Below are 59,472 nucleotides of genomic sequence, written 5' to 3'. Positions count from 1 at the left end.
TGTAATTGCATTACAGAAAATCACAATATTCTAATTCTCTGAGACAGTCCTGTACTTCACAGAAGAAAAGTTGCCAGGTTTTACATTATTGTGCGATCCTTCATTCATTTCCGTAAAACCACGTGGATCACACTTCCGCATGACGTCATCGCTCACATGCTCACTGATTGGACGGCCTATTCGCCCTCCTCGTCTGTAATTGGTTGACGTTTTAAATGTCCTCGTCGTGATTGGCCAGAAACATCATTCTGCCATTGGTGGATTAAACAAGCATCAAGAGTTTGAAAATCGGTGGTGGAGCAGCAGCATCTCCTGCACAAAAGAGAGGACTTGGGACGTCACTCATTTAACACCAAAATGTAAGATTACGTTTTAAACATTTTACTTCTAAGTGACGTAGTTACTTTGCATTGTGAATCTATGCGTGTGTTAATTGAAGTGTGCACAGCTGCGTTCAATTTCCCTTCTCACTAATTAGTATTTTTGAATGACACGGTATGGACATCTATTTATACTGAAGATCATTTGGCCATATTAATTTGAGTCGGTGTGTTTTGCAGACCTGCAGTGATGCTGTGTGCGGAGGAGGGCGCGGAGCTGCAGTGCACGGTGGCGGTGGAGCAGCTGACCTCCTGCGGACAGACGGCCCGCAGACAGCTGATCCGCAGGGCCGCCGTCCTCCTGGGCCGGAACGAGTTCCAGGAGATCATTCTCCGCCTGCACGACGGGAAGGTGACGCACAGCTACCGCATGAAGGAGTTCAGACTCTTCACCAAGTTCGTCAGGGAGGGCAAGTGCACCGTGAAGCTGCTGCCTGAGAACATCCAGCTGCTGCTGTCCAACTGCCCCCCGGACAGGCTGAGCCTGTTCCTGAAGACGCTGAGCATCAAGCACCAGGCCTGGCAGGCCGGGAAACCCCTCAGCGACCGGGACAAGCTGAAGGCTGGCCTGCCCCGCAGCTTCGAGGCCATCAGCCCCCTGCAGCACAAGGACATCCAGAAGGTTGGTTGATGTTTATTTTGTACATGTAAAAGACAACAGTTAAAAATAAGAAAACAAAACAAAGAATTTCATACTTTAACACTTCATATCTTAATTACATGTGCAAAAAGGAGTAGTAGTGTAAACTATCTAACTTAAAGGGGACCTATTATGAAAAACACGTTTTTTCTTGCTTTAACATAGGACTGTCTCAGAAAATTAGAATATTGTGATAAAGTCCTTTATTTTCTGTAATGCAAAATGTTATCAAAATGATTTATCTACTTTTTTTTTTTTTTTTTAAATCTGTTTAATTTTGTTGTTTTCCCCATTCTGGATTCATTACAAATCAACTGAAATATTGCAAGCCTTTTATTATTTTAATATTGCTGATCATGGCTTACAGCTTAAGAAAACTCAAATATCCTATCTCCAAAATTTTGAATATTCTGGGAATCTTAATCTTAAACTGTAAACCATAATCAGCAATATTAAAATAATAAGAGGCTTGCAATATTTTAGTTGATTTGTAATGAATCCAGAATTTATGACATTTTAGTTTTTTTTAATTGCATTACAGAAAATAAAGAACTTTATCACAATATTCTAATTTTCGGAGACAGTCCTGTAAAGTGGTCTCCCCTCAGCCTGCCAACTCAGAGAAGGAGGAAAGCAACCAAATTCTGTAGTGTCTGTACAGCCGCCCGGATGAGCCATCCAGTGTGATGTGGCTTCTACGAGCCGTTCAGATTCTGCTGATTTTCATTACGTAACCAAAATGCAAACCACGCCCACAACTATAAAACCGTGTAACTGCATGAGAGAGCCCGACTATCACTTCGCACTGCGCGACATCGGACGCTCTCTGTCCATCTCCCTCCAGCCAGCTGCCACTTTATTGAGGTTTTTGTAGTGAAATGTGGAGGTATCATAGAGATAATTTCTCATTTCAACTAACTGGATCAGCCGTTCCTCATCCATGACTGTTTCCTACAGCGCCTTCAACTGGCTTTCAACGCGAGCGACAGGAACAAAATAGAAGCAGGGCGTCCGACAAATGTTCAGCTCAAAACGGCGCGCCGCGTCGTGCTGCGCAGCGCTGAGTCGCTGCGGCCAGTTAGGACAGTCCAATAGAAAATAAAGCAATGGAATTGATTTTGTTGCTGACGCTCGTATCGCATGCAGTTAGGACACGGTTTAATAACTCCGCTGGCCGGCGCTTCCGCCATTTTTTCGTAGCGGTGTATCACGTCATTCAGGCAGCCAATCAGCACAGAGCCTCATTATCATAGCCCCGCCCACTCAAAATCCCACATAGATAATGAGGTTAGAAACTGGGAAGATAAAGACATGGCTCAGAGGCTGAATTTCTAACTTATTTAGCAAAAACAATCAAAAGCTTATTTTTAAGACATTCAAGGCCTGTTTAAAATAGGTATTAGATGCCATAATAGGTCCCCTTTAACTATCTCTATATTAACTCCATCTGCTCTATATCTACTTACACACACACACACACACACACACATACACATACATACACACACATATATATATATATATATATATATATATATATATATATATATAATTAGCTGCCCATTTCTGTACATAAATATAAACAAATCTACCCATTCACCCAATAGTGCTTATATGCAGGCCCCTAAAGGCCACTTCCTCTTTGTACCTTGTGAAAATCATGTTTTTATATTTGTTTTTAAACTGGTTAATGTTTGGACAAGGTGAACGAGCTGCGGAGCAAGGCGGCCCCCCCGGGTCTGGCAGACCGCACCAACAAGCCTGCGGTGGGGACGCGGACGGGCCAGCAGGTCAAACGCTCCAGGAGCGACGCCAACTTCAGCCCTGTGAGTCCTGAAGCACCTCAGACACACACTTCTGACAGACCCGGATTAACTCAGTGGTTCCCCAGGGTTACCACACTTGAAGTGCCCCCCTGCTCCCACATTATACGGTTAAAAATAAAAAGGGAAATGTATTATGGTTATAAAAACCATAGATTTACATGAACGTATTGCTGAAGTACATGCTCAACACTCATACTACAAATAAATGTAAGACAAGCAACCAACTAATCGATTGACATGAGTCTACAAACGCCATGCTACACTGATGCTCCAATCAGAATGCAACTCGCATGCCAATTAGGGCTGTTCGATTTTGCCCAAAAATAAAATCTCTTTTTTTTTTTTCTCTCAAAATCCGATTTACGATTATTTTGTGAATTGACAAAGGGCAAAGAAATTATTTCAAATATGCTGTTTTTTTTATTGAACATTTGCCCCATTGGGCTTTAAGTGCAAACTTTGCTCTTATTAAACCAAAAATGAATGAATAAAGTGCAAAACTCTGTAAAATAAGTTGAAAAAAAGTTTTAAAAAATATAATAAAATATAAAGTTTTATCTCTGGGGGAAAAAAAATCAGCAAATCCGACTTGCAAACATACAGTAAGTTATATTTCCAATTAAATAAAACAAGACATTTTCTTTTTTTTTTCTTTTGTCTGCACACATATTATTGATTGATACCATGACGGTAGAAACCAAAAGTGTATATATGTGCATTATTACTATATTTAATATATATACATATATATACGCACACATATGCGGACACATACATAAATATACACATACAAACCCAGTGTTTTTTTTTTTTGTTTTTTTTTGGGGGGGGGGGGGTGACGACATCCACTGCCAATCCAGGAAGCAGGAACACACGGAGACACACGTCAAGCACTGGAAATCTGCAACAAACGAAGCACGAAACCGGCACGGAGCCAACCAAAACAATAACAGCAATCGACCTAAATCTTGAGGTCTGAGCTAAGCTACCGCTACCTAAACCCGTGTGTGTGTGTGTGTGTGTGTGTGTGTGTGTGTGTGTGTGTGTGTGTGTGTGTGTGTGTGTGTGTGTGTGTGTGTGTGTGTGTGTGTGTAACCAAACAAAGCTCCACCTGAAGTGTATCTATAGTGGGGGAGGGGGGGGAGCAACCCCGCCACCTGCGAGACCAGAGGCCGACACGGAAGAGCCCGGAACCCAGGCCACCGGCAACCCCACAGAGGGGAGAAGTAGGAGGGTGGCAACCCACCGCCTGCGAGGCCCCCCCCCCCCCCCGGCGGCGGCCGAGGGGGCCCCCACGGCGCGGGAAGAAGCAGCCAGGGATCCCGCGGCGGCGGACCGCGACCCAGGCAATCCCCGGCCACCCGGGCCGGACACGCGGCCAGGAGGCCCTCACCCTTCAGGCCAACGACCCCCACCCGGCAGGGGGGCAGCCTGCCCGGAGAGACAGAGCCGCCCCGGCCGCCGACGCGGGCAGGCGCACCCGTCCCCCACGAAAGTGGCCCTCCAAGACCAGAGGGGCGCCCCGCCTCAGAGGCAGCGGGGGGGACCGGAGACGGGCCCGGAGAGAGGGAACCCCCCAACAAGGCGACACCCGTGCAGGCCCGACAACGGAGGGCCCCAGACCCAGGCATCCCATTCATTCATCCATTCACCTATCCGATACCTATACTAATAATAATATAATATACTATACATAATAATAACCATCTTTGTATAGTATAATATAATATTCATAAATTCAAAACAAGACATTTTCTAATTAAACTAAACTGGGTCTTTGCATGCTAAATAATAATGCAACCCATGAAGGAGGTAGAGGTGTGTAATGTCAGTCATTACATTTGCTATTCACATTTGCAAGTTTTTTGCAAGGAACACGAGCCGGTCTACCGCATCTGGCTTGAGGGATGCCCGGTGGCATGTTACAACGCCCCCTCCTACACTAAAGAGCCTCTCCCATGGGGCACTTGTCGCAGGTATTGAGAGGTATTTCCATCAATCATTAATATGGTATCAATCATTAATATGTGTGTAGACAAGATAAAAAAAAAAGTGAAAAATCGATTTTACGATTTTCACGTTTTAACATCGTTCTAATTACATAATCGCGATTACGATTTAAAATCGATTAAAATTAAATTTTAAAATTAAAAATATGACACATGGTCCAGTCAGTCATTAGATTTGGTGCCCCCTCATTGGCTGGGGCCCCTGGGCGCTCGCCCGGTTCAGTATATGGATAATCTGGCCTGGGTTCTAGGCTCCTCTGGTGATTAAAGCTTGAATTTTTCCTCCTGCATTAATAATGTCATCTTATTATATTTTCCAATCTTGTCCTGCTCTGTGTCCACAATATTGCTTACCCTCTTAAAAATTTATCAAAGGTGTTTATGATTTCAGGTGAAGGCAAACCCCAATAAGAAGCCCATCCTGTCTCTACCTTCACGTAAGCTGAATAAAGAGCAGGCTGCTGTCCTCAAGGCTGTGCTGGGCGGCAGGAGCGTCTTCTTCACTGGCAGTGCAGGTAACCAGTCACCATAAACTCTTCCAGATGGTTGTCTAGTAAAATAAATGTATTTACAAACAATGTATTTCTTTCTCCTTAAACTGTATGAATACTTTATTTTTCCCAGGCACAGGAAAGTCCTTCTTGCTGAAGAGGATCATGGGGTCTCTCCCACCAAAGAGCACCTTTGCAACAGCCAGCACCGGAGTGGCTGCCTGTCACATTGGAGGAACAACTTTGCACAATTTTGCTGGTTGGTGTTTCATTTTGCCTCTGGAGAAGACAAATGTCTTGGAACTGTTTTATCAGTTTTAATAGAAAATGCCCAATTATTAACTAGGAACATGCAGAGGTAATACCAACCCACCACCAAACATTATAATAATTAGCTGATTTCAAGGCTTTAAAAGTGGTGTATTCTTAAATTTGACTGTAAATTATGTGGAAGCAACAACAACAAGACTATTGTGTTTATACCAGCAGTCCAAAACGTCAAGACTTCACTAAACTAAATGTTAATGTTTGTTTAACTAGTGTAAAACACGATGTAACATAAGTACAGATGTAAGAATGTTCCGTGATTATAAAATCCTCAGTGACGTCTGTTAATTACACCGTTATTTGTTGTGAACTTGGTGCCTAGCGTAGTATTTCATGTGATGAATATTTGAATATGTCTGAGAGAGAGGTGTCAGATTATTCACACAATGGATAAGTCTTTATTATGTTGGTGAGAGGTCAGTAGTTCTGTTCATTTGCGTCCAGCCGTCTCTTTATTGTCATTTCTGCTTCCAGGCATCGGCTCGGGCTCTGCCCCTCTGGAGCAGTGCATCGAGCTGGCCCAGCGGCCCGGCGTCCTGCAGCACTGGACCACCTGCAGACACCTCATCATCGACGAGGTTTCCATGGTGGAGGCCCAGTTCTTTGACAAACTTGAATCAGTGGCCCGGTGAGGAAATGATTCAAAGCTGGAAGTCAGGGGCTCATACATATTCATCAATACTGAAGAAAAAAGATTTATGCGGTCATGGTTATTATAACACAGACCTGACTGTGGCCGGTGCAGCATTATAAAGTGTTGCACACCCTCTCACTTGTAGATCAGTCAGGAGGTCCACGCAGCCGTTTGGAGGCATCCAGCTGATCGTATGTGGGGACTTCCTTCAACTTCCTCCAGTTTCTAAGGGAAAGGAGAAGGCCAGCTTCTGCTTCCAGGTGAGTCCATGGTGGTTAGTTTAAATGTTAGTAGTCAATGACCCTTGTAGCTGCCTTGCAATACATTCATTTTTTTAATATAATTGGTAGTGAAAGTGATGAAAAAAAGCTTATTTATTAGAGTGGCTGAGGTTTTTCCTAGTACATCCATGCATTTGCTGAGAGTTGGCATTACAGCACTGTATTAATTATTCATGGAGGACATGGTGTCCATGAGTCAGCACCCGAGTTATAGTCTCTTATGTCCTGAAGAGTAGTGATGGATATTCACAGAAAAGCCTCTTCAATTCTGTGAACCTCCAGGCCAGGAGTTGGCGGAAAGTCATCCAGGTCAACATGGAGCTGACTGAAGTGAGGAGGCAAACGGACCAGAACTTCATCTCCCTCCTGCAGGCGGTGAGGGTGGGCAGGTACACGCATCTCCATCCACCTCTCAGCTTATTACATCACACTTGATTTTATGCATGCAAAGTGGTTCCAGTGCACGTATTTAGGAAACGATGTGTAAAGGTGTAGACTAGAGCATCCATCAGACAGTGTTTCTCTGGGGTGCCTGGATTTTTGAGAGAGACTGAACTTATTGCTGCAGATTCCATTAAATATCCGGGGATTGCTGCTACTATACAGGAGGGCTGTTGCTATGTAGGAGGGTGTGATTAAATGAACAAAGATGTGTCATAGCCTGTCAGAGTTGCATACATGGGCATGCCAGGAAGCAGCTTTTCCTAGTTAGACACTGCCTTGCCACAAGATGAGGGTTGTTGCTCCCTTCACCGATCATGTTATGCCTCGTACGTTAAAATCTTTTCAGAGTTTTCCTTCTGAATTTCTGTCTTTTTCAACAAAAAAAAAATGTCATCACTGACGTGATTCAGGGTGACGGAGGAAATCACGTCGAAGCTGATGAAAAGTGCCTACCACGAGGTGGAGAGGGACGGCATCGTAGCGACCAGGCTGTGCACGCACAAGACTGATGTGGAGGTCACCAATGAGGAGAGACTCCAGCAGCTCCCAGGTGGGGACTGCTCCTCTGCTCAGGTGTTATTTACTTGTATTGGGTCCATCATAAAGCTGTTATCAGTACTGAGTGGTGCTTTCAGTAAAACTGCTTCATCTGGAGAGCTGCTCTCAGTCTCAGAGGCTGCTGGTCGTATTCTGGGAAATGTTATTTCCTGTTGTGATGTAGGACCGAACTGCAGCGAGGACTTTTGTCACGATTATTTGTTCAGCACTTTCATACTTTCTTTGGGATCTTCACGTGGATATTTGCCCGTCATGTTTTTTATTTTTGCATAACCACGGGCCATAAAACGTCTGCTAAAAGCTGCAGCTCTCGTCGTTTACAGTGATTTCTCTCCGTCTCGTAGGAGCGGTGCGAGTGTTTGACGCGGTGGACAGCGACCCAGAGCTGCTGAAGACCATAGATACTCACAGTCCCGTTGGCAGAAAGATCCATCTAAAGGTTGGAGCTCAGGTAAGAACGTGTGCTTTTCTCCCTTCACGTCTTTAGCCAAAGCAACGTCTCTCATGTAGTATGCGGTGACCTTTGGGCTCAGTTTAAGTGAGGACGTGGTTGTACTTTTAAAGGTCATGCTGACAAAAAACCTGGATGTAGCTCGAGGTCTGGTGAACGGCGCACGAGGAGTGGTTGTGGCTTTTCAGTCTGAAAAACACGGTAAGTGCTTCAGCTTCATCTAGCTTTTCCCAGAATCTGAAGTCACAGCTATGTTTTATTGACACAAACGAGGTTTTGACCTTGAGTTTTTTTGTTTTTTTTCCTTTTAAAGAAACGTGCTTTGCTCAACTAAGTGACAAATTTAGCATAGACAGAAAACTGTCTCCTTCCAGGCTCAGTCTGCATTCTGCCAGTTTCCTCTGATTTTTGTGATCTTTCCTTCTCTTTTTAATGAAGTGGAGAGTTTTTTTTTTTTTTTTTTTTTAAGAGGCTTTCCATCAGGGGAGCAGTGTTTACTGTCATTGTTCCTCCTGTTCATGTTCTGTTCTGGTCTCTGATCTCTGGTTAGACAGCCATCAAGTCGTCCACTTCCCGAGACCGCCTGCGGTTTTCTGGAAGCCGTAATTCCTTCAGAAAGTCATGGCCATCAGCCTCGATAGCATTAGCATCTAATCAGATTTCACAATAGTATGAGCAATGATGTCTGTAAGAGTGGAAGTAACCACTCTCCACCACTCACGTACCGTCTCCCTGGCTGCACACGCAGGACTGCCACGCGTGCGCTTCCTGTGCGGCGTCACAGAAGTGCTGAAGCCGGAGCGCTGGGTCTTCAAGTCTGGTGGTGGGGGACACTTGAGTCGACAGCAGCTGCCGCTGAAGCTGGCCTGGGCCATCTCCATCCACAAGAGCCAGGTAAGCTTACCGGCTGCCCACAAAGAGGAGTCTGCCTTCACTGATCTTTCTTTGTGTGTTTTCTGTCATTCAGATGGGGGACAGCTGTGTGTTTTAGGAATATCTTCATCTGCCTCAGGTTATTTAGTTGGTGTAGCGCTTCACACATCACGTGCTTTATAGGATTTTAAACAAGAAGTTCACGCTACTGAACTGTTGCAAGTACAGATGGATCAATATTTATCAGTTTCACTGCGTCTCTTTGATCCCCCTGAATCACCGCTGTGTACAAATTGCAAACCTCAGATTATGTTTCTTGAGTGGTTTTAGGAGGTTTATTAGTCATTAATTCCCAACCTGGCAACAACCACAGACTTTCAGAGGAGATATGCAAATTATCTTCTTGATCCAAATAAAATTAGCCCAGTTAAGTGTTCACCTTCTGCACAGCTCAGAGCTGCTGGTTTGTGTTCACATTACTGCTTCCTACACCTGAGCGTTTCAGCGTGGCCACGTGTCCATCGCTGTGCCTTTCTTGGGAGTAATGGCTCGTAACACTCGCAGGTGAACACGGCTTGTTCCTGGCTGACTACTGTAAAACTGCTAATTCACAGTCTGCTCTTTTCAAATGTTTAATTTAACTCAGCAGGAGTGGCGTCTGCCCTCTAGTGGCTGAATCTAAGTCACAGTGCCCCCCACCCCCTCTTCTCTCCTCATTACCCTTCTCTGTGGAAATAAAGTGCACAAAACTAGCTGTCAGTTTCCAAATCATAAAGGTCACAGAGTAAGGACTGGATCTGCAGCAACACTTGTATTTGAAAGGAAATTGAAATGGAGCGCTAGTCACACATCCTGTACTCCGACACCATGGTGACCTGCAAACGAGCCGACTGTCGTCACTGCTGTGCTGTCTTCACCTCCGCTGCTGCAACCGCCTCTGTATCCTGAACCCAGACTGTAACAAGGGAAACAGAGACGGCCTTCTGGTTACTCAGGCTCATGGTTCTGGACCGCTGTGTGGGCAGTGTTGGATATGCAGCAGAAGATTCAACACAGATGACGTATTTCCCTCCATCCATTTTTTTTCTTCTTTTCTTATGCCTGTTTTCTTCTGTTTGGGGTCACCAGAGCTACTTGAGATGTTTCCATAGGTAAAGAGGCAGGGCGTGCCCTGGGCCGGTCTCCAGCCCATCACATAACCACTCATCTTTGTGGATTCAGTTTAAATCAATGAATACACATGCATTTGGTGGAAAGTCCACTCCCACTAGGGGCGCTTTCACCTGCCATTGTTTGTGTAATAATTGCTCGGGGGTCACGTTCTGGGTCTCTGGCAAGCGCCCAGAGACAACTTGTGTTGTAATAGACGCTACATAAATCAAATTAAATTGATTGGCGTTGATTTGGAACAGTCTGTACGGCCCTGTTCGGCTTGGGTCCAAAGCACAGTGTGTTCATTTCTTCAGAAAGGATCTGGGACACTGTTGGTTCAGTTGTGCCGGTTCCTCCCAGAGGCCCCGGAGCTCAGAATAGTCGATGCTCCTCCTTGACAAGGTTAACATGGACAAAGGTTGCACTAATGTGGTTATAACGGCTGTCGATTATTTCTTACACGAGTGATGCCCGAGGGAGATCAGGTGTCCACCTTGGCATCGAGACTTTGCATAAGCACTTATGTTCCCCCAGATTCTATGAGTTATTTATATTATTATTACTTTTTTATTATTATTACTAGAAAGAAATACTCAAGATTCCTTTTTCCCTGTTTTTTAAGAAACTTTGTTTTGAAATATTTCAATGAGTTTTTTTTCATTTAATTTACATCTGCTGACGAGATGGAGATGCTCTTTCCCTCAAAGACTGACATTTTTCAACTTTAAGGCAAATCACGAGACTCACTTATTTGAAATTCCCTTTTAGTGATTAATTCTGAATTGTTCCCATTTGAGCTGAACAAATTAAATAAAGCTGACAAAGTGTGAAATATCTTTGGTTCATTTTGTCTGCATGAAAATGAAAAGTGGAGACAATAAAATAATTACATTTCCTCCTCGTTCTTCCAGGGAATGACCCTGGACTGTGTAGAGATCTCTCTGGCGCGTGTGTTTGAAAGCGGTCAGGCGTATGTGGCGCTGTCTCGGGCCCGGAGCTTAGAGGGTCTCAGGGTCATGGACTTCGATCCCCATGTGGTGCGAGCAGATCCAGATGTTCTCGTCTTCTACAAGAAGCTGAGGAAGGAGAGGCTGCTCATGCAGGTGAGTCACGCTGCTGGTTCACGACTAGGATGGAGACTGGTTCTGGGAAGTCTTTCCCATCATGGATTGTAGATATAACAGCCAGTCCTGTGTTTAATTTCTCTCCATTGGAGTCTCTCAACTTTAACTTTTAACTTTGTCTCTAGGAAAAAGCCCCCTCTGAAAAGTTGAGTCATGTGAATTAACATCCATCTCTGCTGCTCCGCAGGCCTCCATGGAGGATTTTATCAGCAACAATGACGATGCTTAAAGAGAAGGATGCTTGAAGGGAGGGATGCTTCAGCGTCGCTGCAAGTGGTATGCACTAAGTGCAGGAGTTCTTGAGATGGTTTGTTTCCTCACAACCACATCAAGGTTTTGATGCCAGCTGGACTGTTCAGTCATGGACTGCTGGAAATGTTTTTTTTTGTTTTTTTACCCCACTGTGCTGTTTTTTTTTTTTTTAGCCTATTTATTATGACTGCATATATTGAAATAAAGTCTATGCCAACCCCTAATGCTGACATATTTTGTCAATGTTTATGGAAAAGCAAGATTAAGAAAAAAGCTGTTGCCATGACGTGCTCAGGTTACCGTCTATACTTTAGGAGTAAGAGTATCCATTTGAGTTGCACCTTTTTTAAAGTATCTGGAAATGGAAAATGTATTACGTGTCTGGAAATACAAAAAAAAGCTACAGATGAACAAAAAATGTGCCGTCCCTCATTCACCACAAACTAAACACACCTCCGTTGCTTCCATGTGAATTCACAAGTCAAATAACAGCCAATTAAAGTATGAGAGTCATAATCAAATGACTGCACCTATAAACAGGTTTGCTGGTCAAAGTTTGTGTTGGAGCAGTGCTAGAGGGAAGTCATCAGAGAAGCAATTGTCACTGTTTATCAGCCTGGGAAGGGTTTTAGTCTGGTTTCCACCATTTTGAGGGTATTTTCACTGAAAAAAAAAATTAACCGTCCCAGGACTCACTCCAATAAGATATACCTGAGATGAGGGCAATGCTCAGACTTCAAAATCCAGTGTCATAAGAGTCTAGCGATCAAGTTTCTACAATAAGTTAAGGTAAGGTTTGTTTTGAAGGGCTGCCGGCAGAAAGACCCTTGTCTATATGAAGTGTTTGTCTGAACGACGACCTTTGATCAGAGAGAACCAGCCAGGAACCTTCAGTCACCACATGGACCATAAATATCTGAATATCAGTATTCTACAGTCAAATGCAGGGTCACCTCAGACGGCTGATGCCTGGATGAAAGTGTCTCATACAGCAGGACAGAACATACCAGCAACTCTACATGAATGAATGTAAAATCAAGACAAAGTCAAGACCTCAACCCAAATGAAATGCTGTGGCAGATCCTTCGAGCTCTGCACAAATGTGTGGAACTAAAAGTAATGTTGCATCAACCTTTAGAGGGTAGTCACTAAAATACTTTAAAATTAAACTCTAGGTTATTGGGGAACGTTTAGACCTTTGTTACTTTGCAACTTTTTCCTCCTTTGAGTTTTCATAGTACGTAGGTCTACTAGTTACCACATGTGGTTATTTCTCTGTTACAGTGCCCTGCTGATTTGAGGTTTTATATTTTGGCTTAGTTTTAATTTAATGTGATGTCACGAGCTGCTTTCAAAATGATTTAAAGTTCTGGTGAGAATCAGGTGACGAGATTGGGTCTGGCTTGTTCATGAAAATACGATTCTTGAAACTGCTCAGGTCAACCATCCATAAACACAATTAGTTTATCATTTACTGAAAAAAAAAAAACGGCCAAAGAGTAAAATAGTTTTATTTTCTAGTTGAAAGAAGGAATGACCAAACAAACCTGAGGTAAACAAATGGAACAGCTCACTTGCTTCTACACATAATCTGACAAGCTTTGCACAAACTCCTGATACAGACGCATCCAAATGCAAAGTAGCACTGATCATTAATATTGATTCTGCTTCTGACATTTTCAAAAATCCTGTTTTGCATAAAGAGTGGAATGCATGAAGCCCAATTCAAGAGAGCAGACTTCACCGCTGCTGATTAAGATTGTACAATATTTGCAATTAAATATATTCTACAGCTGCACTGGTCAAGAACTTGGTCAGGAAAGTCATTTCACGTTGTGGAACAGCTTGTGTGCAACCTGCAAAGTGGGAACACAAATCAATTAGCTTCTATTGGCAAACATACACATAAAATAATTGATTCATGAATAAATGAAACTTGGTATCTCTCCACTTCCTTCCCTTCTGCAACACTTACGCAGTGGTCCCGCGCATGTAAGAAGTCGAAGAGCTCTTCTGTGCACTCCTCCTCAGTGCTGGACCTGGAGCCCACCCTGGCTTCACAGATCTCCAGACGCTCCTTTGTGTGCATGCAGTGTTCAGACTTCTCACACTTGGCTCGTATTGTTTCCAGAGGGTCCTGAAGGGGCACGGAAAAAACAAACGGATTGTGGCAGAATTAAAATGGAGAGAAAACACAATTATATGACCTACAAATTAAACTTATGATAGAAGTCAACTGGTCCAGAACGCTGCAGCCCGCATCATCACCAGAACACCTTCCACCAGCCACATCACTCCCGTTCTACACCAACTCCACTGGCTCCCCATCAAACACCGGATCAACTTCAAAATCCTCCTGCAGACATTTAAGGCCATCCACAACCTCGCTCCTCAGAGAGGTCTCTGACCTCCTTCATATCAATGTCCCCACCCGGTCTCTCAGGTCTGCCTCTTCCATCACCCTCACCGTCCCCCCAGTCAGTCTGTCCACCATGGGGTCTAGAGCTTTCAGCCACTCTTCCCCCCCATCTCTGGAACTCCCTCCCCGCTGACCTCAGGAACACTGACTCCTTCTCCCGTTTCAAGTCCCTCCTCAAAACCCACATTTTTAGACTGGCATATGAGACCTGATGTTTCCCCTGTTTGTGGCTGCTCTGCTACGGGTTCTGTGCAGTCCGTTTATTTTATGAGTCGATGAATTTTATGAGTTTATGAGATTTTATTTGATGTTGTACGGCGACCTTGAGTGCCATGAAAGGCGCCCTATATATAAAATGTATTATTATTTATTATTAAATGTACTGTATAGATGCCCTGTATCAGTATTTTAATACTTCCGTATCCATCTTAGAGATATAAAAAGGACGTATTAAGATTCTAAACAAATTAGTTAATTTCAGTCTTTAAAGAAAAGACACTAAGATTTATTTCTCCTGGTCTAATGTGACTTACCACCATGTCTTCTTCCTCTTCCTCCTCCTCTTCTTCTTCTTCTTCCTCTGCAGGTGCATCTTCTTCCTAGTCAGTAGACAGATAAGTAATTTTAATTCATTTATATTGTAGCATTGAAACATTCAGATTTCAGGAACTGGTGATTAAATCATCATCAGTTAAATCCAGTAGTTGCACAATCTGAGGAAGATTCAAATTAGAAGGGGATTAAGATACATTTAAGCTTCCTAAATCCTTTGTGTAACCACAAAAGACATATCTAGTTGCTCAAGTACATTGATGTTACAGTTTTGAGTTCTCAGTTTTCATGTTGGACGACTTAGGAAATCTGGCCCTCGATGTTAAGTAACACAAACACTCATTTCAAAAGGACTTATAGTGAGATATGCCGCTATTTTTCGGTACCTCATCGTCGGGATCGCCGTGGGTGAGCATCTTCCTTTCAAAAACCATGATTACGTCCGTTAAATTTTATAAAATATCAGGAAACCGAAGTCCAGACTTGTACCAGCTTGAGGACGCGAGGTCAGTCTCACGCCGGAAACTACTGGAAGGCTCATCGAGAATAGTTTCTATTGGTTGAACTGTGTGACTGACGTCTAGCTGGTCCAATCACATGGCGACTTTGTGCTTGGCCCCGCCCACCTGACATTTCAAGACGTGCGGAACCTTTGTTTTAGATTTAAGGACGAAGTCGGACGGAAAACCTTGTCACACCACGTGATGGCGTTGATCTTGGAGAAAAGCAGCAGATTTTTACTAAAAAAGATTAAAGATCTGAGGTTTTTAACGCAGAAGCGGAACAGAGTGAAAGAAAAATGGGTATGTTCTCGAGAAAATTATATCTGAAGCAGTTTGAAAGCTTCTTTTTGTAGAGAAAACAGCTTGTTTAAGGGTTAGCACACATTTATATATAAAGAGCCTTAAATAAACCAGAATACTTTATACTTTTAATACTTTAATACGTTTAAATACTCTCTACTTTAAATTCTTAAACAGTCCTTAAAAAATAACAAATGAATCATAATAATTGACGTGTCCCATGATGAATGAGAAGAGTACTCAATAACAATATCCATTCATAAATGCATATTTTTGGCCTCCTAGACTCATAGTGAAGCAATATTTATAGTTATCATTTTTAGTCAAATTCATATAAGATAAAACATTTGATCTTAATCATAAAATAATCAACTCTCAACATTTGCAAGAGAGTGGCCTTTTTATAGAAAACAGCTCTGACTCTTGTGAACAGTCCAATAAATGTAATTTACCCACTCATTTATCTATAAATTAGGCATTGAAAGCTCAATTATTTGTATTTATATCCATTACTGTTATATCATTGACTGTGGTGTAATGTATTGTTTATTAGTACGTACTTATGTAACTAAGCATGTTCAGTTCCATGTCATTGCAGAGGAGAAGTCATCTTAAGTCTTCACATAGAAAACAAATGTGTTGTGCATTTCAAAACCGTCATATTCTAGTTCAGTCTCAATCACTGTGATTCATTTATCATCCAATCTATTCCAACTGAGTCAAAAAGTCAAATTTTACATACTTCAAAAATCATGTATTGACAAGACTTGGGATATTTGGCATGATGGTGTCGTGTTTTGTAAAAATGTGAAATTTAATTTAAAAAAAGAAGAAAGGGAGCATTAATGATGCTTCATCTCCCTTCCTCTCTAACAGGCTGTTACTCGTGTCAAGTACCCCCCCAGCAAACTGGCCCTGCAGCACTTTGACGCCACCTACGGGGCCCAGCTGGGGCAGCTGTGGCCGTCAGTCCGAGTCGCCCTTCTGTCAGAGAGGAAGTACGGAGCCCTGCTCAATAACTTCTGTCACGATGCAGCTGTGGCAGAGTACCAAACGCAGGGGTGCAAAGATTTCATCAGCGACGGAGCCCAAGAGGGTAGGGGCGCATTTCACTGTGAACCAGCCAGTCAGAGTTTTTTGTTCATTTTTTTATGCCAGAATTTGACTTCAAACATCCCTTATTGTCTCAGCAGCTCAACCACCCGCTGAGCAAAAACCTGAAGTTGGGACTACGGAAGAATTCAGCGATGATTCTCTGCAAGAAGGCGCTTGTTTAGATAATCAGCAACAAGTTCCCTTAAAGCTCAGTCCAAATATAAAATGCTTTGTGTTTCCAAGAGGAGATGTAACACGATTCAAGCCTGCAAGGTTGGGAAGACGTGTGGAAAAATAAGCCGTTATTAATGAACTGATGTCCTTGCAGGACTGCAGTCTCACCCTCAGTTGTCTCTTGTCCTCTAAGACCGGACAGGTTCGGCCTGTTGGGCTACTATCTGATGGACGCAGCGTCCGTGTTGCCTTGTCTCGCTCTGGATGTTCAGGAGGGTCACACTCTGCTCGACCTGTGTGCGGCCCCTGGAGGCAAAACCCTCGCCCTACTGCAGACCCAGATGATCAGTGAGTGGACTGCTCTCACTCAGTTCTTGCTATGATACTCAGCGTGCGTTCTCTGTAACAGTTAACCCTGTGGTGCTCCATATTGTGTTTATATCACAGGATTTTTGTGCTTAAACGACGACTCGGTTTCTCGAACTTTACGACTGAAAAAGGTCCTCGGGAGCTACGTCCCTAGGGAGTTTCTGACAGATGACAGACTCCGGATCACCTCCTTCGACGGCACCAAATGGGGGGAAATTGAAAGGAACACTTTTGACAGAGTAAGTTACTTTCAATCATCTTCAGCAGTGGTGGCTGAACAAAGTTGTAACTAATCAGGCGGTTGCCAACGTTGACCATCTTCCTCTTCTTCCCTGCGTCCAGGTTCTTGTGGATGTTCCCTGCACCACGGACAGACATTCTCTGATGGAGGACGATAACAACATATTCAGCAAGAGCCGGACCGGTGAGAGGCGGATGCTGCCTCAGCTCCAGCTGGAGCTGCTGCTGTGAGTTTGGCGGAAGTACAGGACACAGACTCACTCATGCAGAGTCTTCCATTAGCTGGAAGAAAAGTAAAATAGCAACAAGTAGATGATGGTTCCTCGTGGCACAAATAAAATGTGATGTGTGTGTTGCTGGTCGGTGACGCTGGTTTATGTGCCTTCCATAATAGATGACAGAAGCATCACAACCTCCCTACATGTCTCCTCCCTCATGTTTCACAGTGGGAACCACACGTGCAGATATCACCATGTGTGATATTCTGATTCTGCTTCTCAAAGGCACAAAAGTTTGAAATAAAATGTCAGATTTGTATTTTGCAAGTCTAAAGAACACATTTCCACCGGTCTAGCAGCCACGATTTGCTTCTTAGCCAAAGCATTAATCACTTAATCCCTGGCTCCGACTGTAGTTAGTGTAATCCACAGGTGTCAAACTGAATCCACGTAGGGCCGGTGTCCTGCATGTTTTAGATGTTTCACTGCTTTAACACACACAATTCTAATTAATCATCGTCACCAGCTTGTCTTCAAAGTCAGGATAGTTCTGTTGATGACACAGCTCCTTGTATCATGGTGTGCTAAAAAAAGGGACACATCTAAAACATGCAGGACACCGCCCTCGAGGACCGGAGTCAGCGTGAACACCTGACATCATTGATATCGCTGACATCATCCAGGAATCCCCGTCACTGATTCAGAACCTCTGTATTAATTTCCTGCGGCTATGTCCACATGAACATGTTTTATAGCTACACCGTGATTACACCACTTTTCCTCATCATTAATTCCTCTGGTCTATATATTTCATGCAACTGCCACTAAAGTATAATACATCGGTGCACCTTAACAGAGGAGTAAACCATCGTTACAGCGAGCTCTGCTGACTTGCTGTCTTGTACTGTTCAACAACACCACGTCCACACACATACCTGGGGGAACAGCATGTTATGAGAGCAAGAAGTTCATCATTATCTGAACAAAACACACACGTCCTGATTGAACAACTGTTTTCACAGCTTGTTGTTATATTTTATAACAGAACTCGGGGAAGTGTTGTACTTCAATTAATTAACATTTTTAAGTGTAATTGTGTAATAACTGATAACTATTTTTCTTCTGCAGCGCGGGAATCGAAGCGGCTTGTCCTGGCGGGGAGATCCTTTACTCCACCTGCACTCTGTCTCTACACCAGAACCTGAGTGTGGTTGAACAAGCCGTCCACGTGGCTCAGGAGAAGCTCGGCATCCAGCTCCAGGTCAGTGGGACACGCAGGGCCACATGACTACAAGTCTGTGTACTTTCACAACTAAAACACGGTGTATACTCAAATGTAGTAACATGGATATGCTACTTGTGTGTAGGTTTGTTTTTCTTAATGAACATTTATCACTATGAAACTTCCACACACCTGCACAAGGTCAATATTCACTCTTTTCTTTCATAGCCATGAATAAATAATTATGTATTGTCAACAAGAACTGAAAAGGTGCCTCAGCTTCCATCAGGGAAGTGTGAGAGGTCTGGGATGACGACCAGCAACCCCACTTTATCCTCAACAGATGAGGATGTATGTTGAGTTAGCAGCTGGCCCTCAGGTCAATAACAGTATCAGTATCAATAACAAACAGTATAGAGGTTTTTCTTGTTTGAACATTAAAGAGACACAATTCCAAAGGAAGTGATTTGTATTCACTGGCCAAATAAATTGTTTCTAGAAAAAATAAACAAATATCTCGAAATCTGAATGTTTAATACAAGAAACAAACTCTAGCGATGCAGTCAGGCTTACCATCCTCTTACTTACAGTTTTTGATCATTTTGAGAAGTGGGGAAATACATTTTTGAAGTTTTGAAATACGAGGATCTGTGTGGCATCGGTGCGTCCGGGTGAAGAAGGAGAAGAGCTGAAAGGCGAGCTCCTGATTTAGTAGTCGGACGAAGTCCCCAGGAGCTGGAGTTAGTTACCAGAAGAACAAGAGCGTGGATACAAACAGTTGACATGCGTTTCCTCCACCGGGGGTCTGGACTCTCCCTCAGAGACCCGGGAGGGGCTCCGAGCAGAGCTGCTGCTCCTCAGCATCCAGATCAGACTTCAGACTTTGCGCCTCACGATGCACAACTGATTTTCAGTTGGAGTCACATCTGGAGGCCAGTTGATGTCTGTCTCTGTGAAGCCACACTGCTCTTAGTCTTGCAGTATGATGGTGACACTGTCCTAAAAACACAGATAACCTCTGAGCTCCTTGGAGAAGGTGTCCCCTTATGTTTGCGTGTGTCAGTTAAGGGCTGGTATCCTCCCACATGTAAAGCCAGGCATGCCACGCTCACCGATGCATCCAGACAGCTATTATCCACAGTGGTGGGGTCTGCTGGAGCCTGTCCCAGCTCTCTGGGTGAGGGGCAGGGCTGCACCCTGGACCGGTCACCGTCACAGAGCTCGCTGCCCCGGTACCTCTGCAGCAGTCCTGAGCAGAGCTGAGATGTGGATCCAGGCTTATGTGAGACACCTTACCGTGCGTTTCTGGATACAGGGTTTGGACGATGAGCACAGGTAGATGTATCGATCCCAGTAAAAGAAGATTCACAGGCATCAAGCTGGGATTTACAGACTTTTATGCACAGAAGTTTCCTCAAATCCCCTTAATCTTCTCACACTGTGTAACTTATGTTATTCCATAAATGTCTGTGCTTTTCTTTGACTGTCACTGTGCACCTGGATTTGTGGAGATTCTCTACATCAAATATAACATTTGTGATTTTTTTTTTCTTTTTTTTTTTAATGCTTTTCTTCTTTTTCTCTTGTCCCAATCTTTTCTCATATTCAGGTTGTCAATCTGAGGCCACTCACACAGATGTTTAGGAACACCTTTCACTTCGCTCCCAACCTCCGCCTGGGAGAGATGGTCATCCCGCACTTAGCCGCTAACTTTGGACCCATTTACCTGTGCAAGCTGAGGAGACTCACATAAACGCCCTTGCTGGACTTGTGCGTGTGTATATATGTGTTAAAAGATATTATCTTTTGAACTGAATTATTTTCACTTGCCGTATTAGGACTCATCTGCATTTCCTAAAACAGTCCTGACCCCACAGTGGACGGATTTCATTGCTGACATGATTGATGACGTCCTCATGTCTGCGTGTTTACCCTGGAGAGTTACAATCACGAGCATTTTGAACTGTCTGAATTGTCTGAATTTCAGTGTAACGTACCTGCAGTTCCAGCTGCGGCCTGCAGGGGTCTCCAGTAGCTAAGCAGTAGGACTGACCTGTGTATGACCTGTATATTCCGTGTCCACTAGAGGGCGCTAAACATCCTGTATGTGTTCCGCTGCAGGAGCTGCAGTGTGTGACCTCCTGCTCTGGTCAGGTTTATAGAGATGATGTTTCCAGGGTCACATTACAGATATTTCCATTGAAATTACCTCCTCTCTGTAACTCTGCAGCCAAAATGGGTTTGGCTGGTTCTGTGGTTATTCATCAGGTTAGATTGCTTTACCTAATATTGTGATATATGTCCGTAGGAAAAGATGAGATAATGAACACGAAGGTAATGACCTATTTAACCATTTGGCTTCTCAGATCTGAATCTGTGCAACTTTCATTACTAGAGCTGGATTGACTCCATTCTGCTTTGACATCACTCACAGGTGAATTTTTCCCCTCTTATCACAGCCTAATGTGAGGCAGAGGTGCATCTCGTACCATCACACCACCGATGACCCTTTATGTTGTCCTGGCCAGGCAATGTAGCGTGAAAAAGGTGTATGCGTGTGCGCACATTTGTGTACACGAGTGCGTGTCGAACATCCCACCATCATTAAGCTGCTCCGAGTGCCGGAGCTGACTGCCATCCCCGTGCAGGGATGGACGGCAGCCATGCGGCTCCCAGATGAACATTAAAGAGGCAGCAGAGAGCTAAAATGGGCCGACTTGCCCCGTTTTACCCCTCGCCTTTTTTATTCCACAGCTGAGTGCAGATAATTTTTTGTGCGATTGTGAGTGATTACTGTATTACTGTGTCAAAAAAGGGATGTATCAGGGAATGCAGAGGGAATTAATGACACATAAAAACTATTTTTGTATTGACTGCATTCGTCCCCGGGGCCTGGGATGCCTTTTTGCATATCTTGTGATTACCTAAATGCATTGTAAATATGTGTTTCCTATGGGTTCTTTCATAAATTTACATGTTTTAACACTCAGGAGACGGCAGACTGTTGGAGATGAGTTGCTCTCAATTCTGCCGGTCTATAGATGCGACTGACTGCCTGCTTTATTATTGAATTAACCAATGAAGCGCTTTGCTTTTGTGTCCCTGAGTGTAAGCCTGTGTTATGGAGACATGCTATGTATTAGAAAGATGAACATAATAGTTTGAACCATGATGTGTTTTTACAATACAATTTCAACGTTGCATCTTTCAAATGAGCACACGGGACACTGTAATAGTGTTGTGTTTTCACCTCAGCCGCTCCAGGTACTGAATAAACTCCCATAACGGGCTGCTACACAGTGTAATGACTGACTGCTTGCGTCTTCATTCCTTCAAGGTGATTAGTAAGGTGTTTATATGTCTAGTGTAGACATGCAAGCAGTAGTTTGTTTATTTAAAGCAGTGCTGCTGTGGTTTTTACAGCCAGGAGATCAGACGGAAGAGATTTCAACAGTTGGGGGGGATTCTCTTTTCTTTAGTCCAACAGGATGTGTCATTTTTGTAATCACCCATAAAGAGGAATAGGAAATAATTTGTGTTGACGTATGCTGCTCAGTGTGTAGGAACAGGAAGTGATGCCTTGCCCCAGGTCAAAGTGCCCACTCAACGGGGGTATTATCCTAGATGATTATCACATCTAGGTGGGTAGAACGGCGCTGCACAAGTTCAGACCCTTTACCACGTAAGAACCACACTGTTGACATGAGTTTTAGGACTGTTCTTTGCGGTGGAGCTCTCAGGTGCTCGCCCTGAGACGGCGGTGGTTTCAGGAGTCAATGCATCCCAGAATCAGTCACTGCATTTAAGAGAATTATTTCTTTTTTGAGTTAAGAATTTACATCCAACTTGACTTCACAGCAGTATAAAACTGAAGATGTGCATAGTAAAGAACATGTTTAGCACTTTTTTATGGATTGATTGATTGATTGATTGAGTCAATTTTCCCACTTTTAAAAAAAAACGCCAACATTTTAGGTTAAAAGTTTGAGATGGTAAGATCATATTTTGAGCTTGTGGTGATAAATCTGAAGTTTGCAGGGCATCCTCTGGTGTGAACACATCAGTAACTTGCTCCAAAAACTGAATATGAAAAAATGAATCACTACACATGTGCTTACAATTGATTAATGTATTTAAAAAAAAAAGACAAAAATAAAAAGTCTTTCTTTCTTTTTTTGTGATAAATGCATGAAAGAGCATTATAAAACAGTGTTCAATCTCAGCCAGTTTGTTGCTTTGCGTTATCAGCAGCAGAAACAAAAACATAAATAAACTAATTCTTATAAAAGTCCCTCAGTGTCTTCACCTCACATGATTGGTGGAAGGAAATAATTGTGGGGTGATAAATGTACTCCAATAATGAGGTGAAGGGCTCTGGGTAATGATAAATGTTAACTGATATCCTGGTAATGAACTCTTACATGTTGCTTTCCATCAGTGAGGATAGTTGCAAGTTACAAAAAACTAGTCCATCCGCTGTACACTGACCTCATCAATAATACAGTCATATTATGATTGAAATGTGTAAAAAGTATTACAAGTAAAAGCGGAATTAAAGCCCCCTGTGACTGATGGAGTCTCATTAGGTTATCAATTAATATGCATTAATTTAAAGTCAGCTGCAGTTTAATTCAGTAACTAACCCAGATGCATTAAGTTTTAAGTTCTGTAGAAGATACGTCCAGATGTTTGGTTACCAACCAAAGTGTTAATGTCTTCCAAAGAAACAAAAGTTAATATGAGGCCTTTCAAGGAAGTTTTTACATAATAATAATAATAATACATTTTATTTATATAGCGCTTTTCTGGGCACTCAAAGACGCTTAAATCATCTTCTTTCCATTTGCGTAAGCTTTGAGCTGGACAGGCTGCATGGATGGACGTGATGTGTGAGATGTGATATGCACATGTGCAACATGACAAGCAACATCAAATTATCCATTTATGAATTTGCAAAGGATCATGGTGTTTTTTTGGTAATTTTTTTTCCAATAACATTTTCTAAAAAAGAAATTCACTTTAAAAGTCTTATCTTACCACCAGCCCAAAAAGGACGTGACATGCATGTTGTGATTTATGAAATAATGACGCACCTTTTCTTCTACCCGGTTACAAAAAACTCCTCTTCAAATGGCTTCAGATAAGCGTCATAAACCCTGCGCGCCTTAAATGTGTGATCTCAACATAAACCGACACGTCTGGTACTGAGAGCTCTCCTGTTCGGCTGCTGAAGCCCACATTGGAGATGCAACCTTAAGTTTAGGCTGCAGCCAGATTAAGAAAAGAGAGAATAGGGGATTTTCTTCTCTCTAAGAAGATTAGCCGGGGAGGGGTGAGATGACAGCCAGAGTGTTAAAGAGAAAGAGGACAAGAAGAGAATTGAAGATGAAGTGAAACTAAAGGAGGGTGGCCCTGGATACGCTGTTTTAGCCACCTGTTGCCTGCCTCTCCATATCGCTCTCTTCTTTGTTTCTCTATTTGTTCAACCAATTTTGCTCCTTTTTCGTTTCTTAAAGGATTTAGGGAAAGGATTGTTGCCACCTCAACATGTTTGTACACCTTCAAGCAAAAATGTGAACTTTTTCCATCTTTGTGCACTTAAATGCTGTTGCCTGTGTTTGTACAACAGTGAGCCTGATTGTACTTGTGCTTCTTTCTCTCTCTTAAGTTCCTGCTGGTGGTTTCCAGGAGGGCTTTGATGTGTATCTGGGCAATGCACTATCAGAGGGATTTCCCCAGGCCTGACAGCTCAGAGAATATGCTGCGAAATGGCAGTGCCACTAGGCTAAAAGAATGCTTGAAACAGGATTAGGATCATATTCTGGCAGACCCTGTCACCTCCTCAATGGGCCGAGGTTTCCAGCGCTGGCACTTTTCATTCTCGCCGTAGTTAAAACCTTTAGGAGAACTATGGAGAGGAGGGAGAAATAACACTGATTGAATGGTACACCATGATTTTTGTGTGGGGGTCTTGATCCGAGGGTCTGTGCGTGTATAACAGAGTCAAAGCGAGAAATGGAGCAAAATAAGTGCGCCTGTGATGGCCATGTAGGAAAACTCCCCACGGAAGAATTGTAAAGCGTACATATATATACGGGGAGGGAAGGGGGGGTCAACTTTGTGGTTTTTCTGGTACGGTTGGTGTAATTTTGGTCTGATGGACACCTAAACCCTTTCAAATAAATTCATATCCGTTTTATTCCTCCCCTGATCGTATGCCTTCAGAGATCTGTTGGTGACGCATCATTCACATCAACTGATGCTTCCAAGGAACCCAGAACATAAAATGTTGTTTTTAATTGATCAGTCTCAGTGCAAGTCCACGTGTGCAGATTACTGACTCCAAATAGCTTTCATCAAGGACTCTACGGCCTCACTTTGTTTTTCCACCAGAACTGTGAACTTTTAAAGGCTGCAATCGATCAGCACATGAGAGTGTGTGATCGGTTTTGTGTAATCGGCTGCAGGACGTAGTGTTTGTCTGTTATTGTGACACTTTCTGGCAAATAAATGGAGAAAACCTGTAAATTACAGAGAGTTCCCACATCATGTCTTGCCACTATATTCACATATTGGACTTCTTGTTTTCTAGAAGGTGAAGTCGTATAAACAGCCAGACCCCCAACTCCTTTGATTATAGACTTTTTTTTTTTAAATTTTGCTGATAAATAAATGTGTGTTAACTCGTCTCGAGGAAAGTAATTGTGGAGCCACGTGTGCCTGCAGATGGATCTCAGTGCTACCGGTGACTGATCAGCCCTGGGAGAGGGCAGCACCTGATCCAACACTGAGGGCCCAACACATTTGACCCTGCAGGAGTACAATCAAGCAATCCCTGGTCAACCCCCGGGGTGGCTGTGAGTGTGTGTTTGGGGGATGGGTGTTAAGAAAACAGAGCATTTGGACCAGGAGTATTGTTATGTTCTCTGCCGTAAAGCCCCATGGGAGAAAAATCCTGCCATGTACCTGAACAGATTCCTCCTCTGGATAACAAGGACGTGCAGCTCGCTTGTATATCCACACTTCGCTCCTATCAGTCACGTGATGCAGATGCCCTTGGCCGGGGACAGACACACACACCACTCGTAGTGTAATAAAACACAACAAGGTTAGGGTGGGATGTTGTAGCCATATTAAGGCTGCTAATCTGGTGAGTTTATTATCCTCTTTTATCCGATTTTTGGAAAGCACGCATTCATAACAGTCAGAGAAAAGGCCCCGTGCCGCAGCGGAGGTGCATTAGTCATGTACACACACGCTGTGTGTAATCTACGTGGTCAAGGCCGAATCAATTAACGGCACAACAATGTCACACGGCACAAGTAATGCATTTACAATGCATGGAAAGTTTGCCGTGGGAAGAGCAAGGGCACGTTTGAGTGTGGCTGTGTGGGAGTGGGAGAGAGGGAGTGGATGGGGTCCGTACGTTTTGATAAACCGTGCTGTTAAAGATATAATAGCATCATAATCACCGCCCCGGGCCGTCATTCTTCAGGATAATGGCCTGCTTATTCATTGGGGAGGGCTGACATCTCCACGCTGCCTTTTTAGCAGATATTTCAGATTACAGTGAGGTGGGGTTTTTTTGTTTGTTTTTGTTGTTTTTTTGTGCTGCCTTTTCTGCTTCCTTACGTTTGAATTTTTAAACCAGCATTGCAATTCTTTCATTTGGATATCTTTTTTAACATTTCATTTTCTTCGTTTTCCTTTTCTTTTTCCTCTAAACATCTTTTTTTTTTAAACTTCAGAGCCAGACCAAAAATATAAGTGATATTAAGTGTCTGGTTCATGTACAATCCTTGTATTTAAAGCCCCAGTTCCCAAGAAAGATAGTGTGTATATTGTATATAGAGTGTGTATAAGGTGAATAAAAGAAGAATGATCTGATTGGGAAAACTCATAGATCTGTATTTTGTTCACAACAGAGCAGATAAAATATACCAAACATTTAAACCGTAGAAATTTACAATTTTTAGAATGAAATGAGGTAATTTTGTATTTAATGACAGCAAACATCTCAAAAAAGGAAGAACAGAGCGATGTTTACCTGCCTGTATCCTCTACTTTTAACAACATCCATACACGGAGCTGAGGAGACCAGACGAGACGGGCTGCTGGGTTTGGGAGAGGATTTTTGTTCCTACCTCTTGTCTGATCCAGAACATACCAGTCAACGGTCCTGGACTTTGTTGCAGTGTTCACTTCATAATGCCCTCACTTGTTTTTGGTTGTTAAGTGATCTGGAGAGCAAGTGGGCCAGTTCAGCACCCTGACCCGTCTCCTGGGAGTCACACTTTTGTAATTGCTGCAGTTTAACGTTTTCTTACAAAAAGATAAAAGGCCCTACCTGAAACAGACTGGATGGAAGCATACGCTGCTCTTTAACCGGTGAACTTTCCAGCGCTGATATTTCACATCTCATGTGTAAGCTTCCGGTTCCACATGAATAACGCACCTCAACAAGCTGAATGAATCTCCCCTTTAGCACTGAGGACACAGTGTCCATGGTTTTTAATAACACTTTTGCATATTTTTTTTTCTGAGAGCAGATTCCCACTTTGCCTCAGTCCATTTTAAATGAGCTCTGGCCCAGAGGAGGCAGCAGCGCTTCATATTGCTGCTGATATGTGTGATGGAGCTTTAACCTGCGTTTGTGGATACGACAGCATAAACTATGATTTCTGAAAGTGTCCCCGAGCCCCTGCATCGGTTTGTGTTACAGAATCACGGCCTTTTTAATGCGGTGCCATCTGCCGACCCAAAGATAACTATCATACAGTACCCATTTCTTTTATTGTTTTTCCAGCCTCGTCCCATGCGTACAGAGATTTCTCCAGATTCTCACAACCTTTTGACATTATTATGTACTTTACAGTATTTTTCAAAGTCTTCACAATTTCAAGCTGATGCACATTTTTCTGAAATCACTTCACAATTTATAAACAGGTTTTGCAGTTAAACCGTTGCACATCGATGCCTCTCTGAGATGCTTGTATTTATCTGCCACTGGCCTCTTAACAATCAGCCCCATCAGTTACAAGATGTTCCTCCAGGTGTTTGTTTTTAGCAACATTACTGGTCCTTTGTTGCTCATCTCGTAACGTTTTGACCCTTGGCTGTGCTGGAGCACCACTCTCGTCAGGGTGCAGACATAACCCCTCCGTGATGACGGCACAAACAAGAGGAGCCTCTTTGTAAAGTTCTTTAAGCAAGGTTTATTTACATTTATTTTTCAACAACACTATTTCAAGTCTACAGAATTGGGAGGAGCAGCGGAAACGCCACTGTTGATCCGGTTACCCTCCTCTCAACCATTATAAATCTATTAATCACTGAAACGAGCAGTTGGACAGAAACAGTAAGAGGAACAGGATTTTTAAACAACAGCAGAACTCAAACGGTCAAGACAGAAGTACACAGAGGACTCAGGTGGATAACTCACTGAAGTATCTTCACTTGCTTTGACTTTTCAGCGTGAACTGTTTGCAAAACGTACGGTGTTCGTATTGCTCACTTGTTTCGTTTCATCGTAGAAGCGAGGGAGACAGTATGCATTTAGAATGAAATCATCGGGGCGCAGCACACAGACAACCAGGCGAGGACGAGCAGACAGGGCTGTCGGCGAGCTCGGCAAATACAATCTTACAATGTGTGCGGCTAAAGGAATGTCATCTGAGTCCACTATCAATAATACAACATAACAGGAACTTTACAATTACCTTACCAGTAAACATTAATAGATAGACTTTTTTTTTTTGTATATTATATCTTAAAATATTGTGCTTTTTTTTCATTTGAAGATACAATCTTCCAGAACACGTTAACGGAAAACATCAGCTACTTGTGTGTCTCTCGTCATCAAGTGCTAAGAGTCAGTACGGCTTCCAGTGGAGAAGCAGAGGTTTCCTCAGAACAGTGCTACGCTGCGTCGCGGGGACGCCGGGGCCTTTCCCAGCAGTCATCGGGTGTGGGCCGGTTCCAGTCTCAATCTGGTCCCATCTCACCTCACTCCCATGCGTAGTTTACTTCCCATCAGCCGTGAATGCATGTTTGTTGACTGCGGGAGAAAGCCGGAGCAGTGGAGCGGACGTGGGCGGAGAACATGGACACTTGAAACAGAAACAGCTGACTTTCAAAGCAGGAACCTTCGCCCCCAGGCTCAACCTTTGAGCAAGACTCCATGAATATGTATCATCACTTTCGTCTCACAAAAAAAAATTGCTGAATTCATAGCAAAGTGATTTTTTATTTCCCCATGTGGCCATCAACTGTTTAGCTGTGGAGACCTTTTGGATTTATAATGACTGCTTAAAATGGCATTCATGTTCATAATTGCATCTGCCCCTGCTCCCGCAGCCCCAGGCCAAATGTAATTAAAAGCTCTTAAAATTTAGTCACTGAAATTATTTTCTCATTATCAAGCCGGCGTCTGCATGAAGCGGCATATCACTGCCCATTTAACGGCTAAATTAGTCACTTTTAATTATGTTGCTGAGGACATCATGGCTGGGATTTATTTCCATTAGTGTTGTTATGCGGTGCATGCGTCTACTGTACATATCCACGTTGCTTAATTGAAAACTCTCTGCTGCACAAGTGATTTGTGATTCCCTGCAAAGTGCATTGTTTATTCACATTATTCCTGTAAACATCATCTGCATCATCATCTCAACCCAATGCATCCATCCAGAGCTGTTCACATCAAATTCAGGACTGTTTATTTTTTCATTATTATTATCATTATTTTTACGTTAAAGGTCAGACATTAAATGCTGGAAACATATTTAAGTGAGATGTATGCATACGTGTCCTTTAAGCCAACGTATTTACTTGAAATGTGTATTTATTTGTGTATTTTATCCGTTATTTTAGATGAATTTACTCTCGGCCTGTAAGCTGCAATATGAAAAGGAGCTTTTAAAACTCACCAATCCATGGTGTGTCTTAAAGAGTTGTTGAAATGAGATCTGTAGGTGGCAACCACTCTGGTAAGTTTTATTTTTGAGCATGTAATATGGCCTGTTCCCATCTACTGGAGAGGAATCTGGTGAATGGTTCCTAGGGAGCTATCAGCCCCACACGGAGACATGCAGCAGGAGTCACAGATGCTTCGGACGAGGTTCCGCTCTCTTCCACACAGCCTGAGTCTCAGTTAGACAACGTGTCCAGTCCCAGCGAGGCGGCGTGCTGCTTGGCCCTCAGACGCAGGTTCTCGATGCTGGTGGTCTTGCTGTTGTGGCTGGTGAGGCCGGTGGCGGCGGACGCCTGCAGCAGCGGGCTGTTCCACACCTGCTGGGCGTGATGGGACAGGGACTGGTAGTAGGACTGGCAGGGCAGGGAGCCCAGTGGCGCGGGGGGCATGTTGACATTCATCCCCAGGTAGGGGAGCGATGACGGGGCGGCCAGGTCGAAAGCTTGGTAGTGCACCAGGTTGTTGGTGGCGGCCATGTGCTGGCGGAACTGCTCTTGCAGGCGAAACAGGCTGAGAGGAGAGGAGGAGTAAGAGTGGCTCTGGGAGAGAGGAGCAGTGCTGGCCAGGCTGCTGCTGCTGGAGGAGGAGGGCGTCACTGACGGAGAGACTCCTGGAGAATCTGGACAGAAATGAAGCACTTCTAATCAGTTTATGAACATTATTAGTCAGATAATGACGTAGTTTTTGTCTCTTAATGAAAATCAGTCATCTTATGTTCTTACCTGGTTTAGGGCTGAGTCTTTTGCAGGTCAGGGAAGCGTCCTCGGGCGTCAACGCCCTCTCTGACTTCATCTCCTCTCTTTGAGATTTACTTTCATCCTCCTTATCTGTGACGTTATCTTCCGCTGCCGACTCGCTGCCCGAATGTTCTGCTGAGGTAACATTTAGCTCCATGTCCAGAGCCACAGGACGAACCGAGGGACCCTCCGTCTCCAGGGAAGAGGAGGATGAGGAGGATGAAGGGGGAAGCTGGGTGTCAGGAAGGATGGTGGTTGAAGGAGGCGTATCCTCCTTCTCGCTTCCTCCTTCCCCCGACACCTCCTTCTGCTTCTGCAGCTGCTCCTTCTGGAGGCTGCGCTGCTTCTTACGAAACTTTGCTCTGCGGTTTTTGAACCAGACCTGATGGTAAAGATCAAGAAGGATTTTGATTGATTTGGATTTCATTGTAGAAAAGGCAGAAAATAAAATGTAGATTACTAATTTTAGCGCATAAAAAAGCCACTAGAATATCAATGCTTTATTTCTTTTAACATATTTGTAATGTGATTCAGAAGAATTGCCTGCAGGCATTTTTAATTCATACTATCCTTGCACATGTCATGGCAATTACTGGACAATATTAAGCTGAAAAATGACAAGTAAAACCACGTGGATGGACTAAGAAATGAAAAAAGTTTACATTATGTTTGCATTTAACTTGATAAAACACCTCTCTGCTCTTGAAACACAGATGTACATCTATTCATAAGGACGGTGTTTATTGCTCCCACCTGCACTCGGGCCTCGGGCAGATTGGTGCACATGGCCAGGCGCTCCCGCATCACCACATCTGGGTAGTGGGTCTTCTGGAAGGTTTTCTCCAGCGCCTCCAGCTGCTGGGCGGTGAAGGCCGTGCGGCTGCGTCGCTGCTTGCGGTGCTGGGAGCCATAGCGAGCCTCCAGGATGATGTCTTGAAATGCACAGCCGTTGGAAAAGAAGAGCACACGGCAGGTTTTATTTTACTGGGCTGAGATGGAGAAGTGTACAAATACTAAAAAAAAAAACATAGAGAGAAAATTATTAAACAGCCCCACTACAAGAATTTGTGAAAAGAAATTCAAACAGATTAACCAGAGCTGGTGTTAGAGGCAACTGTATCGTTCCTTTTAGAAAAAGTGCTTTTAGTCAAGCTTGTTCGTGCCTCTCACACCTGGAATGCAATACCAAGCACGATACGTGAACTTCTGACTCTGACCTCTTTCACCAAACATCTTAAAATCATGGAGGAACAACACTGTTATCACAACCAGGCTTAAACTTGTGTAGTTGGTTTTAATGTTAATTATCTGTTTTAATTTGTACGTACTAGGGCAATGTGCAATGCAACACACTTTGTACTATATGTGACACAACTTGGATACTATCAGTACCATAATATTACCATAGCTGGTATTTCATTATTATAATATACATTTTTTGCTCAAGTCACTTTAGACTCAAGTCACTTTAAGATACAATTCATATTGCTTTTAAATGCTGCTAAATATATTTTGCTACTATGTATGTTTTATGTTCACTTATTTGATTGTATTGTTTGACTGAATTGTTTCTGTTTTCTGTGGGGACTTTAAACTAGCATTTCTGCTAAAACCCACTGCTTAATGTAGTGTTCATTAATATGCATTGTCCCGTCTAAAATAAAGTGAAACTTAAAGTTGCAACAAACACCAAAGCTGCAGCAGAAGCCCGCGGGCAACTTGACTTCTGCAACCGTGGGAGGAAATAGTCCAACAAATATTCCAACAGGTGATCAGACTGATCAGTGATCAGCGTTGTCTGTGTGCAGTGTGCGTGCGTGAGCGTGCACTCCATTACCTGCGAGTCTCTCCGCGAGCGTGAGCGCGTGCACGGAGGGCCGGTAGTCGGGAGCGTGCTGCGCCTGCGCGGCCTGCTGGTGCAGGTTGTACATGGCGCTCAGGGAGTTCATGGCGTGCAGAGAGTAGCCGTTCACCCCGTAGTGCTGCATGGCGGGGCCGCGACCTGCGGGGGGACAGCAACACATGAGGGGGGTTAAACAAACCCAACTACGTGAATATCATTTATTTTTCTTTTCTTTTTTTTTATCTGGTAGGTCCAGTAACGGAACTTTTTTTAAATTATTTATTTAATTTTTTTTTATTGATAATAATAATCCTGATAAAAAGACCGCAGACCCCCGCGCTGCAGGGGCCAACAGATTTGAATATGCGCTCGCAGACTCAAGTGTTATCCATTAACATCCAATTATCATTCTGCTCCATTCATTAATTATACAAAAGACTTTTAATTGGGGTAATTATCACTCGTTCCCTTAATGAACCGTGACGGATGCCTTATTCATGAATTTATTCGCGTCGTTTCCTAAATCCCCATTGAAAATGTCGCTTTGACTGATCATGGAGTTGATGAAATGTTGTCAGAATTACGGGTCTCAGTGATAAAACCGGCGGAGCAGTATTTTATCAGGCCGTGATCATGTTTGGTTACTGCTCATTTTTGGCGTCTTTATTTGATTTGATCTATGAGGCCTTATTTTATTATTTCTTGTAAGAAGTAGGCCTAATCAATTTATTTTGGGTAATTCTAAATTGTTCTTCATACATTTACTGCCCTGAAAAAAAGGCTTTTAAAAAGTGTAATTTCTGTATTTCTTGAAGGAAATCATTTCAGCATGCATGCAGTTTCTTCAACTGTGCGTTTCTTTACGACATTTGCAGAGATGAAACGTAAGGACATGATTAGATATGTATTAGTAACCAGGAGCCTGACGGGAGGGGGGGTGGGGGGTCTCTGAGGCCAAAGCAGTTATTATATTACAAATAGACCACAGGGAGGAGATATAAATCTTTCTGCTGTATGACAGGTGTGTTTCCTGGGAATTAAGGTCTCATATAAAATGCACATATGGCTTAATATTAACAACCTGCTTCAATGTTCTCACTTAGCCTAACGCTCCTTTATAAACTTGACAATGTAGACTAAAGTAGTTTTACTCTTTTTTTTAACTTCATCTAATTTGACGAATATTTGTGGATTTCTTCATGTGTTTTCTTGAAGCATATAAATGTTAACAATTCAAGTATTAGTTTTTATCTTCACCAATAGTTCCGTATTTTAATGTTTTCCATGCTCTAAAATTATCCTTCTGTAATTTAGTGATTAAAATGCTTGGACACTTTAATTGCAACATTTTTTTTAAAACGCGGACTTCAATGTAATATTAAAATTGACTAAAGATGATTGATAATACATTATTATTATCAATGATCTCAATAATAATAATAATAATAATAGTAATAATAATAATAATAATAATAATAATAATAATAATAATAATAATAATAATAATAATAATAATAATAATAATAATAATAAGTACTTTATATAGTGCTAAGTACAATAGTAATAATATTTGTCTTCTTTTTGGCCCTGGGTGTGTGCGTGCGTGTGCCCGCTCCCAGCCCATTAGATGCCGCGGCGGCTGATGAATGTGATCAGAGGGCAGTGGGGAATAGTTTAATTCGCCGGGACAGAAGGTGCTTCGCTAAACATTTACTTTACTCCCCTAAGTATTTGAGCTGAATGGGCCCCCTCTCCCCCCTCTCTCCCCCCTCCTCCCTCCTCTCTGGCGGCCTCTTGTCCCGCCGGCCCGGGGCAACGTTTTGGCTGAGATGTATGGCTTCTCCGCGGGTAGAAATATGCATGTTGATCCCCATTTGGCCCCCCGTCTAATGGAAGTGCAAATAGGTTTCGACTGCGAGGCCCTCCATTCATCATCACCGCTGACACGGACGGACGTACAGTGGAGCTGCGCGTGCGCGGTAATGGGAGGATCGGCCGCATTTCTGATGCGTCTCTTGTTTCTTGGAATTCAGTGCGTTCAGACACAACGACTCAAAGCGACTTCATCTTAGAAAAATCAGACGTTGCGTAAATGAGATATTTATATACAGTATGACTGCACACTAGTGAAAGTTTGAGGGTGCAAGACACCTGGTAATCTATTGATTTAACTCCTAAAGTGACACTGAAACATATTCTGATTCCAGCCGCACGTTTTTGCCTCAAACATGCTCGAGGAGGAAAGAAGTGGCTTTAAGCTTGCATGTCATATCAAAACTGCCAGCGTTGTTTATAGCCTGTAGCTGTCCTCCTGTCCAGATCTAATTCTACACAATAGCTCATGCCTGTGAGCCTGTCACCGCGGTTATTGTCATGCATGAGCCCCCCGTGCTGCAGCACCGGGCCCCCGTGCTGCAGCACCGGGCCCCCGGCTGCAGGCACCGGGCCCCCGGCTGCAGGCACCGGGCCCCCGGCTTCAGTCACCGGGCCCCCGTGCTACAGTCACCGGGCCCCCGTGCTACAGACACCGGGCCCCCGTCTGCAGGCAACGGGTCCCCGTGCTGCAGACACCGGGCCCCTGGCGGCCCTTCTCCGTGTGCCATTATCATATCGTCATTATGGAAATTGGCATGTACAGTGCAACTCTTTGATCCGGCTAAATTAGGGAAAATGTTATTTGCTAACAGCCCCCCGAGGGCATGAGTGGGTCTGACAGGCTGCTTTTGCTGCGTCACTGGTGTAAACCGCAGAAGAGAGGCGTCCGTGATTTAGTTTTGCCGTGCGCGGTACGCGGGAGCCCTGTGTGTTATTGTGAAGCACTGATGTACAGTTACATTAAAGTAGAGCTATTTCACTGTCAGTGTTCATTCTGCTCCGGCAAATAATTTGAAGACCCGACACTCAGGAACAACATTATTTTAAAGCCAAAACAAAAACAAAACGAAATAAAAGTTTTTTTAAAAAATCAACACATTTTTGAGAGTAAAAATTCAGTCACGTGACCAGTTGCAGGTAAAAGGGGCGAGGAAAGGATTAAACTTTGTACATGTCCGTTTTGGACATTTTGCCATATTTAAAAATATATAATAGTGAGTCCAAGACAAACATATAATTTATACTCTGCCTAGTCACTTTTTATTTACCTGTTATAATTGTGTGTTTTACCTTGACATTATTTCATTCTAAATGTGGACTAGGTTGCTGTTTTAAAGTGATTTGTAAAGTTAGTTTGGCTTGTAAAAGTATAAAGTCTGGGTTGTACAATAAAAGACTGAATCAAATGAAAGATGTCTCCTATAGGAGCTGTTTCCTCTAAATCTGGAGTGGTTTAATACATCAGAAGCAACAATTAACAACAACATAACACAACAGCCCGCATCATGAATACATGAGAAAATCGTATTTTGTTATTTACTTCAATGCCATAATAAACGCACTGAGCGCATTTTATGTTTTAACCCGTGTAGTAATTTTATTTTCTTTTTTTTCATATAAAAGTACCATGAATAAAAACAATAATAATGAAACTTACCTCGAGTTAAGAGGGTCTTCCTTTCTGCGAGCTCCCACACAGACAGCAGAGAATCCAAACTTCTCCCAGGTGAAGGTTTGAGTGTGTGCGTGTTTCAGTCCGCGTGTCCGGCAGCAGGTAACCAGTCAGGGCGGCAGGAAAGTCCTCGGGTCTGTTGCTTCTCCACGATCACGCTGCTGCTGTTCACGCTGCTGATGCTCCCGCGACTCGTCTGCGTCTCCCGCGGAAGTGTGAAGCCGCCATCTGCTGGTGCTGCAGATCCCCGCGGAGGGATTTTAAAGTGAGCTCACGGGGCTCATCCGGCCTTCCTATTGGCTCCCAGGGCTGTCAGTCAATTCCGTGAGCTGGCCGACCGTCCAGCCGCGCTGAGTTATTCTCCAATATGATAAGTTTCTGCACATTATGTGTACGCGCCCCCCCCCCCCACCCCCCCCCCCCCCCCCACACACACACACACATACACACACACACATACACATACACATAAACACACCCACACACGCATATATATACACACACATATGGTCTACTTATATTTTTCTCAATCTTTTGATAAACAACTCATAAATATTTGGTATTAACCAGAGCTTCCTTTCGGTTGCAAATACATACACACGCACACGCACACGCACACGCACACACACACACACACACACACACACACACACACACACACACACACACACATATATTATATATTTATATATATATATATATATATATATATATATATATATATATATATATATATATATATATATATATATATATATATATATATATATATATATATATATATATATATATATATATATATATATATATATATATAAATTATGTAATATGTGTGTATGGAAAATATCCAATCAATTCACATACAGATTTTTTTTTTTTTTAAATGTAAAAGTTTTAGTTTTTTAACTCTGAATGTGCGCGTCATTCCTCAGCCTTTTTTCTCTCTCTAGCAGTCACCTAATAGTTTGTTTGCTCTTCAGCTTTCCTTCCATGCCACTGAGGCAGAAAAGGGGACCTTTAAAGAGATGGCTAATAGATGCCAGGGTGCTGCCTTTACACTCCCCGGCCTGGAAGGATTTGGGATGGGGTAGGAAAGACAAGACGCCATCTCAGCCTCCAAAAACCCCTGTCTTGAAATGACTGCGGGTAAGAGGATTAGGGCAATAATGCCCTTCTCTTCTTGAAGGGTTTTTAGAGAAGATTTCTTCTCCCGGAGCAAAACCGTTTAGGTGGGGAATTAAGGGCAGCGCAATAGCCTTTTAATGTAAAGCTTGCATATTTTGTTGGGAGTGTCTGAGAAAGTGCTTGGCCCATTTTATCTCTGAACATGTTTCTCCCCCAAACGAATCTGAACAGTGGACAAAATATTGAATGAAAGACAGAATATGAATGTCAATGCGTCTTAAAGCATATTTAAATAAGGGCGGCCAGGTGGACAATTTATCGCAAAGTTTGCGTGGGTCACCTTGAGTTACGGCGGTGACTGACGAGGTGACCCAATAGATGAGAGATCAGTGAAAACGCCACTAACAAATGTTATTATTATATTATATTTTATTTTAGCCTATAATCCTTAGAATAGAATGACAAAAAAGTAAATGGTTGGACTTTTAATAAATGCTCCTTGATATATCTGCTGCAACCTGTAACATGATAAATAAAAAGGCGTTATGAACGATTAAATTAAATCTTAGTAAATACAGTTTTAATATTTTCCTTTAATATTGTGGGTTTTACCTCAATCTGTGTTCTTGATAGAGTAAAAAAAAAAAAAAAGTCCCAAGTGCGCCTTCCCTTTAAAATCACTATTTCCCTACCCTCAATTTTTTTTTTCTAATATTCTCCTTTTCCTGCTTGGAAAAATTCGTGTCCCTGTGATTCTCTCGCCCTGGTATAGGCTCCCATCACTCGGGTTTTTCTCCGATGTCTGAGAAAGAAAGAGGATTAACTTGTGAACCAATGGAAATAAGAACTTAAACGGGAGGTAAATCTGGCCAGTGTCTCTTTGTGAGGACCGTCTCTAAAGCAATTAAAGCGAGAAAGAGTTTCTTCTCAGCGCCTCTCCACCTAAAGCTCCTTAGAGCGACCAGAGCTGTCCAGCGCATCTGATGGGCTTAAACGCCAAAAAGCAGCTCCCCTTACCACTGTACACAGCCGTGCGTCGCTGAGTGTCTGTGGACAAACAATGACCCCCAGATCAGGGGAAATTCACAACGCCTGTTACTGATCTCCTTTTTAAAAGTCTACATCTGTTTAAAATATCTGCCGGACATTCTGACATCATTGGAGTTTGAACGATGGACCTATTGATTCATATTTTATATTTGAAAGTAAACCCATTCCCCTTGTTTCAGCCTTTTGCTTGAGAACAAAAAACAATCTTTAATACACTGGATTCTGCCCTTTAATAGCTAATTAATATTCTTAATGATGTTTCTGCAACTTCATGAATACATTAGCTCTGCAGTCCAGCAAGCCTCAGTCTCCCATCCACTATTCAAGGGTATTTCAGCATCTGTTCATCCCACAGCAATTAATCATTTTGATGTGTAGTTTAAAATCGACTTCTTGCAGGGGACCTTTTTGACAAGAATAACAAAGCAATTTGCCAGGAGCCACCTCTTAGACACCTTATTAGCAGCACTTCCACAGTAAAACCTGCTCTCCCATTCCTTTTTCCTTTAAAAAAAAAATATATTAGATGAATGCATTTAAAGACGCAGCAACGCTGTTGCGGTCTCTTGTCAGCGCCACACCTCTGAGCCCTCCTGAAATCCCTTTTATTTTTGACAGTATCTCAGAATCTCCTCCGAAATCCTTCCTCTAAAAGTTTTCAACCTGTCAGTTTCCTCTAAAAGCTGGATAATTCCAACTCCTTTTCTCTCCTTCCATCCCCTTCTTTCTTTCTTCTTGCCCTCTTTTTTCTCTCTTGTCTCAATCCCTCTGTCTCATTTCTTTTCCTTGCCTTCTTTCCTACCTCTCTCTCTCCTTCTCCCTCTCTGGCCCGGATCCCTTTGCACAAGGGGCTCCATTGTATAGTCTTAATCCAGAGGCAACACAGCTTTAGGGACATGCAGGGATAAAAGGCCCATCAAGCCCACAACTTTATGGGGGCAAATCTCTCCCTAATCCTTCGCTTTATCTAAACAAAAGCCCCTCTGCCTTAATCCACCTATGTGTTGAAAAAAAAAGAGGAAAAAACTCAGAGTGGCAGAGAATAGGGGAGGAAAAAAGAGAGAAAACAAGAGATTGTTAAAGGAGAAAAAAAAAGTCTCACACTCTTGGATTGAACTGGAGAAGATCTTTCAGCGAGGGTCAAAGTTTCCTGGAAGAGGTAAGTAACACTGACAAGCCCTCCCATGTCTGGTGTTTACTGTCAGCGCCGTTCTCGCTGGAAAACCCGGTCCATATTTGATCAGAAGGAAACACGTTCATCATACCAATGCAGACGTGTTGAGATCAATCTTCAGAATGGGATGTTAAAGTGAAAAAAATCCTGGTTTATTGATCAAAGTATAAATAAAAAGGTAGTGTTGCACAAAAAGCCCTTTTACATCGTTCTTTAAGTTTCTTTGGTTTTGACATCCAGGGGAAGATCAAAAGAACAATCAACTTCAGTCTTTTCTTATTTTTTTCTTCATCCCTTTACACAGTAAAGAACCACATTTGGTAACTTTAGCAAACCTACATGCTATGAACATTTATAAGAAAATGTTACACATTAAAAAAGGGCCTTTCATATTTCCCATTAACCCTCTAGAATTAAGATGTCAGATTTATTGATCTCTTCAAGGGTTAAAGCTCTATTTGAACAGTAATTGTAGCACATGATTGAAACTGGAGGTGTGATTGACTCTTAACCTTTCCTGTGCAACGCAAACATTAGAAAGTTTCTGCTTTAGACTTTTCTTCATTTACTATGACTGCAAAGTCCCTGTTTCAAAAATGTCCCAAAAGACTTTTAAATGATACAATCAAATATTAAATGTACCATTTTTAAAACTGGAGACAGAATCTCCAGTGTCACATTGTTTGTAAGAAAGAAACTATAGGATGGGAGGAGACTTCACATGTTTGCGTTTGTTGCACATGTACTTCTTTATTTATTGATGGTGGTAAAGTAAGCAGTTTCATCTGTTAATTGTCCTCTTAAACTTGGTTCTTCCCAAAACTCCTTCTAACATCCAGAGCTGTGATCTTACAGAATAAGGACAGTGAGAGTATTATTCCAGTTCCTGTGTTACCTCTATCTAGGATCTTTTCACAATTAATAAAATAGGTGCGTGGAGCCAAAGCCCCTCCATGCAGCTGGAATGTCTTCACTTCCTCTCAAACATCTGTATTTATGACAGAAAACCCCACTGTATCAGCGTCACATCAGACAACCGGGCCCTAATCTGGAACTGGATTTCCCAGACAGAGCGCCTGCAGAGTTACAGAGGTAGAAGTTGGACCGCTGGGGTTTTCCCTCTCCTTCATGCCACTTTCAGCTTGCTGCTCATCGTGATGCCTTCATTAACACCCTCAATTACCTTCTCCTCTGTGGCACCATTCTTTCTTAATAGAGCTAAAACAGAGCTAATGAAGCAAATAGTTGGGACAATTTAGTCAGGAGAGATAATTAAGACGATCCAATGCAATCCAACTCGGACCAGGAGAGACAGAGAGAAGTCTGGGAAAGATCCAGCGAGCAGCCAACTAAAGCACGCGTCACTCTGCGCCAAAGTGTGGAGGAAACGCTTTAGACTGGATTGAATGGATTTTCCCTCTGGTGGTATCACTCATAATACTTGAACCATTAAAAGGCTGATCAGCAGCTGGCTGGAGGCATCCCTGAATCCTCCGTGCAAGGATTGCACCTGGCTCCAAGAGGAGGAAAATGTTTCCTAAAGAGGCAGCCGTGATGCATTCCACCACAATAAACTATAAATCCTCTTCTTCACAGCGTATTACAGGAATGAACATAAGGGATTGTGTCATTGTTGGCCTATAATCTGGCTTTAAACTCCTTGTTTTACAAATGGTCCTCTTCAAAAAGCTCCTTTTTTTTGCCCGGGTCTGTTTTTTCTCTCATTTGATCGTGTATTAACCTGCTGTTTTGTCATAAGCTGGTTTTAATTTTTTTTTTGTTCACTTGCATGTCATGTTTAGGGGTTGACTACAATTTCCATCCCTGAGTCCCACGTGTACGGTGTCAGGGGGCTATATACGGCAACTACATGTAGAAGAACGTACATCTGCAGTAATCGCTCTCTTATGTGTGCGTTTCTGTCTTGTTGTATTTGTGCCACACCAAAAGAGACCTTTCACACAGCGAACTGCAGTGCATGCAGGGATGTAATAATCTCCCAGTTGCTCTGCCGGGTGTCCTTGCCCTCCAAAGCTAAGGGTAATGTCCTCTCCTTTTTAGGAACCGGAGATGGCAGCATTTTTTTCTGTTCGTTGAACAGGCAGCCTGCATGAAATAACTCCTGATAGAAATGTATAAGCTTCGGTGCCCTGCTGTCTCCAGCAACGTCTTCCCCGCGCCAAGCATGTGTGCCACTGCAAAGTTCAAAAAATTATATCAGTTAATAATCAATAATTATATAAAAATCAGTTTGAGTGTCGACCACTTTTGTAGCTTCATTCATCATATTCATATTGTAGATATTTGAAAAGCCTATCAAAGTCAATAAATTACTTATCAGACCTGTTTTTCACCTTTTGACTCAAATCCGCCATAATGATTACTGATTGAATAAATAAATTATTGTCTGATTGTTGATGTGTTAACATTAGTAAATAATGTATTCATGAAGTCTAGGACAGGTACCCGGGTGCTGTAGCCACGGGTGTGAAACGTGAACGTTTGTGCACTCAAGGGTCGCCATCTTGCCACGCAGCAGACCTGGTGACACAATCGTTTGATCCTTTTCAGTTAGAAAGAAGATGATTGAAGAGCGTTAACCTCTTGGAAAGGAGAGGAGGAATTATATTAATAACAAGGATTTTATTTGTATTTTTCTGTACTTATTTACCAGGGACAAAAAGTCTAACATGAACAGTTTCATGGTGTCAACTTAACTAAGGTAAAGTGCTCAAAGTAGAAAGTTCACCCTTGTCACGTCCAGAAAAGAATAAAACTGCATTTACACGTTTATAAAGTCCTCATGAACGTTACGCAGGTAAGTACAGTTACACAGTAGGTTGTGTTTGAGTGAACCAGATAAAATATAGTGTTTTGCTTCTGGGTTGGTGTGAAATAGTTCATTTTTGGAGCCTGAACAGGTTTGATGATGGATTTACTGCCATAAAATATCAGCAACTGACCTTCTATCACACTATAATTTAAAAATGCATTCATTCCTTCATTCTTTTTTGTTTTAAGCTGATTTCATTGGCTGTTTGTTTGGATTTAAAACGGTCATAGTCAGAATTAAGAAACGCAGGGACATCACACATATACACATACATATACACACACACACATAGACACACACACACACACAAGAAAACAAATGCACAACGTATCGATCAGCACAAATTCAGCCATCTCTACATGGTGACTATTTGATGTTTTGTTGTGAAACTGGATTTAAGTACAAAGAGCAGCGTGCACCTGAGACTGATGGATGCAGCTCGGTGTTTTCAGGTATCAACTTCTCAAAAAAAATGAAAAGTCTGTTCCAGAAATCAGAAAAATCCAGTGGGATAAACTGGGAATTGTGTCAGTGCCGAAGCACGTGACTGACGTTGCTGCTTCTTCAGCCCACTCGGGCCGACTGGGGTGAGGGGACGCCGCGGGTCTGATTCCAGCTCCCAGCTCTTTGGCAACGTCTTCACTCGTCCTTCCACCTTTCACGTTATCCTGCTCCTTGTTTGAGTGGAGGCCTTGCCCCTCCCTCCTCCCCCTTCTCCAAATCTGCTCCCTCCATTGCCTCTGAATGGAGTCTTGCTGGGCCCAAGTATCTGTGTAACGAGCGGGGCAGGACGATCACAGTGGGGTATGCAATTGTTGGCATTAGTGTGTTTACATTTGTGTAAACTGCATACGTTAGTGAGTTAGTGTGTTATTTTCTGAATGAAAACACCGTGTTTGCTGTCAACACTACTTCCACTAGATCCACTGGCAGACATTCCCAGAGACAGACACACACCATCAGCTCACCTCTCAGTGATCGTTTAGCACTTTTCCTCAGCAGGGAGCAGAGGGAAGAGGTGGAGCAGGAGGCTAATGGATATGTTTGTTTACCTATTTGTCCCTGACGTGATCAATCGATCAGCTGGCTAATTCACTGCCACCGCGGACTCATTACATTTCCATTTAAATTGCAAATGGATTTCTTTGATGCTTCATCTTTGGTTCCCTTTTCCTCTGCGTGTCTGTGGAGTCGATGAACGGCGTGGACACCTCTGAAGCTCAGACCTCCGGCTCCTTCACATTATATTTACAGCCCTTGTTCCAAAAAAGTTGGGACTCTGTAAAATTTCAATTAAAGACGTATAATGATTTCCAAATCTAAACCCTTATTTAATTTACAGCAGATCATAAAAAATGAATCATATGTTGAAAGTGAGGAAATGTACCATCTTAAAAAATAAATAAGAGAGGGTACTTTTGAATTTTATGGGAGTAAAATGTCTTACATTTTTTAAATATAGCTCAGCAGTCCCGGGACTTATTCGCTGGTTGCTTGGTTCATGATTCTCCGGGTGTTTGTTCAAGGTCTGCGGGCATTTCAGTTCATGGTCTCTTCTATCAGCCATGGTTTGTAATCAATGCAGTATGTGTTTTAGGATTGTCTGGATGTGAGCATTTGTTTTTCAGTATAAACTTGCATATTGTAGTCAGCATTTATGCTTCCCTTCCAGATACGTAGAATATGTACGCTGCCTCATCCACAGGCATTAATGCACCCCATACCGCCAGAGATGCAACCTTTTGAACGGACCACTGATAAAAACTCATGTGGCGCCGCTCTTCTTAAGTTCAACGAACACATTGTCTATGTTTCCCCCCAAAAAAACATTTAAATTTCCATTTCTCATCAGTTTGTCACTTTATCTCAGCTTTGGCCCTGAGCATCCACCCATCCTGCTGCATCAGGTTTCATTATGGTTTCAAGAGTTTGAACCTGCAGCCGTGGATGGTTTACAGCAAACGGATTTACTGGTGGTTTCTGCAAGTTTTCCTGGGCCCATGTATTGGTTTCATGTTACTGGACCATGTTTGTTTTTAATACACCCGAGGACCTGGAAATCATGACCATCCAGAAGTGAGGGCCAGCCTTGTCCTGGGTACACAGAGATTTCTTCAGATTCTCAGAATTTTTGACAATATTGTGTGACGTTCAAAGTCGGTTTTACGCTGAGGAACATTGACTGACTGAATATTAGCCTTATTAGCTGCCCAGATGTTCCTCTAGATATTTCCTTTTAATATCTCTTATTTTTCTTCTTTGTCTTCTTGTCTTTTTGTTTATACAATGAAAACTGTGCCGCTAGATGTTATTTAGATGTTATTTAACTAAGCACAAACGGAACTGTGATGTGGTGGACGATGTGCTGTTGTATAACTTGAACACTGTTATTTCTGGTACGTTACTTAAGTTGTTTTCATGGTCAGTCTACAGGGTAGATTTTATAACTGAACAAAAGGCTTGTGTTGTTGGTTGTAATATACAATACATTCATATAACCACAATGAAAAACAAAATAAATAGTCTTTTAAAGATATCGGCTGAAATACCTAAAACATCAAGTCTTCTTTAGTGCTCCACATACTTTTATTCTTGTCATTTCTCAACTTTAGATCTCCTGTTAGCCTAAAGATGAACTTTAGCCAGTGTCAACACAAACACTTTTTATTTGGATAACTGCAAGTTTTACACCACAAAGAAAAAAGGTAAAAGGTAAAAGTTATGCAGTAAAATCTATCTTACAGGATAGGATGCATAGCTCTCAGGATATGACTTCAGCTTTGCCTAACTTTCTTACTATTGCCTTCACTAGCTTTTTTCTTTGTGTTTGTTTGTAGTTTTCCTACAGATATGCAGCATTGCAACTAAATTGCATGATTCTGGTCTTAATGTGACATACACTTTCTGACCGCATGACCGTTAAAGTACTTTGAATCATTTAGTTGTTGTACTGTGCTATACTACATATATATATATATATATATACATATATACATATATATATATATATATATATATACATATATATATATATATATATATATATATATATATATATATATATATATATATATATATATATATATATATATATATATATATATATATATATATATATATATATATATATATATATATATATACACATATATATAAACAGACCACCACAATCTGGCTTTGAGTTGGCCTGGAAGGGTTCAAAGCTCAAATCAACATCTTGCAGAAACCACCTTCATTTACAAATGAACCAGTTGGTTTGTTGGGCTAACTGGTGAAGGCTTGTAGCTCGTTGGTTTCTTCTGGCAGCCCCAGAACAGCCGGCTCCTGCAGCCAAGTTGTCCTGCATCTTTCTGAACTTGCATTGCCTTGACCTCTTCAGGTAATCGCTGAAGTGCCGACCATGTAACTTCAAGGTTGAGGCTCTTGTTGCTCCACTGACAACTGGAGGCTCCAAAAGGGAGACAATCTCCCAAATGTCCAGCTTTAGAGTGAAAATAAACATTTTTACAGCTCCAAGTTTTGTTAACTTAGTAATCTTAGTGGACCAGCTGATCTTTGTCTGTTAGCATCACTGCTAACAGATGCTAATGGAGGCTAAAGCGTAGGAAGCGAAGTTAGCCAGGCGTTGACTTGTTTTTTGTGCAGTTTTTAGTTCCAGGAAACTAGTATGACTTCTGTTCAGTGCTTTCTCGTTATATGACTGGTGCAGTGGTCCTCGTCCTCGTTTATTGGTAGCTAAATGGTAAACAGTTTTTTCATAGACTATGTTGGATGAACGGATTCTTTAGAAATAAGCAGTGAGGGGCGATTGTTGAAACTGCAATATATTCATAATCATGCACTCAGTGACATAAATCACACAATAAAAATACTTAAATAGCCAGTTTCATAACTGGAGATGGAGTTCTAGTATCAAAACTAGTTTGGAAATATCAGAGACAGATTCAGATTCAGATTAAGACTTTTATTGTCATTATACAGGGCACAACTAAATTAAAGGCAGTACGGAGTGGTGAGAGGGCCTTTTCGGTCGGTGCGCCGTGTGTGTGTTTTAAATACAGAAATGACACACAAAACTGAGGGTGCGCCTTTCCACACGGCACGCCGTATGGTCGTCAAAATACAGTAAGTCGAAATAAAGTAAAAAAGTAGAATATGTATAAATACAATAGAATAGTAAAAAATAAAATAGACTGTAAAAAGAACAGTATATGTACAGTAAAAAGTGTGTTCAGTCCACAGCTCAGGGGAGGTGAATCAGGCTGAGTGTCTTATGCGGGGGTGCTGCTGCAGCTGCTCCAGGGTGGCCCGCTCCGAAGGGTCCAAAACCAAACACAAATTCAGTAGGTCCAGGCAGCCTGGAAGAGAGGTCACAAACATTACGGATCAGGAAATACTCTCACTTACTCCTAGGAGATTTGGATCGTCCCAAAAACAGCCTTCTCTCACCGCGCGACAACTCACTGCTGAATCTAATGCTGTCGCAGATGAACTCTGTGGTGGTAAACTGGGGAAGTCCATCCAGCATTTCGTAGAGCAGAGCACCTAACTGCCAGACTGTGGTGGGGCCGGCCTCGTAGCCCCCACACATGTACAACTCTGGAGGCGCGAAGTCAGGGGTTCCTACAAGTCAGGAGGAAGGAGAAGTTAAGGACCAGGCACGAAGATCAGCAGAGGAACGGAGAACGGGAGTCAGACGTACCTGCAAACTTGCGGTAAGCTCCGTCAGTCAAGACGCACCCACATCCGAAGTCTATGATCCTCACTCGAAGACCGTCGGAGCCGGTCTGTATGAGGATGTTCTCTGACTTGATGTCACGATGGAAGACTCTGTTGGAGTGCATGTGCAGGACTGCATTCACCAGCTGCTTCATGATGCTCTGAAACACGGAGATACACGTGGGTTAAAGAGCTGCAGGAGGAGCTGGTTCCTGTCTCCGTGGAAGCTTCAACAAAGCAGGTTTCCACCCAGCTTCAGTACCAGAGCCGTGTCCTCCTGCAGGGGACCACCGTTGTTCAGGATGTAATTGAACAGGTCCACGGAGGGAACTGGTCTCTCCATGACCAGGAGAACCTCCTGCTCCAGGTCATACCAGTCCAAGAACGACACGACTGCAGATTTCCCCGCTGAAGCCGGTCGGCCTGCTGCTTTCATCATGAGCAGCACCTCCAGCGGGACCTGGCGCACCTTCCCAAGGTGGAACTTAAATGTGAGGAACAAAACAGATGATGAAGTAGATGCAGTTTCATATGTGTGACTTCTTGATCATCAACAACGTAACGGGAGAACAAAACTGAGGATCAGACTGCTCACCACTGGTCGAGTCTCAACAGTCTTTTTAGGGATGTGTTTGATGGCCACCTGAAGGTCAGAGTCAGCAGTGTGTCAGATAGAGTCGGTACTCATGAGGCTTGAGAAGAGAGGTGTGATACCTACTGGGAAATTATCAGCTCTTCTTCTCCCAGAATAAACTGATCCGAAGCCTCCTTCCCCGAGAATCTGAAGCTGCAGGTACTTTCTTTCAAAACGTGCTGCAGACACAAACACGGACACATTTACTACAAGAGTGAAGAACCCCTCCATGTGTATAGATGGATAGGTGGTGAGCTAAACATGACAGTAAAAGTTCTTTCATGTATCTTCAGACCACCATGAATGTACCTCTGCTCTCTGAGGCTGACATGTAGGTGTTCCCGTTGTCCTGTCGGGGGGTTGAGGGGTTGCTGGAGCTTGGCTGGACATCACAGCTACCAGGGGTCTCTGTGGTCGACAGCCGCTCGGTACAGCTCTCCCTCTCCCTCTCCCTGACGGTCTCTGCTGAGACAGCAGCGGGTTCACCTGTATCCCTGGACCTCTTTCCAGGGGCGTGTGGAGGCCTGCTGGCCTTCCTCTTAGTGGCAGGAACCCTGTCATCCTCCTGGAGGACGATGATGGGTTTGGTGGTGCTGCCACCGCCCTCTGAAAAGGTAAAGAAGCTGATATTAACTTGGATACATGTAGTAAAACCTGCAGTTCTGACATCAGAGTTAATATTGGATATATCTCTTTTTTAAGGTTCTGCATTATTACAGTTATATGCAATAATCATTAACTGTATGTGTTAAGTTCTTGGCTGAATATGAATAACTATGTTTATCATAACTTCAAAAAGGTTTGGCAGTGAAATGTTCATTTTACCGGTAAATGTATTTAAATTAATTTTCCACTGAAAAAATCAACAAAAAACCAACAAGTTAGTAACCTGTGAGTACATGTAAGTAAACAGCATATTGGCAATGGGCTTTTTATATAAACAAAATGTGAATATAAGTCTGTTAACAGTGTTTTTTGACTTTGGTTTCAACACTTTTCTCTCAGTTTTGATTCACTACCGACTCAGACTCTTATTTAAATTAATTTTCCACTGAAAAAATATTCAACAAAACCCCCCACAAAAACCTGTGAGTATATGTAAGTAAACAGCATATTGGCAATGAGCTTTTTATATAAACAAAATGTGAATACTGTTTGTCAACAATGTTTTTTTACTTTGGTTTCAACACTTTTCTCTAAGTTTTGATTCACTACCTATTCTGATCAGCATCAACCTGCTAAAACCACCCATAAATAAGTATTTTTTACCTGTTCTGAGTCTTAAACTCTTGTTTCACAGCAAGTAACACAGTATAAACACAAATATATGTCATTATACATATATGTCATTATATATACAGTTTTCAGCAGCGTTCAGTGAGTTTTAACAAAGTGTGTTTCTTGACATAAAAGAGAAAAAAACTAGTTTCCTATAGAATAACAAAGACAATGATTATTAAAAAACTGAAAATCTTTAGTTTAAAGTAAAAAAAATATGTAAAAATATTTGTTTTACTAATATTTTCTAGTTAAGTTTAAACATATACACCAATACAGACTAACACAGAGTAAACAGGAAGGTTTTTGCATGAAAACCGGCAGATGTGTCACCTGAATCTCTCTCAGAGGTTGGAGGATAACGGACGTCGAACGACTCAAAAACCAAGTTATTCATGTTTATCTTGAACAGGAATAATTCACACTGAAACGTCACTGCTGGTATCCAGAAGTTCAGCTCAAATGTAAATGTGGCTCACAGAACAGTTGGTTTTGGAACTCAGTGATTCCACTGTGATGCAATTTAGTTCTATTACATCACAAAGAGACAACAACAACAAGGAGAAATCATTCCAACATCACCTGCTGCACACTGGTGGTAGAAAAATTATGGTTTTTGAAAAAGTCTCAAACTTCCCAGAAGGAGAAAAAATAATGATGATTTTGGTTCATTTTCTGTCAAACACTGAATCTTTCACAACAATGAAGCATCATCACATATAGTCTTTCAAAATAAAGGACTTCATTGGGGGGTTCGTTGGGATTGGTTAACCAAACCAATTTGGTTTGGTTATGATTTCCTCTCTTACAACTACACATTAAGACCATGACCATCTTTGATGCCGTCGCGCCCCCAACCTGTAGCAGTATCATATCTGAAAATGGTTTTATTTGTAAAATTTGCATTTTAAAATGAAACAGAGCAAAGTTAACAGACAGCAAACCTCTCAAATGTCATGGAGATGAAATCTATCTGTGGAGACCCAAACTATTTTTTGAACCAGACTGTAAATATGTTCATCTCTGTTGTAAAGTTGGACATTTTTAACATGAATCAGTGAATATTGACACATTATTGGAGTCAGCCTCCAGCCGTCAGCCAAAGAACTTCGATTACTTTTTAGTTGCACATTCAATTCATTTCAAAGATGTTTATTTCGAACATGATAGCAGTATAAAGTAACAGACATGCTTAAACATACTTCAACAATGAATGCAAGAGACACTTATTTTTGTAGCAGCAGTCTTGGCCCTCGTTATAAGACATCAAAATATCTTGACATATTTTGAAGTTACAAAAATTAATAGTAATAATTTTACGCAGTATAAATATATATTGTGGTAAACCTGAGTATAAAGCAGCAGATCCCTGAGTTATTATTGCCATGCCAAGTTCTATGTCCCTGTATATGTCCCTGTATATGAACCATATATATGTTGAAGCAGGGAAACAATCTGAAACGTGCAGGACAGCTGGCCTGGAGGACTGGAATCGGACAACCGTAATGTGCCTCCTTTATGCTCTCTTATTTGTGCATCCAACGACCCAGTCTGATGAAACCTCAACTATCCTGGCTTAACATCACTGGAAGTGGGTTGCTACGTCTAGCCTAAGTGAAAAAATAACTATGGCTGGACCCAAATACTCAAATCTATGGATATGTGGAAAATCTGGTTTTGACTGTGGGTGTCTAGTTCAACAATCCTAACAACAGTAGTTGCTGCTACTGCTACAGCTCTGCTGCTCCTGCTACAGCTCTGCTGCTACTGCTACAGCTCTGCTGCTACTGCTACAGCTCTGCTGCTCCTGCTACAGCTCTGCTGCTCCTGCTACAGCTCTGCTGCTACTGCTACAGCTCTGCTGCTCCTGCTACAGCTCTGCTGCTACTGCTACAGCTCTGCTGCTCCTGCTACAGCTCTGCTGCTCCTGCTACAGCTCTGCTGCTACTGCTACAGCTCTGCTGCTCCTGCTACAGCTCTGCTGCTACTGCTACAGCTCTGCTGCTACTGCTACTCCTGCTACAGCTCTGCTGCTACTGCTAATCCTGCTACAGTTCTAGTGCTGCTGCTGCTCCTGCTACAGCTGCTGCTGCTGCTGCAGCTCTTTGCCTGCTGTATCTGCTGTCTTTACCATCTCAACACTTTGGACTCCATCTGGAGTCCTCGCGTCCACCATCCTACCACTCGCACTGCTAACCTCCTACCCGTGGGCCTGTTGCTGACCTCGCATTGATCATCCCATCAGCCTGACCTCATCTTACCTGCTTTGACAATCCTGTCTCCTCAACGCTCCATAATCCTACTGAAGAATGGCGGTGGCGGTGACATCAGCATCAGCTATCATAAACATAAAAACTGAGCTACAAGCTATTGAACTTCTCGTCAGAGATCTTCTCCACCGACAAGAGGAGCTCTCCTCTCGGTTGGCCAGGCTGGAACAACCGGACTGTGACTCCTCCGCTCCCGGCTGCTCATCCTGGTCAACGGTAGTAAAAAGCAGAAGGAGGCTTTCTCTTCCCCTCTACAATCCCAATGAAGATGATAACATCCCTCAGCTCTTCAATCACTTTGCTCCTCTCGCTGAACTCTCCGACGACTTAATGTCCTCTCTTCTTCATGCTCCCGAAGTTAAACTTTCATCCAAACGCTGCCTCTCGCCCAGCAGTTGCAATTCCCGAGATAGCTCTCCCACTGTTAAACGTCCCCGACTTTTAGCTCCAGCATCTGCGTGCAGTAGTCCCAGGGTAAACAACACTCGTGCACCTGCTGGCACTGATACAGCCAACGCCCCCTTATCTGACCGTGAACCCGCCTCCTCCCAAGGTGCTAACGTAGCTAACACAGCTTGCCCGGTTAATCGCCAGCTCTCTCCTAAACTCGCCAAATACAGTAGCACCGAATACACTGACACAGCAGAAGTCTTGGTTTTAGGCGACTCTATTGTCAGATATGTTAAACTTCCGGGCGCTGTTACCTACTGTCTTTCTGGTGGAAAAGTAGCTGATTTAATTGAGCTCTCGCCAACACTGATTGACCTCCACCCCTCGGTCCATACAGTCATATTGCATTGCGGGGTGAATGACGTTATGTCCTCCAGACAATCAATCAAGCTGCAGCATGACATTGAATCGCTGGCCTTAACTATTGAGAGTTTGGGAAAACGCTGCATTCTATCTGGTCCCCTACCAACCTTATCGGCTGGATCTGAGCGCTTCAGCCGTCTCTTTGGCCTCCATCAGTGGTTAGATTATTTCTGCACAGCAACAGGCTATGGTTTTATTAGTAATTTTGATTCATTCTGGACTAAAAATTATCTCTATAAATCTGATGGCCTTCACCCAAACCATAAGGGAACCAGGAAACTCACATCAAACTTTATCAACTTCATAGCCTCTAACCTGTCCTGACTCACCTCCCAGCATGACCCAAAGAAATTCACTTTGACACCCAATTCTGTTAGAGAGGGTCCTGCTACCTCATGGCCTGCCTTAACTCATTCAAATAAAACCTTCAATAACAGTTATAGTGTCCCAGAGCAACCCTGCAGCATGGTTAATAACTTGCATTACCATGTCAGTTACATTCCTGTAAGCATAAACCACAGGCCACACAACCCTCCCTCCTACAGAAGTGCCAATCATGAAGTGCTATCTCACATCCAATGTCAGCCCAGTTCTGTACCTCCTCCTCCTCCCTTGCCTGTCACCTTTAGTCTTTTTAATGTTCGTTCGTTAGGGAACAAAACATTTATCTGCAACGATTTTATTACCGCCCATAATATTGACTTTTTTATGATTACTGAATCTTGGTTGGCAACAGATGACACTGTGCCACTTGTTGAAACAGCTCCCCCTGGCTTCTTGTATTTTAACAAACCCAGGGCCTCAGGCAGGGGTGGTGGAGTGGTAGTGTTTTATAAAAACAGTTTTAAATGCTCAATGATTGATCTTGGTGTGTTTCTATCTTTTGAGTATTTGTGCTTTCTTTTAAGAGGCTCGTCTGAAACGCTATGTGTTTTAGTTTACAGGCCACCAAATTCCTCTGGTTTTATTAATGAATTTTATGAAATGCTCTCCATTATCATGCCAAAACACAAAGATATCTTGCTTTTAGGTGATTTTAACATCCATGTGTGCTGCCCTAACAATGTTTTAGCTACCGATTTCTTAAAATTACTTCATACTTTTAACCTTTCTCGTGCTCTGACAGGACCTACGCACAATAAGGGACATGTTCTTGACCTAGTTTTATATCATGGCATTCTAATGAGTGATGTTGTATGCCTAGAGAGTGTGGTTTCTGATCATAAATCACTTCATTTTCATACTTACGTTCAGAATATTAACAACAATAACAACACTATTCCTTCATACTCTCGCACATTTAACTCTACTTCAGCTGCTAAATTTTATGATGCCTTTGCCTCTGCTGACCTTGGTTTTAACTCTTCTGTGAATATTAATGATGCCACTACTAATTTTAATTCAACATGTAAAAATATTCTGGATCTTGTGGCTCCTTTAAAAATCAAAAAATATAAAACCACACCTCAGCCTTGGCTAACAAATGATATCAGATCAGTGAAACAGTTGTGTCGTAGAGCTGAAAGAAAATGGAAGGTTTCCAAAAAGCCTGCAGACCACCAAATTTTAAGAGATTTAATGAAGACTTTTAATTCCGCAGTGAAATTGGCAAGAGAAAAATATTATAATGACCTCATCAACAACCATAAATCTAATCCCAGACTCCTTTTCAATGTAGTAAACTGTACTTCAAGCCCACCTCCTGCCATTATTGAACCGTCAACTGACAAATGTGAACAGTTTCATTCTTTCTTTGTAGATAAAATCAAAAACATCCGAAACAATATCTCACTTACTGTCCTGCCTGTCTCTGAACCCTCTCCTCCTAGCATCAATCGTACCTTAAATTCCTTTGACCTTATTACAATAGAAAATATCACTGAAAAAATTTCCAAAATGAAAAACTCAACTTGCTCTCTCGATGTCATTCCTACCCACTTCCTAAAAGAAACCCTTGCCATAACCTGTCCAATTCTGATGGAACTATTCAACTCATCGCTCTCATCTGGTCTTGTTCCTGATTATTTCAAAATGGCAGTCATACATCCTCTCCTTAAAAAACCCTCACTAGACCCAGATATCCTCAATAACTTCCGGCCAATCTCAAAACTACCATTTATCGCTAAAGTTTTAGAAAAAGTAGTGGCAGATCAAATTATTTCTTTTATGAACGGTAATGACCTCTTCGAGAGATTTCAGTCGGGTTTTAGAGCAGGTTTTAGCACAGAAACGGCACTTCTTAAGGTTTTAAATGATCTTCTTTTAGCAGCTGATCGTGGTCAACACTCTGTTCTACTCCTGTTGGATCTATCTGCGGCTTTTGACACTGTTGATCATAATATTTTAATTGAGCGTCTTAAAAATTGGGTGGGCATTTCAGGGTTGGTTTTAGATTGGTTCCGTTCTTATCTGTCCGAAAGGTCCTTCTGTGTAGAAATTGGTCATTTTCAGTCATCTTCATCACCATTAGATTATGGAGTTCCTCAAGGTTCTGTTCTCGGTCCATTACTGTTCTCCATTTACATGCTTCCTCTAGGTCATATTATTACAAAACACAATATTAAATACCATTTCTATGCCGATGATACACAATTATACCTTTCCTTTGATAATAGCAACTCCAATCAACTAAATAACCTCCACATGTGCATTGCAGATATCTATAACTGGATGGCATCAAACTTTTTACAATTTAACTCAGAGAAGACAGAAATCCTCATCATAGGCCCAGACTCATCACAAAATCATATTTCTTCCCATCTTGGTCCCCTTTCATCCAACATCACCACTTCTTGTAGAAACCTCGGTATTATTTTTGACAAACACCTCAATTTCGACCAGCATATAAATTCCGTTGTCCAATCATGCTTCTTCCATCTTAGAAAAATATCCAAAATCAGGTCATTTCTTTCATCTAAAAACTTAGAGACAGTTATACATGCATTTATTTCATCCCGGTTAGATTACTGCAATTCACTTTTTTCATGCCTCACTCAGCAAAATCTAAATAAACTACAGTTAATTCAAAATGCAGCAGCCAGACTCATTACCCGGTTCAACAGGAGAGAACATATCACACCAATTTTAAAGTCCCTTCACTGGCTCCCAGTCCGTTTTAGAGTGGATTTTAAAATTTTAATTATTACTTTTAAGGCTCGTATGGGGCTAGCTCCTGATTACATAGCTGACCTCCTGACCCCATACGAGCCTGAACGCACCCTGAGATCCTCTGGTGGGTCATTCCTGGCCATTCCTTGGTCCAACTTAAAGACCAAGGGTGACCGGGCCTTTTCTGTTTTAGCCCCTCGCTTATGGAATGACCTGCCGGAGGAGATCAGGGTAGCTAACACATTGTCTTCTTTTAAGGCACTTTTAAAAACTCACTATTTTAGACTTGCGTTTAACTGATTGTATTATTTGTCTGTTTTTATCTCTCAATTGTGTCTTAATTGTACTAATTGTTTGTTTCCTGTTTTTAATTGCATGTAAAGCACTTTGTGACTTGTTTTGGAAAAGTGCTCTATAAATAAAGGTATTATTATTATTATATGAGCACTATTTACCCTGAGTTCCTGTATTCATCTATATATAAATGTGTACATTATTTACGATGTGATTTTATATTCACCCGCGTACAAGCTTATTCATTACAAACATTCTTACTCATAGATATTTCTACATGCATTAAAGCATAAATATATACACATATACCTATTACTGTCCATATATGTATAGATACACACATTTCCACATACATATGCAAAATCATGAAAATAAAACCACAGCACAGCATACAAAAGCAGATACAATGTATGCATATGTTACGACAATTTAAATACAATGTAATATATAAAACACATATCCAAAAGGAAATGTAATAAAATAATCTATACACATACATACATACATACACATACATACACATACAGAAACCAATCACATTATTCTTGTTTTAAATTTTATCTAAAAAAGTGGTTAATTAGTGGTCAAGGCTGTCAACATTGAATTTTAGTGTGTAATTTTCCTGGCTTGCTGCCCTGCCTGTCGGTGTTTGTCTGATCCACCTGTCATGTTGCCTATTAGTTTGTCTAGTCATAATGTTGCTTTTTGTGCATGGCTTTTTATTCTGTGTTTAGTGCTTTTGTCTTGTTTGTTTTTGGCCTGTTAGTGTGTTACTGTGTCTTGTGTTATTAATACTGACGTTACTGTTGCTGCTTCATGTTGTTCTGTTTTTCGTGTGTAGCAATTGTCTGTTGTTGAGTTTATGTTAACCTGTGTGTTTATGTATTTTAGCTTAGTTTTTACCTCTTAATCTCTATTTTGATATAGCCTTTTTATTCAGAAATGTTTTATTGATTGTAGCTAATAATTCTTTCTTTTAGGTTGACTATTTTTACATCAGTCCAGGGACAGCGGATGCAAAATAGCCTTTTGGCTAATTCCGGCACATACATGTACATACACATACATATGCATACCATACAAATGCATATACACACGTATATAAATAAAGGAGGTGGGGGGGATCGGGTGGCTACACTATGTCAAAAATTTCTCTTCAAATAAGATAGAAATGGCTGCCAAACTTTATAATATCTGTGAGTATCGCCCCGGGCAGTGTACTTCACTTGTTCCAGTTTGAGGTGAGACATCACGTCTTCCACCCAGCGCTTATGAGAGGGAGGTGTGGGCTTTTTCCAGCTAAGAAGTATCAGACGTCGTGCAAGTAGAGTTGAGAATGCTACAGCTTCCGCCTGGTGCCGAGATATTAGCGTCTCCTGAGGGAAGACCCCAAATAATGAAGTCAATGGGTTGGGACTGATGATTTTATTACACATATATGAAAATGTATTGAATATATTTTCCCAAAATAGATCTAGCTTTGGGCAGAACCAAAACATGTGACTAAGGATAGCTGGGTCCTGCCTGCATCTGATGCAAGTTGGGTTGAAGCCAGGGTAGAGTTTTGCTAACTTACTGGCAGAAAGATGTAACCTGTGCAAGACCTTAAATAAATGAAGTAATGCTTATCATCATGTATGTCAGTTAAAGCATTTGTGTCATTATTTTTTCATGATTTCAATAAAAGGACAGGTAGTTAGACAAAGAGGTGATTGGTCAGACGGATAGATAAATAAATGATAGTGCCTTTAATTTGACACGTCCGGAGAATCGTTTCTTTCCATTGACTTGTGTGACCATAATGAGCTTTATATGATGACTCTTCACCCCTGTCAGATTCCACCAAGATCCAAACAAAAATACACATTCATCACCATCCAACATACTGACTCACACCCAGCATCGATCAATGGTCATAAATTTGATCCCTGACAGGCCTGACACTTGTACCCATGAGGCCTTTGCTCGCTCTGCTTCGTTTGACCACTCCTTAGGTAACAAATTCTCACATACTCACACTCAGACCGCCATTTTTCCACCATCTCTCGCTCCTTCCTTCCCCTGACACACTTGTCAAGAACCTTGTTGACCCCTGACCCCGCCTCACTTGGCACAGTTATTGATTTTTCTTCTGACCCTCTCAATCTGGGATGAAGAGGGGTGAGAGCGGGGGAATTAGCAGCCGGAGTCAGGTATAACGGAGGAAATGCTGAAGATGAAGGGTGGCGATCAATGTGCTGATGGCGGAGCTTGCAGCGGCAGAAACAACAGTCAGCTGAAAAGAAATTCAGAAGGGCTTGAGGGATGACTGGTGAGCAACCCTGATGAAGGTGAGAGGGACAAAGGAGACCAGATGAAGGGGAGACAGGCACAGATGCTTAAACTGGACACAATATTATATCTACAAAAGCAGAACCTCTGATGGTATGTATGAGAAAAATTAGTTAGATGGTCATTACAAACCAGTATTACTCTTCATTTTGTTGATCCACACTTTTTTCAAACAAAAAAATCTAAGTGACAGACTTTCCTAAACCCTCAGACGCTACTGTAAAAACTGAGAATATAGCAAAAGATGTTAAATCAATGTTGAATTATGGTCAAAATGGGTGATTTTTGGTTAAAGTCGACGATTGATGGTGGATTAACCATCAATCAACATCCAATTCTAATGCCAACATGTAATCAACGTATTCTGTTTGTCTCAGATCAGGCTTCAACATGGTTTCAATGTTTCTGCCTAACCATATTTCAATGTTGATTCACTCATATTTTGCTATAAGGGTGTCCTGTTTCACCATTTAAAAAGCATACAAAGGAGGTTTCATCAACAAAATAAATCATGCACCATTTAAGCCCACCATCATGAACATTTTGGGGCGCTCATTAAAAAATAAAAACACCGTTATATTCAATACTTGCTGTTAAAGCAGGAACATGGATGCAAAATACATCGTAAGATCTTCTATTAAAGGAGCTTGAGGCAGGATTTATGAAAAAAATGCGTATACGTTTTAAGTTTTCTAGTAATAATGTCAGATGAAGCGTTCCAAACCAAAAAGAATGAGCCCTCTAGTGTATCTCTCCGTTGCCTTGAACAGGCTGTGTGCTGCAAAATGCGCTGCAATTCTGGGCCCGAATTTCCCGCGCTGTCCTGCGGATGTGACGTCAAATGACGTCAAATGACGCTGCATGCGCGTTCTCCCGTGCCGGCTCCGCTGTTGGCTGCAGTAACCCCGACAGTCGTCGTGGCGCTAATGAGTCTCATTTCTTATTCTTGCCTCAAGCTCCTTTAAGGAAGCAATGATTTAGGAAGGGATGCCTCTGCGAATAATGTTTTTACACTTTATGTCGTGGCTCATAAATCAGGTCATAGACAGCCGGGTAGTGAGGGTATATGCAGGTATATGGATTATACCACCTATTTTTCAGGCATTTTTTGTCTGCAAGCTAAACTATGCTGCGCTGCCTCTACCTGGCTAGTGGGCTTCGTTGGTCCGATTAGTTCGGGTCTGAGTCGATCAGAGCCAGAGTTGAGCGGGTCATGGTGGGAAATCAAATACTAAACTAAAATTTCCTTTCATAATTGCAAACTTCTACATCTGCCAGCAGCTCAGCTAACGTTAGCAATGCTGCACCCATGCTGTTAGCCAGCAGATCGGTGCTTGTGCACTAGCCCACCTACACGCCCGACGCAAAAGCATGCCGAGAGTGAAGGCAGGACCACATCCGTTGAAGATGTGAACTAGGGTGGGGGGGGGGGGGGGGGGGGGGGGATTTTGTTATTGCTGGACCTTGTAAATAATCCTAACATGTCTGGTCTGGGCCCCACATTCAGCGCAGGCCGGTGGGGTAAAACTACGCCACATTGTGTGTAATTAACTGATAAGGGGGTAAAAATAGGAATCAAATGAAACGGATCATTGGGTTAAGGTCAATGTGCAAATATTGCTCACCCATTTTTGAGTAAATTAAATACTTTCAAATGTTTATAAAAAGGGCATGATTTAGGGGTATAGCCACATCTCCAGGGACCACAACACCACTGGTGATGATCACTACAGATGCATTTAAGGGGCATCGATGGGGCAGTTGTAGGTCAGGAGGTGTGTTCATCCCTCACGTCTGTCTGGGAGTATACAGAGTTAAAGCAACGTCAGAGTGAGCCCATTTAAAAAGTGGTACAAACTTATTATTTTAAACAGGGTATGATGAGGAAGAAGGGCATGAATTGTATGTATCTGTAAATAAGTCTATGTTCAATTCAGCTTTATTTATTTATTTTTTATTTCTATCTATGTTGAATCAAATTCACTGTTGCTCATGAAGTTGAAATCATTTTATTTTCAGAAACATTCCTGTTTTTATAATATCAGTGTTTGAGATGGTTATATTTGAGGAGTGCTCATCAGTTGGAGTCAGATGTCCTGCAGGGTGACGCACGGTCGCCGGCTCTGCCTGCTCGTCTTCTCCCTCACACTTGCACTTCAGTGAGCAGTTCTTTCCCAAAGTTGTAAGCAAAAAGCGCATGTGCTCATTTT

General features: G+C 42.2%; 5 protein-coding genes across 6 annotated transcripts; 2 read left to right on the top strand and 3 right to left on the bottom strand.

The window, feature by feature from the left end:
• Nucleotides 1-267: 267 nt before the first annotated feature.
• On the top strand, nt 268-11,579 carry pif1 (PIF1 5'-to-3' DNA helicase homolog (S. cerevisiae)). The gene is made up of 14 exons (XM_061731212.1): nt 268-359; nt 561-1,002; nt 2,724-2,846; nt 5,247-5,370; nt 5,480-5,605; nt 6,148-6,301; nt 6,453-6,567; nt 6,871-6,977; nt 7,443-7,582; nt 7,935-8,041; nt 8,155-8,242; nt 8,790-8,935; nt 10,978-11,169; nt 11,378-11,579. The coding sequence occupies exons 2-14, from the start codon at nt 571-573 to the stop codon at nt 11,417-11,419; spliced, it is 1,896 nt and encodes a 631-aa protein (XP_061587196.1). The 5' UTR covers nt 268-359; nt 561-570; the 3' UTR covers nt 11,420-11,579.
• Nucleotides 11,580-12,937: 1,358 nt separating this feature from the next.
• On the bottom strand, nt 12,938-14,938 carry LOC133452024 (cytochrome b-c1 complex subunit 6, mitochondrial-like). The gene is made up of 4 exons (XM_061731211.1): nt 14,800-14,938; nt 14,395-14,460; nt 13,418-13,579; nt 12,938-13,298 (listed from the first exon to the last, which is right to left on the bottom strand). Exons 1-4 carry the CDS (start codon nt 14,845-14,847, stop codon nt 13,266-13,268), a joined length of 309 nt encoding a protein of 102 aa, XP_061587195.1. The 5' UTR covers nt 14,848-14,938; the 3' UTR covers nt 12,938-13,265.
• A 161-nt stretch (nt 14,939-15,099) lies between these two features.
• On the top strand, nt 15,100-21,827 carry nsun4 (NOP2/Sun RNA methyltransferase 4). 2 transcript variants are annotated; one of them, XM_061731210.1, is made up of 8 exons: nt 15,100-15,216; nt 16,093-16,312; nt 16,410-16,584; nt 16,679-16,833; nt 16,933-17,093; nt 17,197-17,321; nt 18,441-18,573; nt 20,144-21,827. In XM_061731210.1, exons 1-8 carry the CDS (start codon nt 15,118-15,120, stop codon nt 20,285-20,287), a joined length of 1,212 nt encoding a protein of 403 aa, XP_061587194.1. In that variant the 5' UTR covers nt 15,100-15,117; the 3' UTR covers nt 20,288-21,827. The 2 variants fall into 2 exon arrangements, with proteins under 2 accessions (XP_061587194.1, XP_061587193.1); XM_061731209.1 differs by having other exon boundaries at nt 16,407-16,584.
• Nucleotides 21,828-27,770: 5,943 nt separating this feature from the next.
• On the bottom strand, nt 27,771-35,848 carry dmbx1a (diencephalon/mesencephalon homeobox 1a). The gene is made up of 5 exons (XM_061731208.1): nt 35,619-35,848; nt 32,081-32,245; nt 30,997-31,175; nt 30,229-30,625; nt 27,771-30,125 (listed from the first exon to the last, which is right to left on the bottom strand). The coding sequence occupies exons 2-5, from the start codon at nt 32,229-32,231 to the stop codon at nt 29,683-29,685; spliced, it is 1,170 nt and encodes a 389-aa protein (XP_061587192.1). The 5' UTR covers nt 32,232-32,245; nt 35,619-35,848; the 3' UTR covers nt 27,771-29,682.
• Nucleotides 35,849-46,072: 10,224 nt separating this feature from the next.
• On the bottom strand, nt 46,073-48,843 carry LOC133452234 (serine/threonine-protein kinase pim-1-like). The gene is made up of 8 exons (XM_061731453.1): nt 48,780-48,843; nt 47,478-47,774; nt 47,253-47,347; nt 47,130-47,177; nt 46,797-47,018; nt 46,518-46,695; nt 46,265-46,438; nt 46,073-46,173 (listed from the first exon to the last, which is right to left on the bottom strand). The coding sequence occupies exons 1-8, from the start codon at nt 48,841-48,843 to the stop codon at nt 46,073-46,075; spliced, it is 1,179 nt and encodes a 392-aa protein (XP_061587437.1).
• Between the last annotated feature and the right edge of the window lie 10,629 nt (nt 48,844-59,472).

Source organism: Cololabis saira, chromosome 10, assembly GCF_033807715.1.
Source record: "Cololabis saira isolate AMF1-May2022 chromosome 10, fColSai1.1, whole genome shotgun sequence".
Lineage (NCBI taxonomy): Eukaryota > Metazoa > Chordata > Actinopteri > Beloniformes > Belonidae > Cololabis > Cololabis saira.
Note: the sequence above shows the minus strand (reverse complement) of the source record. Positions and strands in the feature narration are given on the sequence as shown.

Coding starts and splice junctions, on each gene's coding strand:
- LOC133452234 (XM_061731453.1), bottom strand. CDS start 48,843: ATGAATAACTTGGTTTTTGAGTCGTTCGACGTCCGTTATCCTCCAACC. Junction 46,439..46,517: donor AGCTTACCGCAAGTTTGCAG/GTACGTCTGACT, acceptor CCTGACTTGTAG/GAACCCCTGACTTCGCGCCT. Junction 46,174..46,264: donor CAGCAGTGAGTTGTCGCGCG/GTGAGAGAAGGC, acceptor CCTCTCTTCCAG/GCTGCCTGGACCTACTGAAT.
- pif1 (XM_061731212.1), top strand. CDS start 571: ATGCTGTGTGCGGAGGAGGGCGCGGAGCTGCAGTGCACGGTGGCGGTG. Junction 8,042..8,154: donor ATCTAAAGGTTGGAGCTCAG/GTAAGAACGTGT, acceptor GTACTTTTAAAG/GTCATGCTGACAAAAAACCT. Junction 8,243..8,789: donor TTTTCAGTCTGAAAAACACG/GTAAGTGCTTCA, acceptor CTGCACACGCAG/GACTGCCACGCGTGCGCTTC.
- dmbx1a (XM_061731208.1), bottom strand. CDS start 32,231: ATGCAGCACTACGGGGTGAACGGCTACTCTCTGCACGCCATGAACTCC. Junction 30,626..30,996: donor TGCCCGAGGCCCGAGTGCAG/GTGGGAGCAATA, acceptor CTTTACCATCAG/GTCTGGTTCAAAAACCGCAG. Junction 30,126..30,228: donor AAGACTCAGCCCTAAACCAG/GTAAGAACATAA, acceptor ATTTCTGTCCAG/ATTCTCCAGGAGTCTCTCCG.
- LOC133452024 (XM_061731211.1), bottom strand. CDS start 14,847: ATGGTTTTTGAAAGGAAGATGCTCACCCACGGCGATCCCGACGATGAG. Junction 14,461..14,799: donor ACGGCGATCCCGACGATGAG/GTACCGAAAAAT, acceptor TCTACTGACTAG/GAAGAAGATGCACCTGCAGA. Junction 13,580..14,394: donor AAGAGGAAGAAGACATGGTG/GTAAGTCACATT, acceptor GTGCCCCTTCAG/GACCCTCTGGAAACAATACG.
- nsun4 (XM_061731209.1), top strand. CDS start 15,118: ATGGCGTTGATCTTGGAGAAAAGCAGCAGATTTTTACTAAAAAAGATT. Junction 16,834..16,932: donor ACTGCAGACCCAGATGATCA/GTGAGTGGACTG, acceptor TTTATATCACAG/GATTTTTGTGCTTAAACGAC. Junction 18,574..20,143: donor AGCTCGGCATCCAGCTCCAG/GTCAGTGGGACA, acceptor TCTCATATTCAG/GTTGTCAATCTGAGGCCACT.